Source organism: Pseudorca crassidens, chromosome 2, assembly GCF_039906515.1.
Source record: "Pseudorca crassidens isolate mPseCra1 chromosome 2, mPseCra1.hap1, whole genome shotgun sequence".
NCBI classification, from domain to species: domain Eukaryota; kingdom Metazoa; phylum Chordata; class Mammalia; order Artiodactyla; family Delphinidae; genus Pseudorca; species Pseudorca crassidens.
This window is the reverse complement of record NC_090297.1, coordinates 10,080,665-10,152,753: the sequence shown is the minus strand read 5'-3', so window position 1 is coordinate 10,152,753 and position 72,089 is coordinate 10,080,665. Positions and strand designations below refer to the sequence as shown.

The 72,089-nt window shown below is 44.9% G+C and overlaps 1 protein-coding gene across 2 annotated transcripts; it reads right to left on the bottom strand.

Annotated features, from left to right (window-relative positions):
• Positions 1 to 28,291: 28,291 nt before the first annotated feature.
• On the bottom strand, positions 28,292 to 55,014 carry PDPN (podoplanin). Of its 2 annotated transcripts, none has more exons than XM_067721002.1 (6): positions 54,529 to 55,014; positions 36,372 to 36,502; positions 34,515 to 34,644; positions 30,840 to 30,875; positions 30,182 to 30,293; positions 28,292 to 29,612 (listed from the first exon to the last, which is right to left on the bottom strand). In XM_067721002.1, exons 1-6 carry the CDS (start codon positions 54,815 to 54,817, stop codon positions 29,606 to 29,608), a joined length of 705 nt encoding a protein of 234 aa, XP_067577103.1. In that variant the 5' UTR covers positions 54,818 to 55,014; the 3' UTR covers positions 28,292 to 29,605. The 2 variants fall into 2 exon arrangements, with proteins under 2 accessions (XP_067577103.1, XP_067577112.1); XM_067721011.1 differs by having other exon boundaries at positions 30,188 to 30,293.
• Positions 55,015 to 72,089: the final 17,075 nt, after the last annotated feature.

Genomic DNA, 72,089 nt, shown 5'->3' with positions numbered 1-72,089 from the left:
ACTTTAATTCCATAACTGGTTTGGTTGAGTAGAGTATAGCATGACTTAGGCCAAGGTTGACATTTTGATTCTTCCTTAGGCTGACAAATTTCCTTCAAGTCCATGGCTGTGGTTCAGCCACCTTACATAGGTCACTGAAAGCGTTTGGCAAATGTGTGGTCTTTCACCATTACTGGAAAAACAACACAGACGTTCATGCCCTACCATCTGTTGATAACTTCTGTTATCTTCAACAGGTGAAGAATAGCAGATTTTATGATAAAAAAGCACAGAAGAAAAGGTTCATCTGTTGGTAAAAATATGCTGACAGTTCCATTTCTGTTTGAGTTTGATGCATATATCACTTTTCAAAATACTTAAGAAATTTTCACAAATTGAGTTTCATGTTATACTATCATCATTATAAATTCTTTAAAAATCATTGAACTAAGTTCAGAAATATCAATTATTGCATAATTACTCTGAATTACTGTATCTAAAGTGTCAGCTCTGGTATTTGTAAAAGTAACTTAGAGCAATTTCCCCTGTTGGGGATAAAGGACAGAAAGTGTTCTCAGGGGCAATGTTTTGTGACACATGGGAGCCACTGTGTTTGTCAACAGCAAATATTAGATCCTCCTGTCCCCAGCTGTATCTGGTATATAATACTGCAACTGAAAGTGAGGGGAAGCAGATGGTCTTGCCTGCCTGGCAGACAAGAATAGTTTACTCTTCCTGGCTTCCTGTATAACTTTATGCATTGCACCGGGGTTAAGATAGAAATGTGAGTAGCGCGGTTAGAAAGCTCTGAAATGACGGGGCTGAAAGAAGGTAACAACTCTCTCCCATAATGTTGACTAGTAACTTTTAGAATATTCTGGAATTTTAGCCTATCAGTTTTCAGACAAGGTGCTGAAAATTTGAAAAGGATGTTACCTTACTTTAACAATGAATATCCAATGAACCAGAGCATCTATCATTTCAACTGAGGCAAAAACATAATCAACCATAGATGTTGGGAAAAATTCTGTCACTCACATAGTATGTCAAGATAATTTCCAGATGGATCAAAGATCTAAATTTTATAAATTATGTAAGTGCCAGAAAAGAAGTAAGTAAATTCCCTTGTAGTGTGGGAGTGGAGAAAAACACTATTAATTACAACTTGAAATCCAGAAGCAATAGAAAAAAAAAGATTGTGAATTCAACTACCCAAAACAACCAAGACCTTCTAAAAGATGAAAATAGTATAAGTAAATCCAAAAGACAAATAATAAACAGGGAAAAGTAGTTGCAGCTTATATCACAGATAAAGAATTTATAGAGAGCACTTCCAAAAGTTGAGAAGAAGGAGAGTGATTTTCTTTTCTTTCTTTCTTTATTTTTATTTTGGCCATACTGTGTGCCTTTCGGGATCTCATTTCCCTGATCAGGGACTGAACCCGGGCCATGGTAGTGAAAGCACAAAATCCTAACCACTAGACCACCAGGGAAATTCCAGTGATTTTTATTTTAATGGATGAAAGTTACCAACAGTTCATAGCAAATGAAAAGCAAATGGTCTTTAAAGATATGCAAAGATGCTCAGCCTTACTCATAATAGGGGAAATGAGAAAACTAGACTGAGGTACTATTTCTCACCTATCAAATGGACAAAAATTGAAAACTTTGACACCAAACACCATAGGCAAGGGTGTGGGGGAGATTGTAATTCTCATGCATTCTTGATAGGAATATAAAATAATATGAACCCTATGGGGAAGAATTTGACAATATCTAGAAAAATTCCATATGCATTTATCCCTTGATGCAGAAATCCTATTTCTAGAAATCTATCTCAGTGATACATTTGTAAACACATAAACGAACAAAATGACATATTCATAAATTATTCATTGTAACAGTCTTTATAAACTATTGGAAACAACCTAAATATACATCAACAAGGAAACGGTTAACTAAATTATGAAAAACTCAGACAATGGAGCACAATGTGGCATGAAAAGGATGAGGCATTATCTCAACATACATACTTACATGGAGTGCTATGCATAGGATAGATTGATAAAAGAAAAGAAAATATCACCTGCAAAACAGTGTATATAGTGTATCACCTTTTGAGTGAAGGTGGAGAGGAAATACACACACACACACACACACACGCTCTCATATTTTTAAAAGGAAACACAAGAAGGATAAATCAGTGGGGGAAACATTGGGAAGAAGAGGGAATGAGAGGAAGGAGCAGGAAAGGAAATGAGACTTCTCTGAATATATCTTGCTAGACAACTTTGACTTTGGAATCATGAAATATTTTACAAATTCAAAAAAGAGAATTAAATCAAAAGGAGAGGATGGGGGGGTTGCATTTCCTGAAAATTGAAAACAAATCAAAACTAGTACTAAATTATACATCAACTTGATATCATACCACCAAAGATAAAAGAGCTATTTCAAGTCCCTTTTGGATGCAACATTTGGACTGTACATCGTTAGTGGAAAATATTCTAAGGTCAAAAATAACTGCAAAGAAAATGTAAACTTCATTCAGTAGTCTTCTTGTTAGTAACAATATTGACACTGCAATTTTGAAATTATTATATGTGTATTATATTTTAATGAGTCATTACAGCAATAAAAATTGTTCTTAGGAATCAAGATTTTTAGTATAATAGAAAAGACACACAAATATAAAATTAAAGAAGTTAAGAGAAACACCAATGATGTTAAATTTGAAGTGGAAAATCACTATGAATATTTTAGGCTTTTTCTTTTTGAAAAATATACACTTTCTAAATCAATTAACAGAAGCAATAACAACTCAGTAACAACGAACACACCATTTCCTGCTAAAACAAACAGAGCTTCGTAGAGAAATGGCTGAGTCCAAACTGGAGGTGGGAAATGTATGAGTTGATCCTGGGGCTTCTTGTGCCAGAAAGCAAGAAAGCCATCAAAGACAAGCCTTAGGGGCATGTCAAAAACCCAACTTGTGAGGTTGCCATAACCTCAAGTGGAACAATCTGTGCATCAGAAAGAATAACAGCTGGGACTGATCAACACATGACAAATGTATAAGAATCAATGAGTTCATAATGGTAATGAATGAGAAAGAGGAATAGAACTAGCAGCTCAGAAAAATTCATTGGACACCATTGAAACCACTGCTGGTAGCTGGGGCACCAACTCTGTTATGAACCAAATGTTTGTATCCCCCCAAATTCATATGTTAAAACCCTAATCCCTAATGTGAAGGTTTTTAGAGGTGGGGCCTTTGAGAGGAAGTCAGGTTTAGATAAGGTCATGAGGGTGGAGCCCCCATGATGGGATTAGTCTCCTTATAAGAACAGGAAGAGACCAGAGCTGTCTCTCTCTCACTCCATCACATGAGGACACAGCAAGGGGGTGGCTATCTACAAGCCAGGAAGAGGGCCCTCACCAGACACTGAATCTATGGCACATTGATCTTGGACTTTGCAGCTTCCAGAACTGTGAAAAACAAGTGTCTGTTATTTAAGCCACCCTAGTCTGTGGTATTTATTATAGCAGCCTGAACTAAGACAAACTCCTTACTGTGAGAATTGATAATTAAAGGGAAAGAAGTAAGCATTTATCCTTCTGGCTCTATATGAACTGTATTTCTGGGTTCCTAAATAGTCTTAGTTGATGAGGAAAAGTTCTTCTTCACAGGAGAATTCCAGCTAACACATTTAGAAGGAATAATAGAATTTAAATGGTAGGGGAAAAAAATCGCCATGTTCAACTCCTAACTGTATAATTGGTCCAGAGAGTAAACTGATGGAAAATCTAATGGAGAATGATTGACTGGGAAGTTTACAATGGAGGGATCAGACTGCCATCACCTGAGTCCACTGACCAATCTCAGCATCCCTAAATGTAGGACAGCCAGATTAGATGAGATGCCATAGAAAGTACACCTATAAATAGAATACAATAGAAAGTACCACCGCGAGGTATTCTTGTCAAAGAATCTAATCAAGCCTTTAGACCTAACTTTTAGTTTACAGAAGAAACAAGGGACAAACCAGTAAGTTAAAGGACTTCAGAAGAAAGAAATGACACAAATGCAGAATGTGGGACATCCTGTAGAAAAACGGATCCAGTTTCTAAAACAAGTCAAGTGCATGAGGAGAGCAGAGGGAAGGAATGTTCCAGATTAAAAAAGGACTTCAGGGCTTCCCTGGTGGCACAGTGGTAGAGAATCCGCCTGCCAATGCAGGGGACACGTGTTCGAGCCCTGGTCCAGGAAGATCCCACATGCCGCGGAGCAACTAAGCCCGTGTGCCACAACTACTGAGCTTGTGCTCTAGAGCTCGTGAGCCACAACTACTGAGCCTGCGTGCTGCAACTACTGAAGCCCGCGCACCTAGAGCCCGTGCTCCACAATGAGAGAAGCCACTGCAATGAGAAGCCCGCGCACTGCAACAAAGAGTAGCCCCTGCTCACCGCAACTAGAGAAAGCCCATCCACAGCAATGAAGACCCAACACAGTCAAAAATAAATTAATTAATTTAAAAAAAAAAAGGACTTCAGAGCCATAATAATCAAAGGCAATGAGTGGAGAAATTAGAGTATAAATGGACTAATAATTCTTTTTAAGGAATGTTTAAGTTAGATGACATGATGGCATTGTGGAAAATGGCCTTATATTTTAGAAACATCTACAGGAGTCTTTCAAGGTGAAATGAAATGGTGTTAAGGATATGTTTTAAATTATCAAAGGGGAGAAAAAAGAGAGGAAGGAAGAAAGGAAGGGAAGGAGAGAGGGATAAAGAATGGTTCGAAAAAGAATGTGTGACAAAATCAAAATGTTGAAATTGCTAAATCGGGAGGAATGGGTCTATGGAGGTTAACTACACTGTGCTTTTGTGATGAAAACCTTTATAATAAAATGTAAAAAATAAAACAGCAATCATTGAGGCTCTCTGCCAAAAAGATTTTGGAAGATCAGTATCTCATCTCTGGATGGACCTTCTGGGCAGGAAGGTTCCAGCTCACTGGTACCAACAGTGACCTTTGCAGGCAGGCCCAGGGGAGGTCCATGCAGAGACAGAGGTGAGAGGTGCTCCAACAGGCCATGTGAGCTGCTGCGGCTTCATTACTCAGTAAAGAAATGTTTTATTTGGAAACCTCCCTTGCCTTTAACCTAACAGACTGATTCAAACAGTTCATTTAGCAGAAGTGTCTTACAGCTCCCAGACTTGCTTTGGCCACTTAAAATACACTGTGTAAAACCAAGTGACTGGTTTGTTCATTCCCAGAAGGGAGTATTTCTTCAGTGTAGGCACATAAAAGGACCTGTTTTTATGACCTGGGCTCAAAAAAAGTTAACATAAGGAAGTAGGGAAACTCTGGGCTGTGCCGGTCGTGAGCTGTGTAAGCTTATCAAGTTCCTTCATGGTAGGTAAGACCTTGTCCAGGTGATTCCCAATCCCCTTGCTTCTTTGAACACACTGCCTTATGAGTAGTGAATGTCCTCACATGGGACGTGCTTGAACAGAACATGAGCTACAGGACAGGACACGGAGCTAGAAGAGAATTCTAGAGTCCCCTCTGACTCTGAGATCCTGTGATTCCCTGACTCACTTGTCAGTTTACCACATATGTTGTCCATCAGAATGTCAAATGTATGTTCTAAACCAAAAGACGGCATGGAAGTCTGTGGACAGATGAATTTTAAAATGTTCCAAACTCCTGTTCTGTAGCTGGACGGTCACTTTACCTTCTTAACCAACCAGGTTCGTTTGCCTGATGCACAGCAAGCCAAGTGCTGAGACGCTGAGGTTTGCAGCAGAGAAGGGTTTTATTCACGAGGCAGCCAAGCGAGGAGATGGGAGAACAAATCTCAAATCTGCCTCCCTCAGGGCTCGGGGCTCGCAAAACTAATGGGATAAAGATTCAATGGAGAAAGGTGATTGGAAATAAGAAAAGGGTGAGGTAATCGTCGTTCTGCACAGGTGCAGCTGAGCTACAGGCTTCTTCATGGGATGGATGTTCAGAAAATGGAGTGTTAGCATGTTCTGAGGGTGGAGTTTTGGGCGAGTCCCGTTGGAAGGTCAGTGGTCCTAACCAGTCTTAACCGGCTCAAGCTCGAACTGGACACACCTGACTCCAAGTTCCTGAAAAACAACTTGGGCAAACATCTTATTGTTTTGGCTACGTGATGCTTGGAGGACATGCAAGAATTTGTTAAAAGAATTAAAACGAGCTGGATAAGTGAAGGCAGGTTACAGTTCATTATTTATTAAGTAAGTTCCAGTTTAAGAGATCTAACTGGTGACTACTCTCAGTTTCAACTCCTATATGGAAGACTTCTAGCAAACACAGTAGCTTGTTTCTGGATCAATGGGTGGATATTCAGTTTTCTAGAGTGGTGATTCTGAGCATACTAGGGTGTGGTCCAAGAATTCCTGAGGGATCCTGGAAGCCCTTTTTGATGGGGGGGGGGGTGGATCCACTTTCCCACTTATCTGTGTGAGTTTCTTCATTTATTTCAACCCCAAACGAACGGAGTGGATTTGGAAGCAGATATGAGAATCCAGCTATCGTCTGTTACATCAGACATCAGGAGACTGGCAAAGATAAAAAACAATGTCACTCTTCTCACAAAATTGTTTTCGTCTTGGAATATATAGATATTTTTCATTAAAAATGTGCTATTTGTGTTACTATGTCATGGTTTTATTACTGTATTTTAAAATGAATAGAAAACATGAAAAAAAAACTTTCTCAGTTTTAGTGTCTGACACAGTGAACATCGGCAGATATATCACATAAACAAAAGCTATTTGGTTCTAAATAATATTTGAATATAAAGAGGTCTGAGATCAGAAAGTTTAAAAGCCACTGTTCTAGGGAAATGACCCCATTTTACTTCTTAATAAGCAGGAAACTAATCCTCGAGAACAGCTCTTTAAGGAAGATATGGATGAAGAATTGGAGTCTCGGAAATGAATCTCCTTGTCCCAGGGCCCCGAGCCCCAGAAGACCTCCTCTGTCTTCTCTGCAGTCAGGATTAGTTCCCACGCCCGTTCTAAATCACTCACTGGCCAGGAGCACAAGCTCCGTGATTGGCCTAGAATAGCTGTTTATGGATAATGGGTGTTGAGGTGTCAACCTCAGATGACCCATTCTCTTTATGGATGACAGGACTGTACAGTGACAATGGCCAGAGAAAAGTGCAGTATCTGATTATGGATCAGACGGTCCTCACTGGCTACAGCAGCGTCCATCCCCTGACATCTGCTCTCGGCGTTTGTAGATGCTCACCAATGAGTGGGGAGCTGGGAGCCAGGGAGACTTGGCACCCTATGGTGCAGCCTCGGCACCCCTCTGCCCCCTTTGACAGCCAAGCTTGGTGTCTGCTGGCAATGTCAGAGTTCTTTTAATACAACCCTAATTGATTTCCCAATGACATTGCCTCAGCATGCAAATCTATAGCTGGAGACTATTCCCACAGCAGCATGGGATGTTGTAATTTTCAAGAGCCACAGTTCACTTGAAGAAATGATCGTTTCCATTTCCTGAACGCACATTCAGAGGCAAGAAAACTGTGCTTGCTTTGAAGAAAAAATTAGCATCCATCGTAGGTTATATTAAATGTCATCTGACAAATTTAGGAAAGTTAATACATGCAAATATTTGTTTGTCTCAGGCTCAATGCAAGGCTGGAGACACTTAGCCTTTATCCTAAAGGAAGCTCTTTGGGATAACGATAGATGGACTGAATTTCATACAAAGCTCAAAAGCAGAGCAATGCTGCCAGGCCACAGATGGCCTCTCCCGACTCCTCAGTGTTATTTCTGGAGGAGCCGTGGGGTTGGTAACTCAGAGCACGCACTGATCTGTGAGCAAAGGCAAATGAGCATCCTTTGGGTACCAGCTTCTACCATTGTCAACCAACAGTCGTCTCATTTTGGGACTTGGCTGATGTCACAAGTGGATACGTTGGGAAGAAAGCACAAAAGACAGATTGGAGGATCAATATAATATCAATTGATCCTAATGGGATCCAAGGGCAGAACCAGGATTCTCAGGCTTCCTATTGATCTTAGGATAAAAACCCAAATCCTTGACATGCTGTGAGCCTGAGCGTGGCCTGGGCCCACCCACTGCCCAGCCTGCTCTGCTTTTCTCTCCTCTTGCTCTCTGCACCCAGCCACGTTGGCCTTTGGATCCTCAAACCTCTCCTTTCTGCCTCTGTGCCCCCCTCCATGCTGTTCCCTCCATTGGAATGCTCCTATCCCCAGTCATTGCCCCCCTAACCCTACTAGTCCTTCAGCTCCAACTCAAACATTACTTCCTCAGAAGGCTTCTGTGACCCCTCTCAAGCTGGTTTTCATGTCCCTGATGTATATTTTTATCTCCTTCTCCTTCAATGTACTTACCCACCTGCACTGCCTAGTTGCTAGTGGGTTTACCTGATCACTGCCGGTCCCTCTGATCCCAAAGACAGAAATATCCGTCCGGACGGGAGCCAAGTCTGTGCTGTGTCCTGATCCGTGTCCGATACTTATCAGAGTCTTGGCACGTAGCAGGTTCTCAGTAAGTATTGTTTGAATGACTGGGGGTCTGCTCACAGAACTCCTGCCTTATCTCAGAAATCATTGATTATTCTCTTTTCAGATTGCTTAGAGTGGGAACTGGATCCTCCCTGATCTTTCCCAAGTATTCCACGTGACAGCCAGCAACCGCATTCTCCTCCACCTGCCCTGATGCACCTTTCACCCTGCTTTCTAGCACGTCCCTGACACAGCTTGGGTCTGGCACCCTTTCAAAACACTACTCATCTTTGTGTACCAGAACGCTGCACTTCCAGGATCCCCTTACCCTCTGCGCTGCATTGATATACTAGCCTCCAGGATTCCAAAAATACTCCCTGTATCAGTTATCTGTTGCGGCATGACACACGACTTCAAAGGTTAGCATCTTAAAAGAACATACATTATTTCATAATTTCTATGGACTGGCAATTGGGGAGCTGCTTAGTGGGGAGTTTCTGCCTCTGGGTCTCTCAAGAGGTTTCAGGCAAGATGTTGGCGTGGGCTGTGGTCAGCTGCAGCGCTGACTAGAGCTGGACCATCCGTTTCTAAGATGGCTCACTCACATGGCTGACTGGTCAGCGCTGGTTGCTAGGAGGACTTGGTTATCCATCACGTGGACTTCTCCAGAGGGTCCTTTGAGCAACCTCACATTGCAGCTGACTTCTCCCAGGCAGATGAGCCAAGAGTGGAAACAGGAAGGAAGCCACACGGCCTTTTGTGAACTGGCCTCCTAGTCGCACTCCTGCATTTCCGCAATATTCTATTGGTTGCAAAGGTCAGCCCTAGTTAATGTTGGAGAGGTCTACACGGAGTGTAGATATCACAAAGTGAGGATGCTTGGGGGCCACTCCTATAGACTTACTCACTTTAACTGGATCCAGCCTCTGTTTTTGCACATCAAACTCACTGTCCTGTCCTACACCTTCTCATAGCTTCTCATAGCACAGAATAAAACCTGTAATCTTACCCAAACTTCTCACCTCCAGGCCCTGTGTGATCCAGCCCCTCCCCACCTCTGCATCCTCATTTCCTAACTCCTTCCTCTTTCACTCACTCCACCAGGTACACTGGCCTTCTTCCCTTTCCCCAAAACACCAGACTTCTTCTAGGACCGTGCATGGCTCTCTCCCACACTTCGTTTCATTTCTCTGCTCAGATGTCCACCACTTCCACCTCCCCAGAGGTCTTCCACGACCACAGTGTTTTGGACTAGCACCCTTTCCATCCCTCCACTATCCACCCCTTCCTCTGTTTTGTGTTTCTGAATCGCAGTTGTCACCACCTGAGATTATATTGCAGGTTTGTATTTGCCATTTGTCTCCCCGGCAACAATGTAAGAACCCTGAGGGAGGGACCTTCTCTGAAGTATTCACTCCTCTAGCCCCAATGCCTGGTACAGCTGCTATTTGTTGAGTGAATGAATGATTGAATGAATACATCTGTAAAAAAAAAAACAAAAGAGGGCTGGACTTGATTCATTGGTCGACTAGTGCTGGTCTGAGAACTGTTACTGGTTCAGGAGCAGAAAGTTCAGAAGTTGTGAGTAAACACTGAGAAACTTTTACGGCAGTCTGATGGTGCTGCGACATCCAAGCTCATGATCGGGGACTGATCCTGTTGACGTGGGTAGAAAGCCTCTTCTATGGAACAGTCTGGGTGCTGTTGAACCTGCATTGTGAACCACGTGTGGCACAAGATGCAAACTAGATGCCTACAGTTGGACCACTTTAAAATGGACGATATTTTATTTATTTTTTATTGAAGTCTAGTTGATTTATAATTGTGTTATTTCTGTTGTACAGCAAAGTAATTCAGTTATACACATGTATACATTCTTTTTTATATTCTTTTCCATTATGATTTATCACAGGATACGAATATAGTTCCCAGTGCTATACATAAGACCTTGTTATTTATCCATCCTGTATATATAACAGTTTGCATCTGCTAAACCCAAACTCCTAGTTCATCTCTCTCCCTTGCACCGTTCCCCTTGGCAACCACAAGTCTGTTCTCTATGTCAGTGAGTCTGTATCTGTATGGTAGATATGTTCATTTGTGTCATATTTTAGATCCCACATATAAGTGATATCATATGGTATTTGTCTTTCTGTGTCTTACTTCACTTAGTATGATAATCTCTAGGTCCATCCATGTTGTTGCATATGGCATTATTTCATTCTTTTTATAGCTGAGTAATATTCTGTTGTATATATGTACCACATCTTCTTTATCTATTCCTCTGTCGATGGACATTTAGGTTGCTTCCATGTCGTGGCTGTTGTAAGTAGTGCTGCAATGAACATAGGGGTGCATGTATATTTTCAAATTATAGTTTTGTCTGGATATATGCCCGGGAGTGGGATTGCTGGATCATAAGGCAACTCGATTTTTAGTTTTTTGAGGAACCTCCATACTATTTTCCACAGTAGCTGCACTAGCTTACATTCCCACCAACAGTGTAGGGGGGTTCCATTTTCTTAAAATGAAGGGTATTTTAAAGTTAGTTTGGGGACTTCCCTGGTGGCACAGTGGTTAAGAATCCACCTGCCAATGCAGGGGACACAGGTTCGATCCCTGGTCCAGGAAGATCCCACATACCACGGAGCAACTGAGCCTGTGCGCCACAACTACTGAGCCTGTGCTCTAGAGCCCACGAGCCACAACTACTGAGCTCACGTGCCACAACTACTGAAGCCCGTGTGCCTAGAGCCTGTGCTCCACAACAAGAGAAGCCACCACAGTGAGAAGCCTGTGTGCCGCAAGGAAGAGTAGCCCCCGCTCACCGCAACTAGGGAAAGCCCGTGAGCAGCAATGAAGACCCAATGCAACCAAAAAATAAATAAGTGAATAAAAAAAAAAAAAGTTAGTCATCTATGATCCAAGTGCTTAAAAAATTCAGATTCCATTTCTTCCACTGAAAAATTATTGAAATGTAATTGTAGCTTTTCAGGATAAATGGCGACTGACGATGGATTGAATATAAATTCTGAAAATAGAGCATCACTTGCTTCATTTTAAATAAAATGAGTACCCTGAGCTTGTATCTTCACATAAAATTGTGTCCTCTGCAGGGATCTGCAATGCATACCCTGACTTTCAAGGTTCAGGTCAAGACTTTATTTTTCTCCTCAAATAAGGAGGTGCTATAACTCTGGTGTAAACGTATTAGCCAGAGATCGCAAAAAACAAAATCCAAGCTTCAGTGCTGAGCCAGAATATATTAGGCGCCATCAGAAGAGATTCTGAGATGCCCCCTGGTCTATGTTATTTGGATGCAAAATTGTGTTTTCTCCAGTTGCTCTTTAAAAGTGAGATAGGGCCATATGTGTGTAATGTTTTAAACATAATTTTGAGTCCTTTTTTTGGAGCCATCTAAGATTCTATTCTTTCCTGTAATCATTGGCTTTTACCGAATTTCTTCCATATATAAGTCAAAACTGGACAGTGTTTATCCTTTTAGAACTCATCATCAGTATGAAACCAGCTGTTTGTGTGGGGACTCGTGCCTGAAGTCCACAAAGCAGTGAACAGATTCTTTATTCATTCTCGGGGCTGCTACCTTGCCTTATGGATGTTCAGTGCTCTGCTTCTTGCTTCTCTCTTCCCAAGTGCTCAGAGCCTTAAGGAATCCTCCAAGTACCGTGGAGGATTGGGTGGTAGTTTGGCTCATACCCTGGGGCTTTAGTTTCCATGGCAAGTCGGCACCCTGAACTTCCTCAGCAAATAAGACTCATTCAAGCTTTACAGAAGGATTGTTGATTGGCCTGGAGGGTTCTGTTGAAGGGAATTAGGATTGAGGAAGAGATGAGAGGCCCTATGTGCTTTTGGAAGGTGGGAGCTACAGTGGGAGGTAGACAAACTCATGTCTCTGCAGGAATTCTGTAAAACTGATTCAGGCACTGGGGTTCAAATCATCTCAACTGCACATCAAATCTCTCAGCCATACCAGCACATCCCAAATCATATACTCTTGCTTGTCTAGAGGAAACACTCACTTTACTCCCTGTGATTTCGGTCAATGAGTCTGGGACACAAGTAGATCTGAACCAACTCATTCTGCAGAAATCCCTCCTGAAGATGTGGCATCTTCACAAATACACACTGGCTGATGCACTTCAGCAAGAATTGAGTCCTAAAGCAGAGGATTTTCCCCATTTCCCCTCCTTGTGGGAATAACTGCTAGAGATTCAGCCCATGGGGCCAATGATGATGGGACCAAAGAGACAGAGCAGGAGAATTCATGCAAGCCACAGTCCTAACTTTCCTTTACAGAGTGGCTTGGGGCTTCTGTGGGCTCACAGAAATGTGCTGTGGGGACTCAGAGCCCGGGGGAAGCCATGTCCTCACTGGGGCACAGCTGGGAATGAGACACACAGTTGCTGATCTTTAAGAATTATAGGGGCTAAATGGTAGCTCCTCCCACCACCAATACGTCTGTCCAAATCCCCTGTGCATATCACCTAATATGCCAAATGATGTGATCAAGTTAAGAATCTTGAGAGGAGGAGTTTACCCTGGATTATCCAGGGAGGCCTTAAATGCCATCATATGTATCCTAATAAGAGAGGGAGATAGAGGGAGTTTGGGGACGGACACACAGAGGACAGACACACATAGACGAGGAGGCCATGTGAACATAGAGGCAGAGATCGGAGGGATGCGGTCACAAGCCAAGGAATGCCAACAACCCCAGAAGCTGGAAAAGGTAAGAAACAGACTGTTCCCTAGAACTTCCAGGGGGAAGTAGCCCTGCCGAGAGTTGATCTTGGACTTGGAGCCTCCAGATTGAGATGATCTGTTCCATCAGCTCTAGGAAATGAGTACAGGAGTTTACAGCCTGGCAGAGGAAATGGACATCAAGTAACTAATCACACAGATCTTTATTGACGATGGTCAAGGTGAAGGAGTGTGTGTTGATGCCTATGAAAAGGAGACCTGACCTGGTCCGGGGGATGGTGGGTGCCGGCAAGTCTTCCCAGGGAAGCGACACTGAGACATAGTAGAGCCACAGGCTAAGAGCACAAATCTCAGCCTTGCTGCTGAATGCCGGGTGACTTTACACTGCTCTATGCCTCAGTTTCCCTTCTACGAACCAGAGATAATAATAGCTGCATTGTCGTGAGGATGCGTAAAACTCACAGAACACTGCCTGGCACGTGGCAAGGGCTGTATCTGTGTCTGCCACCATTATTTGCCTCTTCAGTTGAATAGGAGTTGCTGGCTTGACAAAGTGGGTGGGTTGAGGTGTGGGGTAGAGTTTCAGGACAAGGAGAGGTAAGATGCGCGAGGCCCAGGTCTTTGTCACACTTGCATGTGCATCTGGGCTTGCCTAGGATTGGAAGAGGTGTGAACATGTACTTGAGAGAGGAGGGGGTGACTGAAAAGAGAAATTTAAACTCCTGTGGCCTTCTAAGTACTCCAGAAGACTTGTTACACAATTGGTTTTCCCAACGCAGATGATTTTTGATAAAAAATGAATTGTGCTCATGTAAACTCACCCTCTGATTATTAGGATCCCTCCCACTTGCTTCCCTTGCTCTTGTGGCTCCAGGTCAGCTGATGAGAATTTTTTTTTAATTTTTTTAATATTTTTTTTGCGGTACGCATGCCTCTCACTGCTGTGGCCTCTCCCGTTGCGGAGCACAGGCTCCGGACGCGCAGGCTCAGCGGCCATGGCTCACGGGCCCAGGACCTCCGCGGCACGTGGGATCTTCCTGGACCGGGGCACGAACCCGTATCCCCTGCATCGGCAGGCGGACTCTCAACCACTGCTCCCCCAGGGAAGCCCCAGAGAATTTTAATACAGGAAAGGACATCCAGTGCATTTAGTCCCAGCCCCAGCTCCTCCTCTGCTTCCTGGCCTGAAACGGAGACCCATGAAGTGGCTGGCGGCGCTTCCCTCTGGTTACTGTGAAGTGATCCTGGAAGTCTCAAAGGACATTGGGGCCTCCTTTCCAGAAGATCTTTGGTTTCCAGAGCCTCTCTCAAGGTGTCTGATGGATGCATTCAACAGGACGAGATGTTCTGGTTTCGAGAACCCCGGGGATTGGGGTTCTAAATATGTTACCTCTTTACCGAATGCAGCATAAAGAAAACTCACCAGCTCCCCTCGCCCCGTGCTCCTTCCTACTCTGTGCCCAGGACACTCAGTTACCAGGACTGAGATCCCCCAGGCCAGAAGTAATGGGTATGGACCCTCCGGACGCTGGATACTTACACCCGAAAATATATGAAAATACAAAGGGCCCAGCCTGTTAAAATGACCTTAGATTTGATTTGCACAGTGGTTTTAAGTGTTGCTCTCCTCAGCTCAGAGAAATTAACAAGCAAGGAGGTTGAATGGAGATCTTTGTATGTTCACCCAACTGTTTGTTACCGAGAGGGGTCTGTGGGTTTGGTCTGATGCCTAGATCTACAGATGCAGACAAGGAGGCACATAGCTGGTGCGATGTCGGCTTATTTACTGAGGGGGCTCGGGCCATGGCTGGAGGGCGGCAAAGGCTCTGACTCAGACCCTTGTTGCTGCCAGCTCCTCTTGTGGGTGGCCCCCCCGGGCTGCATGTTCCCCATCTCGTTGCTCACTGTGGCTGACCTTTATAGCAACCAGGTTGGTGACCCGGGGTGGGCTGGGATTAGCTGGGAGCAGATTTCAGGGCTTGGGTCACTGAGGACAGCCTGACCTGGGGGAGCAGAGTTTTCCCCCTATAAACAGTCACGCTGTATGTGTGGGGTCCTGGGGGAGAGAGACAGAAGGATTGGGTTAGGGGCTTGCTTGCACGTCGTGCTAAGATGATCGCATTTGGAGAGCCCTCTGGGGATTGGGTTGGGGGCTGTTCAAAGATGGGTCTTATTCCCCACTTGCTTTATGTTAACGCAGCTATGGCAGGTATCCCAGCCCAGGGAGTCGAAGTGCGTTTTCCTAGTGTATCACCTTCTGGTGGCTGCCATACAAGGTACCACAAACAGGGGTGACTTAAAACAATAGAAATTTACTCTTTCACAGCTCTGGAGGCCAGAAGCCCCAAATCGAGGTGTTGCAGGACCACACTGCCTCCAGAGGCTCTCGGGGAGAATCCGTTCTTTTCCCTTCCAGCTTATGGTGCCTGTTGGCGTTCCGAGGCCTGTGGCTGCTTCACTCCAGTCTCTGCCTCCATGGTTACATTGCTTCCTCTTCTGTGTCTTACAAGGACACTTACTGGATTTAGAGTCCAGCTGGGTAATCAGGAGGATCTCATCTCAAGATCCCCAAATTAACTACATCTGCAAAGACCCTTCTACCAAATAAGGTCACATTCACAGGTTCTAGGGACTTGGACACAGAGATATCTTTTGGGGAGCCACCATTGAACCCATCCACCTAGACAGGTTCTCATCCTAACGCCCTTAGTCCCTTAAAGAAGGTTAGAGAGCACGATATGGGAAAACAATTCTACTCGCTCTCTATCCTACAGGATGAAGTTTTCCAGAAGAGGGTTAAACTTCCCATTGAGCTGCAGGAGAAGGCTCCGTTCCGCCATGTTTATGTTGTGGGCTGGCTGGCAGGCCCTGGGTGCATTGACAGGCGGTTCCCACCACCCCTCAACCCATAACCCCCCTCACTTCTGTGATTTGGTTTTGCTCTTCTTCTCGGGAAGACCCTCCCCCGGACCCTCTGCCTAGGCAATTCCGCCCGTTCTTCAGGCTCAGCTCAAATATCCCTTCATTCACATGTGAGCACCCGTGGTACTTCTTCGTCTACAGCAGTGATCTCCAGAGTTGGGGTGGGGGGCATACGATGATCATTTGGGATACAAGAGGAAGATTGGAGAACTCTTCTTTTTATTCAGTCTATGTCTTCAAAAAACAAAGAAATGAAGCCTTTCTAATATCCAAGCTGGCTGAGGTCCATGCGTATGCAATTTAGAAACATGTATTGGGTCGCACAAAGGTATCGGACTCTTTTTTTTTTTTTTGCGGTACGTGGGCCTCTCACAGTTGTGGCCTCTCCCGTTGCAGAGCACAGGTTCCGGACGCGCGGGCTCAGCGGCCATGGCTCACGGGCCCAGCCGCTCCGCGGCATGTGGGATCTTCCCGCACCGGGACACGAACCCGTGTCCCCTGCATCGGCAGGCGGACTCTCAACCACTGCGCCACCAGGGAAGCCCTCGGACTCTTTTTATCCTACAAAAATGGCAGTTTCATGTGGTTCAACCTAATACTACGCTGGGAGTGGGTGCTCACGGTTTTTACTGCTAGGGATCAAAAAGTTTTGGTCAGATGATCAAACCAGCACTGTTTTACCCTGTTATTGCTTCCCCAACTCACATCCTAAGCCCTGGAGGTGGGAAATGAAGGCTTTAATGGCTCTAGTCTCCCTCGGGCACCTAAACTTGACCCCAAGTCAGTACAGCCAGTACAATGCAGAAGCTTGGTAAGTTTGCATTTTGCTCCCGGCATGCCTCTTGGAATCTTGGGAAGCATGAGAATCACACTCTGGGGCACTGGGCTGTGAGGTGTGGAATTTGAACCCAAACCTAGGAAAGTGACCTCTCCTCCCCAGAACCTCCCTCTCCCTCTCCCCACTCTCCCACTACTATCCCCCATCTCCTTCTGTCAGGTCCTCCCCTGGAGGATGGGATCATGCCAAAGGCACCCAAAGCTCTCTCTACCTGTCTTACACCCGAGCTCTGGGTGGCCCTGTGTGTGGGGTGTGGGCGATGAGCAGGGCCATCGGTCTGTGTGCTACTGCCATGGCTTTATGACTGCTGAATTCACAATAGCAATGACTTGACCTTCCTCAACAGGAGAGGTAGCCACATGAGTTGGGCCGCAACAAAGAGTAAGACTTCATGATGCCATATCCCAGGTCTGTGACATAGACAAGAAGGTGCACGGAGGGAGCAGGTGGTGCTTCCGTAGCGTGATTTCAGGCACCCTGCAGGGTCTCCCTTCAAAAAATCTCTTACTACCTGTCCCAGTCCCTGATTTCCGCCATCGGTGATATTCCTTTGATTCCTGGATTTTTTAAAACAATTTATTTCTCTAGATGAGACATAAAAATTCATCTGAGTGAGCTACAGATATAATAATACCTTATACTGGGGCCCAGTGGCATATAGTGAAAGAGTCATGGATTTGGAACTGCAGTTCCTTCACCCACTATGGGGTGGCCTTGGGTAATTCAGCCATTCCAACTTTTGGCTTGCTCATCTAAAAAAGGGCAACAGTAATACCCACATTTCAGAGTTGTTGTAAGGATTAGATGTACGCATGTAAGAGGATCTAGCATGTTCTTGGATGTGATGGTTGCCAAATAAACAGCAACTCCTATGGCTGTTGTATACTGCTGTTGTATACTGCTGTTGTATACTGCTGTTGTATATGGCTGTTGTATACTGCTGTTGTATACTGCTGTTGTATATGGCTGTTGTATATTGCTGTTGTATATGGCTGTTGTATATTTTAAAATTATAAAACACTTTCACACGCACCTTCTATGTGCCTCAGATGCAGTGTTATGAGCTGGGCTGGACTGTGTTATCATTTTAAATGTTTAACTTGCAGTAAACCGCAAGTCAGGTTTTCCCATCCTTGACCTTGAACATGGTTCTTTCTACTCTGTTTTTTTTTTCCTTTTAGGTGGATCCAATGGGGGCGAGACTAGGAGCCTGGGGGAGAGGAGTGGACAAAGGGGAGGGAGGTGAGCAGACACCAGAGAAGTTCTTAACTTTGTCACGACCGTCTCTGATATCGTGTTGCCGTGTGTCCGCTGTCTGACAGCAACCTGTAAATGCCATCGCTATTTGTAAGTTGGAGATCTATGAAAGCAGTGTGCTCCTCAGGCCCCAGAGAGTTTCTCCTTTAGCCACAGACCCAAAGGACTATTTTTATTGGCACACTTGATGAGCTATTAGAATAATTTCATCTCACTGTTGACATCTATGGCAGTGCCTGACTCACAGGAGGCACTGAATGAACGTTTGTTGAATGCTCACTCAGTAGACATTGGGATTTTATTTTCACTGAAACGTTTCTGACCACTCAAGGGAAGTGTTGAGTGAGGAAGCCATTTCAGGGTTAGTCACCATGAAGGGCAGCGAGGTTAGTGCAGCTGGGTCTACCTTTGTATTTCACTCATCCTGTAAGGGTTGGCTTTGCCTATTGTTCTAGGTCGCATTTCTTTCACCATGGATTCCTCCAACGTGAGTACAAAATTGGAATGACAGTATGGGAAGGTCTAGTAACATCTGTCCCAAAGGAAGCACGGTGACTGCCAAACCATTGTTTGGAAGGATCAAGGGAGTGGCTCAAGGTCAGAGTGGAAGAGGTGTGTGTCGCTTTCCATCTGGGATGGGCCAGACGGGCAGTGGGGGGCTGCTCTCACAGATGGGTTACTCAGCGGGTGTATTAGCTTCCTAGAGAAGCTGTAAAAAATTACCACAAACTGGGTGGCTTGAAATGACCGAAATTTATTTTCTCACATTTCCAGAGGTCACAAGTCTGAAATCAAGGCATCTGCAGGTGAATCTCACTCTGGAGGCCCTTGGGGAGCCTTCTGGCTTCCTCCAGCTTCTGGTGGTCCCGAGCATTCCTTGGCTTGTGGCCGCATCACTCTGATCTCGGCCGCCATCTTCCTATGGCCTCTCCCCTGTGCTTCACCTCTTCTGTCTATGTCTCCTCTTCTTATAAGAACACTTGTGGGCTTCCCTGGTGGTTTATTGGTTAAGAATCCGCCTGCCAATGCAGGGGCCATGGGTTCGAGCCCTGGTCTGGGAAGATCCCACATGCTTCGGAGCAACTAAGCCTGTGTGCCACACCTACAGAGCCTGTGCTCTAGAGCTCACGAGCCACAATTACTGAGACCACTAGCCACAACTACTGAAGCCCGCACGCCTAGAGCCCATGCTTCACAACAAGAGAAGCCATCGCAATGAGAAGCCCGCACACGGCAACGAAGAGTAGCCCCCGCTCGCTGCAACTAGAGAAAGCTCGTGTGCAGCAACGAAGACACAATGCAGCCAAAAATAAAATAAATAAATTTATTAAAAAAAAAAAGAACACTTGTTGTTGGATTGAGGACCCACCTGCTTAATCCGGGATGAGCTCATCTTGAGATAGAGCCTTAACTTAATTACATCTGCAAAGACCCTTTTTCCAGGTAAGGTCACCTTCACAGGGACTGAGGGTCAGGACTTGGGCATATCTTTACTGGGGGCCACAGTTCAACCCATTACAGGTGAGGTTGGCTCCACTTACTTTCTGAAAATGATACTGATAAAATGATGTGTGGAGAAATTCCCAATCAACGTCAAGAATTCCTTATTTTTTGTTTAAAAGAGGAAAATGTTGAATTTAATTTTGTGTGCCTAGCAATTATTTTTCACTTCAGAGACGGTGCCTATTATGAAATCTTTCCATTTTTGACATCTTCACCAGAACTATTTTGGACTCTGGGTCACTAGAAGGATTTTTCTCAGAAGCCAATTTCATATTTTTAAATTCTTTTTCTTCTGCATGTTAGAACATCTCTTCCAACTTCTGATATATCACTTTGTACTTTAAAAAAATGCTGACTTTGAAATTCACTGTTGTATTTTTATTAGAAATAACTAGCTCCAAAAATGTTTTCATGAAATGTAGCTGACATCTCTATCATTTTGAAAATAAATAATAAATAAATTTTCTTCCAGTATTTTCATATTGGAAAAAGATCAGAAGGTCATTTGAAGGAAAATAGATGGGTAGAGACAAAGCACCATTGTAAAGTTACTGGCCGTTTAAATCCAATTAATTTAGACCTTCTTTCTATGAGTATCACACTTGTAAGATAGACAAGAAGTAATTCCTAGTCAAGGCTGGATATTTAAATATCCAAAAAAATAATTCATTTTTACTTTTATTTTTTCTAGGGGACAAAATTCTGCTCTCTAGAAAAATGGAAGTTCTTTTATTATGACCCCATTTGTCAGAACATTGTTTGCAACTCCGAAATTTAGAAACATCCTAAATATCTATCCACAGGAAAAACATAAGTACATGGTGGTATAGTCATAATCTTACCCTCTCCACCAGCTACACAGATGCGTTAGGGTATCAGCAAGGATAAATCTCACAAAAATAATGTGGATGGAGAAAGAAAGTTGCAGAGAAGGAGTCTATGCAAATAAAAGTTAAAAACATTTACAACGATGCTATATCTTGATTATGGTTATGTACATATAAAATAAGAATAGTAGAAAAATATACATGTTTCCCAGTGAAATGCACCCAACATGGGAGAATGATCCCTCTGGGAAGAGAAGAAGGAAGAAACTGATGTCAGGAGGGTACCCAAGGGATGATGTGTGCGAGTCTTTATTTCTCAAAAAAAAGTTATGTAGTAAATATGAGACAATGTTAGGGCTTGCTGGAGCTGAGTGGTAGGTATACAGGGTTTTGTTATTACTCTCTGTATTTTTCTGTATGTTTAAAATATTTCATAATTTAAAGAAATAAGGGCTTTCCTGGTAGCGCAGTGGTTGAGAGTCCGCCTGCCACTGCAGGGGACATGGGTTCGTGCCCTGGTTCGGGAAGATCCCACATGCCGCGGAGCAGCTGGGCCCCGTGAGCCATGGCCACTGAGCCTGTGCGTCCGGAGCCTGTGCTCTGCAACAGGAGAGGCCACAACAGTGAGAGGCCCGCGTACCGCAAAAAATAATAATAATAATAAAATAAGTTCCCAATTTTCCACTGGCTGAAGAAACTGTGTTTTCAAAATGAGCTACTGTTGAGCTGATAGGGAGACACTGCTTTTAAAAGATGACATGTGGACTAAACAAAGGAGGGCCGGAGACACCAGCTCCCTGCTGATGCTTCAGGCATATTGTAACCCTGTAATTTTAGGCAACTGTTTGAACCTCAGTTTTTCCATCTATAAAATGGGAATAATCTCTGTCTTGCCTACTTCACAGGGATGTTGGGAGAGTAAATGAGGCTCTGATAATAGAAGTAAGAAGTGGTCTTTGGAACAACTGCCGCTAACGATTGATCAGCATCTGTGTTTTCAGACAGGCCCTAAACATTCATTATATCCTTTAAGGCTGATAACAGCTCTAGGATGTAGGTATTATTTTCCACATAAAAAATAGTAAAGCTCAGAAACATATTGTTTTCCCATACTCTTCCTTCCAGAACGAACCCTTGCCAACAAGGAACAGGCAAGGGCTTGGGGGTGGGGGCACCTACAGTGGTCGGTGACCCATGTGGCCTGGCACAGGAAGTTCTGACCAACCAGGACAACGGTGAATAGCCAGGCTAAGCAGATTCCCTTGGACATCAGCGGTCTTGGAAGTAGAGAGTGAATGAGTCCATTAGTGGCAGAAACCAAAGCTGGGAGAACACACAGAGAAGATGCTGAAGCAGGGGGTGGGTGTGTTTAGGGGGACAGCACTGGCCCATGTGTCATTTGAGTTGTGAGTTAGTGGAAGTTGTAAACAAGCAGAAGCCAGGAAGCAGGGAATAGATGCTCAGAGCAGAGAATGAGTTTGTTGGTTGGTAGTGGCAGGGAAAATGAGGGGTTGAATCCCCCTAACAGTGGACATCAAAAAACACCCATGTGGTTGTACCAGTCAAGGCCCCAGCAGGAAACATATGTCACCCTCAAAAGAAGGACGGAGAAGAGTTGGATAAAGGGGTAATTTACCAAGGGCAACATAGTTAAGGAAACACACAAGGGACAGTAAGACACCCGGGGCTAGCAACCATGGGAGGCCCTTTACACTCACAGTCCTGAATAGGCAAGAGCAGGGATTGGTTACCGGAACCTGGCCGGAACTGTAGCTCCATCCAACAGGAGCTGTGGCTTTTGATAGAGAAACGCAACCACCAGAAACCCATTAGTCTGGCAGGGAAGGAGCCAGAAGGATAAATACCCCAACCTGTCTCTTCTATTGCCCCCAAATCACCTCTCAGTGCCTCTAATTGGCCAAAGCCAACCAAAACCCAGAGGACAAGGGAATTTGGTCCCTTCAGGTCAGTCTCCCTGGTCACAGAGCCAGGTGAGAATAGACTCAGAGGGACAAATGAAAACTGTCCAGCGCAGTGATGGAGGTGTCAAGATAATCCAGAAGCCAGCACTGTTGAGAACACTCTCACTTCCCCGTGGTCGAGCTTTGTCACTGCTTGGGGGTTGCCATGGGATTTGTCGCCCTTGTTTTCACAAGTAGCCACAGAATACATAGCATTGAGTGGGGACACCTGGGTACGTCTCTGTTCCTTGCAATCGAAAGAGCCTGAAGACATAAAAATGTTAAGTCATTTCCTCCATAGTGGAAGTGGCAGAGCCTGGAACCAAAGCCACAGTCATCTGGATCTAGAGCCATGCTCTTTCCACTCTACCACCCTAGCTGTACAAATGATATAGGTCCCATGATAAAGTGTAGAAGCCCTGAATATCAAGTTATTTTGTGGGAAGCCGTTGGAACGGTTTCAGAATGTGGTGGTTCAATGTGCAAAATGATGTATTGGGAAGAGACCACTCATGGAATATAGATCAGATTGCATCAGGGAGATGTTTAACTTTGTAGGAATGATAAGGTTCTGCTCGAGGATCTGAACCAGAAGGGTGGTGGTATATACGTAAAGGGTGAAAGAATTGCTCACTTGCTATGTCCTAGGCACTGCTCCAGGGGCTGAAGATGTAGCAGGGAACCCAACAGACTCCTGCCCTCCTGGAGCTTCTGCTCGTTGAAGCCGTGAGAGTAGATGAGCTCTCCGAGGGAGGAGTGAAAAGTGAGCCTTAGGTATGCCTGCGAGGAAAAGGGTGAAACAAAAACAAGAAAAAGAGCCGGTGGAGCAGCAAGCAGAGGGGCCAGGAGGGACAACTGGTTTGATAGCATGGCAGGCAAACCAAGAGAAAGAAGGGGGTCCACAGGGCTGACCACGGCTGCTCATTGCCAAGGACAAGACCAAGAAGAGGCCACTGACATTGACAAATGGGGGATCATTTGGAAGCTGGGTCAGAGCCAGTCAATGGGGTGGGTGGAAGCTAGATTGTGGGAGGTCATCATAATTGTTGGGACTTACAACAGAAGTGCCCTGTAGGGAGGAGAGTTGGATGTCTTCATCGCAGTGGTAAGTTGATGTGGGTATCATTCTCTAAGGATCTGGTCCTCAGATTCATAATTCTGAAATCCTAAGTGCATAAGAATCGAGGTGGTTCTGGGGCTTAACTCATACCAATCAAACTTATAAAAACTGATTTATAACCCCACATGCCAGGTTGGTCATTTTCAACGAATGAGATTCTTTTCCAGTGTTGGGAATGTTTGTGTCCCTTATCAAGGGCACCCCTATCCCAGCATTAAGCTACTTGGAGAGCTGAACTATTAATCAGAGGCTGTTAGATGGTATAAATGAGAACAAAAGGAAATAGCTCACCCAGAGGTGTACGTCATCCAAGCGATGGTGGAAGACTCCTCTGGTGATCTCTCTGCCTATTCCTGTCCTCTTAATCTTGGAGTCCACCAATGCTCTCATCTTGGACTTGTCTTTTTCTATTTATGCTCTTGGTGATCTCATCAGTATCATTGTCATTAAGTACTGACAGCTCCCAAATTATGTCTCCAGCCACATCTCTCGCTTAAGCTCCGCTCGTACACCGAGGTGCCTGCTTGACATACCTCCACTTGGATCTCTAAACAGGCGTCTCAAATTCTACATGCTCAACACAGAACTGCTCTTCTCTCCCAAACCTTCAGCATCCACAGCCTTCCCTGGTGAGGTGATGGCAGCTCCAGTTTCCAATTGCTCGGGTCAAAATCCTTGGAGTCGTCTGACTTGTGTTTTTCTCAGATCCCATGTCCAGTCCATCAGATAATTCTGCTGACTTTCTTCAAAATATAACCAGAACCAGACCACCTCATGACACCTCCACTGCTACCATCTTGGTTTGAGCCACCATCATCTCTTGCTTGGATGATCACACTGGCTTTTTATCTGGCCAGTTCCCAGCCACAAGCAAGAGTGATTGTTTTGAAATATAATTCAGGTGATGCCACTCCTCTGCTCGGAAACTTCCAAAGGCTCCCATTTAGATGGACCCCCCATCTCTCTGGCCTCATCTCCTACCATTCTCCCCACCCTCACTCTTCTCCAGCCTCCTGAGCTTCCCTGCATTCCCTACCACATGCCAAACATGCTCCTTGGGCCTTTGATGTTCCCTTTGCCTGGAATGTTCCCCCCAGACGCCCATTTGACATTCCTTCCTCCCCTCTTTGAGAGCTTTGCTCAAATCTCAGAGATACCTTCCCTCCCAGCCCAATGCAATGCTGCAGTCCCTCCGCCCTGCATCTCCTCTTCCCTTCCCCTTCTGGTTTTCTCCATTGCTTCTGCCACCCTCTCATTTTCCACGTGCTCTTTGATTTACCTATTTATTTTGGGTATAGTCTGTCTACCACACTAGAGTGAAAGCTCCACGCAGGCAGGGATTTTTGTCGATTTTGCTCACTATGTATCCCCAGTACCCAGAACAGGGACTGACAATAAATGTTTGTTGAATGAATGAATGAACAAACAGATTCTTCCTGGCTCACGAGGGTATATCTCTGCAGCAGCCCCAAACACCTTGTCAGCCTGTGAGTGTCTTTTGTCCCCGGGTCTTGCTGGACAAGATCCGCAGGCTCAGCCTCCTGCCCAGGTGCTGTGTGGAAGGCGGGGCGGGGAGTAGAAGGAAGGCTCGAGCTTTCCCTTCGCTCAGAACATTCTTTGCCTTCCTGAGGTTACCCACAGGGTGCTGTTAAGTGGTTTAGGCTGTTCAAGCACTTACTTCAGGTAACCTCTCTGGTAGCACCCAGAGGCTCCCCGTCACTTCAGAAACATCCCTCTTGTGACTGGTACGGGATCGTTTTCTCAAACATGAGCATGCGTGGGGAGTTCGAGGCAGTGGAAAGAAGCGGGTAGGAAAGAAAACATGGGAGGAGCAAGGTCTCGGGAAAATGCACGGGACTCTGTGTTGCGGCCCCGAGCCCTTGGATGCAGAAAGAGAACCCTGGGTGCTTTGCGTCCGTGTCTGATAAAATGACCCCTGAGAGAGAGTGAAAAGTGCCGAGGATTAATGTTCGGTGAATCCGGGCTGGGACTTTGCCTGCCCCAGGCGGATCCGTGTGTGCTGGGCCCCTGGGCCAAAATCTCACACTCTTCACACCAGCAGGACAGTCTTTATTATTCTACTCCAAGATTTCACATTTACTCTGCATTACTGTCCATGAGCTGTGGTTAGATACTGTGTATTTATTGAATGAAAAGCCCCAGGATCTACTGCACATGCTAACTTGGCTTTAAGCTTCAGGAGGAGCAAAGAGAAATGCAGTCTTTCAGGGAACGCCAAGTTCTCTGACGCTCACGGGCGGATAACTGTTGCTCCGAGTGTATGTGCTAATATCCAGCTGTATCTCAGGGAAGTTCTTCTCCTACTTCCACTGGACTTTAAATTAGCAAAGTTTAAATTAGCAGACAATGTCAGGATATGCATTATGCCCCATGAAAGCATTTAGCACGAGCAGCCCTGAACACTAAGTCAATATGAATTAAAATAAAGATGGAGAGAGTAAGGGATTAAGTTGCTTGTTCTTTCCGTGCTCATTAAAGGCAGCACATGAAGCAGAACTAAGTCCTGGTTTTTGATTAGTTCTCCCAGGTTGAAAGAAAAAACAATAGGCATTAAAAAGAGGCTTTAACATGGCATAAACAGTTAACTTCGGCACTGCTTGGTCCCCAAAGCCTGGCATAAACAGTTAACTTCGGCACTGCCTTGTCCCCAGGCATTTCTTTTTTTCTTTTTCTTTTTTTTTTTTTTTTTGCGGTACGCGGGCCTCTCCCGTTGCGGAGCACAGGCTCCGGACGCGGAGGCTCAGCGGCCATGGCTCACGGGCCCAGCCGCTCCGCGGCATGTGGGATCCTCCCGGACCGGGGCACAAACCCGTGTCCCCTGCATCGGCAGGTGGACTCTCAACCACTGCACCACCAGGGAAGCCCCCGCCCCCCAGGCATTTCTGATGGAAGAGAGGATGGAGGTTTTTCCTTAAAGTTCCAGTGCCCTTGGCAGCCCCATTAGTTCCTAGTCATCTCCTGCGGGCAGTGTGTAAGGGAATATAAATTTACACTTGATGTAGCCGAGGGCCCAGTTCCCTTGAGGGTCTGGGGGACGAGGTGGATATGGTTAGTTTTCTGCTAGAAAAAGGGATGCTTTCAAGTCCTCTCATGGAAGTTTCCATGAAGAAACTGTAGTCCAAATAATTCGACTCCTCTGAGGTACTACAGCTGTAAAGCATCCGAATTCTGCTCTTTTTCATTGTGTCACCACTTAGAAACAGGCGCCCAGGATTCCTGACATCTGGCAAATTCAACAACCCTGACTTAACAGAAACTGAGTATTTATTATGAGGGAGGCATGATGTGAGCGGCTCTCTTGCTTTTAGCATCCAACCTTTATGAGTGGGGGTAGGGCTGGCAGGGAGAGTCACAGGGTATGGCGCTGGAATCCATATAGGGCAGTGTAGGTGGCGGTGGGAGCAGACGGCCTGACAGAGGGACAGAGGCAGAGGGCCTGGCCACTGCCGTCTCCAGATCCTGTGGAGTATTTGCAGCTGAGCGCCAAGGAGCAGTGAGATGTCCCAGGAACAGAAATTCTGGCGCAACGTGCATCCCAGGCCATAGGTAGTTGGAAAACCCTCACAGGGGTTACTACTTCTTTTTCTTGTGTGGTCAAGCCCTAACCACATGAGGTCAGGTTCCCAGGTAGGACTGGCAGGGGCAAGGTATACCTGCTCCCTTACATGGCTCCTGTCCCCAGGGCAGAGAAATCAGAAGCCAGGCAAAACCGTGTTAACCCTTTGTGGGGTTTTTTTTGGGTTTTTTTGCGGTACGCAGGCCTCTCACTGTTGTGGCCTCTCCTGTTGCGGAGCACAGGCTCCGGACGCGCAGGCTCAGTGGCCATGGCTCACGGGCCCAGCCGCTCTGCGGCATGTGGGATCTTCCCAGACCGGGACACGAACCCGTGTCCCCTGCATCGGCAGGCGGACTCTCAACCACTGAGCCACCAGGGAAGCCCTGTGTTAACCCTTTGTGACCAGAGAGAACAAAAGTAGTGCCAAGGTGCCACTTCTCCTCCGATTCCTCCACTTGACCTTAACCTCCCCACTTTGGCAGAGCTCTGGGTGAAATGTATAGTTACATTTCTTTCCCATGGGTGTACTTCCTATACCCATTTATAATTCACTCCCAATCTAGCCAAGAGGCGAATGTTTATATAACATGTCATTTTATATGGAGATGTTCTCAGGGGTGATCCAGACTTGATCAAGATTCCCAGTCAAAGGTCTGACTCATCGTTATATGCAACCATCTGTTTTATTTCAAAACATGTCTACACTGCATGGAGCACCAACACAGATGTGACCAAGAAACCCACAGTCCTGTCCCAGCAGGTGATGGGTCCAGTGTATGACTTGGGGTTGACTATTATTTTTCACAGTGAGAGAAAAAAAGAGAGGATAGGAAACATGAAACGAACATTATTCCCAACTCCTGTTCAGGAATCTGAGTGATGATACAGGGGATATTTAAGAGATTTCGTAAAGTTCTTCCAAAGACCCTTCTCCCCATCAGTTGATGTTCAAATATGGAACCTGGGCTGGTGGACCAGCTGGACTTGAGCGACACTAGAGCACACTGTTTAAAATTACATCCACACATTCCTGCAAAAGACAGAGGAACAGGCCATGCCAAAGTAGACTGATAGTTTTACTTTTTCCTGTTTTATGAACCCGTACGAGTTTAGAGGCTATCAGAACTGTACAACCACAACTGTGATACAGCGTCTGCTCAGTACAAACATTTTTTGTGTAGGAGAAAGAATTCAGTTCACCTACAGGGAGAAATGTCCTGAGTTGGATGGTGCCAAGACAGAACTGTCCATCGTGACCCCACAGAAGTATGTGGGATCTCATGAAGACCAGAAATATCTTTCATTGTAAAATAGAGTCTCTAAATCCAGCTGCTTTTTAAAAATCAGTATTCCCATATCTTTCTTCCGAGGCAGAAAGTAAATGTTAGGAAACTGGCAGGTTCTCTTTCTCAAAGGCACACACAGGGGTTGGGGATCACTGTGGTTCTTGGTTCCTGGAACACCTGAGCCTCTGGCACCACTGGGCCTTCAGCAGCCTCCTCAGCACCCAGGGCTGAGATCCGCATATTCCAGAGCAAAGTAGCCAATCTGGAGGACTTGTGTCATGGGGAAGAGAGAAGGTCACCCCTTTAGCTCTGGATCCCCATCATCTGAGGGGAGCGGAAGGGGACAGGTAGAAGCAAACCTTTGTTTCATAAAGTCATCATTGCAGCAGGCAGCCGAGCACACTGCGACCCTGTCGGTGCCCTTGTTGTGAGACACAACATGCCTTCCCCGAAGTACAGACTTCTGTTTATGATCTAAAATAGATACCTTTGCAATGATTTACCCAGACCAGTGAAAGGCGGTTGCTCTTTACATATTAAGCAAGTTTAGATTTTCTACTTGATTATTCACACCAAATCAGGCTTTAAAAACAGACCCGATTAGACTGGAGTGCATACGTTTCAACAGATCAGAAACTGCAAAATGCTTATGCCACTTTCTGACATAGCTTTACACCCAAGGACGTCGTTGGTATAAATATTTCCAAATTCCTTTGCGTTTTAACAACAAGAGAGAACAATCAGAACAAAGACATGATTTCAGTTTCTAACATCGATTGAATTATATTGTCTACCTTAGTTACACATCAGACGACATAGCTTTGCTCCGTTTTCTATGCATTTTAAATCATCTTATACAAAATTTATATTAAAACAATTTTTTTTTCAGAAGACAAACGCTTAGAGAAGCAAGTCTTATGAATACCCTTTCCTTCCATTACTTTTGGCAAGTGGAGGAATCACCGTGGATTTTGAGTGGAGTGGGGAAGCATTTCCACAGGTCATCTTCTCCACACGGTCAGGCATGAGGGGGAAGTCGGAAACTCTCTTTTTAAAAACATACTGGCAGGAGGGCACAATTCTTAAGCTCTTTAGGGCCTGTGAAAACAAAGAGAAAGGTGACGGTCACTTCTTTTACTGGCACTGTGACTGGTAATCCCGTAAGTCATTGTTCCTATTGTCCTTTGTCTACGTCTTCCAGTTCTGGATTAGGGGGCTCTTCTCTCCCTGCTCATCCCTCCTCCAGGCCTGGTCCTCACACCCAGGGTCAGATTCCCGTGCATTTCCAGACACATCACTCTGCAACTGTATTGCTAATTGTATCCCTCGACCCCCCAGTTGTATAGCATTTATCCTTCCCCACCCAATCATATTATCTTCCCAACAGATGGGTTTTCGTTCAAGTTCACTTAGTTGGAAAATTAAGACAAGAGGTCAAATATGGTGAGATCTCAATGGAAGTCAACTAAAGAGCCATCTCTGGTACTTTCCGGGAAATTTATGAGGCCCCAGGTAGACACACGTTCTTCTGGGGAAGCTTCAGACGTAGTGCTTACAGAGGTTGGTGGCTTCTGAACACGACCTTTATTTGGAGGTTTCTATTAGTTCAAAGGTTGGAAATGGCTGCCCTCATTTACCTATCACACGGGCCTAAGATATTTACTTACGAGTACCTTCCTGACATTTTCCGAACAAACACAGTGATGATTCCACCAATGAATCCAATGGCTAGTAAGACCCCAACTATGATTCCAGTCAGGGTCATTGTTGACAAGCCACCTGATTGAGAAGAAAAAGAAAGCATAAGCCCCAGACAAACAATACCCAGCAATAAGCAATGCCACTGGCCCACTGTAGATAACAAATGATGTTCTATGTTGTTTCTCCTGTATTCAGTGGGAGTTGACTTAGGAAGGGAGAAATGTTGGGTTATTCTAATCTCATATTATGAATGGAAAGTTTCCTGGGTCTCAAGATCTCTCAAGCATACCACTCCTACTAGGTGGCTTCACTGTTAATTACTGGGTAGCGTTCGTGTACACACAGCTACTAAATTAGCCCCTATTTTCATTCTTAGGAATGATAAATTGTGATATGACACCGTTTTCCATAGCTGTCATTAAGTGAATAGACTTATTTGCAGTTTGCTTATTTTCAAATACAGGCTTTTCTCTCTTAAAAGAGGTTTGAAACCTATTCTCAGAAGGCTCGTATTCTGCTCCCATTGACTAGAATCCGGGAAAGAATGTAATTCATCACAAAGATTAAGTTCAAAGAGACCTTTTTTAAAACATAAGAATATTTTGGTACCAAAATCGAACCCACCTTTCTTAACTGTTGGTTTTTCTCCATCTGTTTTCCCTATAAAGAGAGAGATGTAATGATATAGAATTATTAGGATTTAGTAACTATAATTTAACAATTGGCAGAAGATGAACAAAACACAAGCAAAGAGGATAATTTCTTAAGTAAATTGGATCAGGGGAGTTTTAAGCAAGCTCTGACGTGATCTTGTTTCAAAACTATTATTATTGAATTTACGAATGCTTCTTCACACCTATGGGTCTGTAGTTCTTTTGTGGAGGTTACTTTTTTTCTCACCCACTGTAGAGAACAGTGTCAAGGAAACGGACCCATAGAGATCTTAAATAAATAGTCAAAGATTTCAGAAGTTAGGGTAACAAAAGAATCTAAGCCCCTTGATTCTTGGTCCAATGTCAAGACCATATGGAAAACTCACCCATTGTGATGAGGTCTATTTTGAAGAAACATCATTCTGAGAGCAAAATGTTTTGGAAGTTGTGGTCAAGACTGTGATTTGCCTCATGATATCAATTTCCTAGCAAAATCCAGATCTTACAGGGCACATGATTTTAATGAGAATATACCCTTTGTATTTATGGCACTATTATTGTAGGATTTCTATCTGCAGCTAAACTTAATCCAATAGTTACAATGTGAATATTCTCATTTACCAAGGATGTGAAGTTGTTTAATTATGAATACCTTCCTGCAACTAATAAAACTGTGAGTTTCTTTCAGGTAATTTTACACAATTTCTATTAAAAAATAAAGGCCTTTTGTTTTGTTTCTCCCATCAACTTCTTTGTATACTGAGTCCTTCACTCCTCTGGGTGGTAGGTGTTTATGAAGAAGTCAAGAGGCCTTGATATAATGAGACAATGGAGAGAAGTGATGCAATCAGGCCCTTCCCTAGAAACTTAGTTCACAATTTGCAAAATACCACAGATATCCAATAGCTTTCCTAATCAAAGGTGACACCAGCCAACCATCAGCTATACGATGCTTTCTTTTTCTAACGGTTGAGTTGGAAAGAAGTCATCCACTCTGTACCAAATCCATCTTCAAAAAGAAGACATCTTTTCAAGATGGCCCCAGGGTATGGGTCCTTGAACCCAGCTCTCCCTGCATGAGCTGAACTCACAGCTCTACAGCACTTACGTGGAGCTCAAGCTGATCGCGCCAACCCAGTTGGGAGACTGGGAGATGGCTGGTTTTGAAGCCTGCCCAGGACAAAGGTGTCATCCAATCAACTCCCTAAATGTTATACCTGGCTGCCAACTACCAGTAGAGACAGGTCATGTCTTTTGCTTATCACGTCTTAACATGCTGCATACTGGGCTCATAACATAACATAACATTATCACCATCAATGACATCATTTGTCAGAAAATACATTACCGAAAATAAAGTTTGTGGAAGATTCATTACTAAATTAGAGTTTACTAGTCTTGTACTCCTTAGCTCCCTCCCAGTTATACTGACTGTGATCGTGCAAGTGTGTCATACATACGAACATCATCAGCCTTGGGCGTTTCATGGGAAAGACATCTGCTGCCCTAATAAGATGACCTCTTAAAAAACCAATTGTTTATAATTACATTGTAACTCACATGTGAACATTTCTTGGAACACTGATACATGCAGTGGGAATGTGCTATAATCACAGTTTTTGTGAAAGGGTGGGGTAGGGGACAGGACAAGAGAGCAACCGTATTTTCCAGTTAATCGAGAATTTTTATTTTTAAGGAATAGGAGAAATCTCCTGATATGCTATAAAAACTAGTCAACTTGTAATGCTCCATTTTCTGCTGCTCATTAGCTGTGAACTCTTGTTACAAATGATCAATGCTTCTCCAAAATTTTGAAATGCTTTCCAATGACCAATTATCAATATATTGACGATTCTTTCCTCCCTTAGCCCTATTTGGTTCTCTCTGGTGTTTAATGTTAACCATTTCTTTAGCATCTTGGAGTAACCGTAGGCTTTATTTTCAAAGCATGTTATAAAACTTTTTTTTATCTTTGTGGTAAAATACACAACATAAACTTTACTGTCTTCACCATTTTTCAGCGTACTGTTTGATGGTATTAAATACATTCACACTGTTGTGCAAACATCACCACCATCCATCTCCAGAACTCCTTTTCTTTTTCTTTTCTTTTTCTTTTTTTTTTTTGCGGTACGCTGGCCTCTCACTGTTGTGGCCTCTCCCGTTGCGGAGCAACAGGCTCCAGACGCGCAGGCTCAGCGGCCGTGGCTCACGGGCGCAGCCGCTCCGCGGCACGTGGGATCTTCCCAGACCGGGACACGAACCCGTGTCCCCTGCATCGGCAGGCGGACTCTCAACCACTGCGCCACCAGGGAAGCCCCAGAACTCCTTTTCATCTTGCAAAACTGACACTGTACCGATTCCCCACTCCCTCCTCCCCCACAGCCCTGGCAACAACCATTCTACTTTCTGTCTCTATGATTTTGACTACTCTATGTGTCTCATCTAAGTGGAATCACACAGTGTTTGTCTTTTGGTGACTGGCTTATTCCATTTAGCCCTCGAGGTTCATCCATGTTGTAGCATGTGTGAGAATTTTCTTCCTTTTAAAGGCTGAATAATACTCCATTGTATGTATATGACACATTTCTGTTTATCCAGTCATCTGTCCATGGATAATGGGGCTGCCTCCACGTTTTATCTACTGTGTCTACTGCTGCTGTGAACATGGGTGTACAAATATAACGCATTCAAAAAATCTTCAGAAGTGCTACAGAGTTTTTAAAACCAGATTGGCGATTGGGTCTGGAAATGCATATTAAACAGTAAGGAATAACTTTCTAGGTGTTCAGCTGTGCAACTGGTTTCGGGAACCACGGCTTTAGGGAAGGTCCTTGTGTTTGCTTTCATTTAAAGATGAAAACACCTAACTATATAAAATGATTATAGAAAATTGCTTGAGTTAGCAAGCTTTCATTGCAGTTATTAGAGGATTAGTTCCTTTTCTCTTCCACTCCTATCTACTACAAAATAAGGTATAGTTTAAAAATATCCCAAACAACTGAATTTCTCTTAAGAAAGTTCTGGAAATAGGAGGCTCTTTCCCTCCTGCTAAGTTGTAATGGCAATGATCTTTCCTCATGCTCATTAGTGATGGTCTAAACCTCATAATAATGACAAAGACTCAAAGTTGCCCTAAAGAGTTTCACCTCATGGGGTCCCATTCACTTTGCTGCAGGTACCAACTGAGAATCACAAGCACAACCCCAAATCCCGGTAAGACTGGTTTAGAGTAGATTCTTGCTTCATTGTGTACAGACATGACTCAGTGTAAGGTGGTAACCGTTAGCATAGAATCTACTAAGATTTACATAGGTTGGCTTACGTTTTACGCTTTTGGGTGTCAACACAAAGCTCTTAGTGTGGCATGATATCAGGTGAGGGTCAGCAACATGACACCCATAGCTATCTAACTTGCCCCTGTGGAGGCATTATCACTAGTTGTCACATAAGGTTAGAAAGCTGTGGTCAGCAAACCAATAAATAAAAATTCTGAAATTCATATTTCACAGAAAGCTTGGTTCAAACTTAGGGCTTGCATTCCAATATGTGCCCCGTTGATTATTATATTCGTTCCTGGATTTTCCGGAATACACTGATTATGCAAAAGAAGATCAACCCCTACTGGGGTGTCTGGTTTTCTTACCCGGGGCCGGACGAGTTGCCACATTCGGGGTTGTGGTGCTCTGGCTTTGTCCTTGGGAGTGGGCTGTGCTTTCCGCAGTCGGCCGGTCCTCTTTGTGATCTTCTGTTATGCTCTTGGCTCTTGTCGGCATCTATTGGAGATGTAAATGAGGCAAAACAGAAATAAAACCTAATGCTTTATACTCTGCCTTATAACAGAAATGGATTTAAGGTGGCATAAATGTATAAGCTATATGATGACCTGAATTTAAAGTGGAAACAAGAAAACAAACATAAAGAAACAACAAGAATGGGGATAGGAGTAAAATCCTGAAGTAAATGCCAAATGTTTAGCACGCTGACTTCCTAAGGTCTAAACTCTTCAGAAAACACTGGGGCACGAGGCATTAATTCTTTCTCTTCCTTGAACTTGAATGGCACTTCTCCCCTGTAACATTTATTTGGCACATACGATGTTGTATTATTTTTAATGCCCTTCCTTCCCCAATTAGAGTGATAGTTAGCCTTTACTAAGAGCTTACTATTTGCCAGGCCCTCTAAATACCTTCTCATATACACCACAAAAACCCCTAAGTAAATTCTATTATTAGCCCTATAGTATGAATCAGGCTTAGAGAGATCGGATAATACGCCCAAGCTCACAGAGCTAACAAGCAACAGAACAAGACTTGGAAATGGTTCTGCTGACTCCAAAGTTCATGCCACGGTAGCATTCGACAAATATGCTGGAGAGCACAGGCAACAAAAACAAACATAGATCAACGGGACTACATCAAACTTAAAATTTTGTGCATCAAAGGACACAACCAACCAGAGGGAAAAGGCAACCTATGGAATGGGAGAAAATATTTGCAAATCATATACTTTAATATCTGATTAAAGTATATAGAACTCCTACAACTCAATGACAAAAAAATCAAATAACTTGACTTAAAAAAATGGGCAAAAGGACTTGACTTCCAGTCTTTTTTTTTTTTTTTGGCTGTGCCGCACAGCATGCAGGATCTAAGTTCCCTGACCAGGGATCAAACCCATGCCTCCTGCAGTGGAAACACAGACTCCTAACCACTGGACCACCAGGGAGTTCCCTGGGCAAAAGGACTTGAGTAGACACATCCCCAAATATGATACGCAAGGGCCAAAAACATACAAAAGATGCTTAATATCACTAATCATCAGGGAAAAGCAAATCAAAACCACAATGAGATTATTGCCTCACACCTGTTAGGATGGCTACTATCAAAAGAGCAGAAAATAACACGTTGGCAAGGATGTGGAGAAACTGGAACCACTGTGCACTGTTGGTAGAACGGTTGCAATCACTACGGAAAATAGAATGGAGGTCCTTAGAAAAATTAAAAATAGAACTACCATATGATCCAGCAATCCCACTTCTGGGTGTACACCCAAAAGAATTAAAAGCAGGGTCTGGAAGAGAGATTTGCACAGCCGTGTTCATAGCAGCACTATTCACAATAGCCAAGAGTTAGAAGCAATCCAAACAGATGAAGAAAATGTGGTACATACAATGGAATATTATTCAACCTCAAAAGGAAAAAAATTCTTACACATGCTACCATATGGATGAACACTGGGGACATTATGTTCAAGCATGCTGAAATAAGTCAGTCACAAAATATCATTGCGTGTGATCACATACATATAATAAGTAACCTTGCATGTGATCACATACATATAATAAATATCCCTGCATGTGATCACATACATATAATAAATATCCCTGCATGTGATCACATACATGTAATAAATATCCCTGCATGTGATCACATACATATAATAAATAACCTTGCATGTGATCACATACATATAATAAATATCCCTGCATGTGCTCACTCACCAGAGCTGTCAAGCCAGCAGACTTATGGGGCTCTCCACTGGCACTTGGGGTCACGTAATCTTCCATACCCAGGGCCGCCTTGCTATTTTCCACACCTGTAGTCATGTCATCTTCTGGCCGGACCGTGCTGGCTGAAAAGGAAAGACTGAGTCAGACCTCAACGTGGAAATCATGTGGGTAGACCTAACTGGCCAGCTTCAGTCAGATTATTTTCTTTTCATTTCTTTTGGGTATTTTTTCTTTTTAGGGGGCTTGTCATTCTGGCTTAACACAAACCATTCTACATACATACAACTGCCTGGTTATCTCCATTGTAAAAGAAAGGAAGATGGGCATATAAAAAGGTGAAGCAGGCAGCCCCTCCCTGGTATCCCACTGAGGTATGCTGGATGGGGAGTGTACACTTTGCCTTTTCAATAATGAACCTGATTCTTCCTGGTGCCATTTCATACAATGAATTAATGCATTTGGGTCAATAGAATATCGTTTAGACCTAGAAGAATAACATGGAAAGATTTCTAAAAATGCTAATTAGCAGGCTCTAACCCACCTACTGAATCAGAATGTCCAAAAGCAGGGCCTCCTTCTTTTTAAAATCAATCTCACTGTCCATTTAGTTTTGAGATTGCTGTCTGCTTAATGATTAGAATCACTGCCTCTGACCACAGACCTCACAGACGACACAGAGTTCAACCTCTTCCTTTACGGTTGGGGTTATCGCCTGCAGGGGAGATCAGTAATGTACTTAAGGATGCCGAGATAACCAATAGAACCTTCTAGTGCACCCAGAGCTGTACTAAAGAGAGACCTCACAGCCCCTGATTCTGGCTTTTCTGCATTAGCACTAGATGAATGACCCTGTGTGCCGATGAGAAAGGTTTCCAGAGAAGGAGGGGATGGGTGGGGTGAGATTGCAGGTTGAATTCCAGGACTCGGGAGAGAACTAGAAGTGGCCTCTTCACCCTCTACCGCAATGATCGGAGCTAATCCTGACCTAGTAGGAGCACCATCTCAACTCATCAAATAACCCTTTTCACAAGTTAAAGCAAATCTGACTCATTGGTCATGGGTTCCCTCTCCAGACTCGAGTGGCTCTGGAAGAAATTCCATGACTAACTGCAGTTGCAAAATAAGTGAGCACACAGCCCAGGAGCAAGAGCGACGGGGTGCTTGGGGACTTATGTGCTTAACTGAAGGGCAGATGTTCATATCTAGACAGTGCCTAAGTGAGCAATCTGGCCCTTGCCTTAAGATTCCTTATTCTTCCCATGCTTAGATGGCTCACCCAAAGTCACAGCTAATAAATATCTGATCACAGCTTTTTTGCTATGCAGAGAGGAAGGAAACCTCTAGAGTAAATTCTCTTGTTCCGTGAGCCTTCTTTTTGCACTGAGGGTCCTAATCCAGTGTTGCCAATCGACGTTCTGGATGAGGCTCCTGAGCATATGCATTTATTTTTCATCTGGGGTGGGGGGAAAAGCTTTCACTAGTTAGCAATAACTGAATACCTCAGTGCCTGCAAAGGGGTCGCCTCCCTTTTTGGCTGGTTGCTGGGGGCTCCTGCTAAGGATTTATGACCATGATCTCAGCAAATGTTGAATGTATTTTTTTTTTGTTTTGGCTCCGTTGGGTCTTCTTTGCTGCGCTCGGGTTTTCTCTAGCAGTGGGGGTTGGTGGCTTCTCTTGTTGTGGGGCACGAGCTCTAGGTGCGCGGGCTGCAGTAGCTGTGGCACGCGGGCTCAGTAGTTGTGGCGCATGGGCTTCAGTAGTGTGGCTCGCAGGCTCAGTAGTTGTGGCTCACGGGCTCAGTAGTTGTGGCTCATGGGCTCAGTAGTTGTGGCGTACGGGTTTAGTTGCTCCGCGGCATGTGGGATCTTCCTGGACCAGGGCTCGAACCCGTGTCCCACGTATTGGCAGGCGGATTCTTAACCACTGCGCCACCAGGGAAGTCCCAAATGTTGACTGTAGTTATCAAGCTCAAGGGGGAATATCCCTTTGCTAGGCAAGCAGTCTTTATTAAAAAACTAAGCATCCTATTTTCTTTTCTTCCACTCCTGGTTTGAACTCAGTTAACAGACCATCCACTTAAAAAATGTTTTCTGGAGTGTTCAGCAAAATCACTTACTATATGGCATCCTCTAACTTTAAAAAGCAAAATAAAACCACCCTTGCTTTAAACAAATTAAGTACTGAATGAAGTTAGTTTGAATTCTTTCATAGAATGTTCAGTTCATTGAAAGCGTAACTTGATAAAAATTCCTTCTTGTTCTTTTCTACTCTTGGCCCACAGACCCAAGGACTAAAATTGCTCTGAATAGACAAAGGACATTTTATGAATGACACTCATGATTAAGAGGCATTTCTTTTGTCTCACTGCCCTGGAGTTCTTTTTGCTCCATGGGAAAGTTGATCTTTAACAAGAGATGCTCAATTCTCCCTCTCATTATTTCAGCTGAAGGCTTTCCTGGGTGAAGGGTTCCTACGAGCCCAGCTGCTGAGTTTCCAGCCAGCATTTGACATCCTTTTCTCTTGAATGGTGAAATTCAAATCATGTATTGATGCCTTTGCTCCCCAATCCTTTTTTTCTTCCTAAGACACGTGTGTGCACAGGCAACATGCACAACTGTTTATATAAGTGCAGCGATGAACCTACAATAACAGAGTCTGTTCTGGAGCGGTGTTCCCTTATGCTCACATGAACACCTTTTTCCTGCCACACCCAGCCTCCTCCAGCCTGCTGGTCAGAACCAATGGAAGTTTCCAAATACAGCTGTAAGGCATCCATTTGCTTTGGAATTTGTGTGTATGTGTTATTCTTTAAAAAGGTACTACCTCTAAGAAGATGATGTGATAATTTGATTTGATCTTAAGGTTTCTAAGTTTGAGAACAAATGAGCACTGAAGATATGCTTATTGGGATAAAAGTGTTAATTATGAATAATTTTTATCTTAGCATTAAAGTCTAATAGCTCCGAAGAAATTATTCTAGTTTCCATACATTTATGGGATGGCATTTCTTTTAAAATATTTTAGAATTTGGATGGAATATTAAATCACACTCTTACTGTGATTGCCTTGCAACAGTCCCAAATTCTTGATTAAAAGCCTTTGTGTAAGTGTTTTCAGTTTTGTGGTTTTATTTACACTTCTCTGATTTGTGCTGGTGAGTTGTTCCATCTGTTTGCTGGCCGATAGGAGTGTCTTCTCTTGTGATCATTTTTCTCTTATGGTATTCACCTTTTTTTTATAATTTTTAAGTGCTCTTTATGCCTTAAGAATGTATTCTTTGGAATAGATGCTACAATCTTTTTTTTTTTTTTTTTTTTTTTTTTTTTTTACTAATTGGCATGTCTCTCTGTGAGTGGCAAGGTCCCTCACTAGTCTAACTTATTAAGCTTGTTTTGTCCCTCTGATGTCACACTTACCAACCCTTCCTCAAGATTATGTAAATTTCATCTATATTTTCCTTAAGGTTCTTTCTATTTGTCTTGTGTTCATCTCAAAGTGTGATGTAAAATGGGAATATAAATGTGATTTTCCCCCAAGGATTAAACTGTCATTGCAATAATTCCTCTTTTCCTCTCTGCTTCAAAACTAGCTCTCATTGAGACAAATGGTTTCTTCCAAATACTGTGTCAGGGTATTGGGAGAAACCTTTAGCACAAGGACCAGCCTAAACGACCTGGGCACTGCCATCTGCCCCCATGCCCCCTGCATTCCGCCCTCTGTCTGCAGACTCTTTCCAGAACTGATTCCTAAAGCTGTGTTCCCCTCGCCACCATCTCCCTCTTCCTCTTCACATCAGCTGACCGCCACTGAGCTATTCTGTGCCAGGGATGTAGTTAGAATAAAACAGGGTGCAGAGAGCAAGCACAAGGAGAGGGTGCCACACTCGAACAGAAGTGCACTGAGGTCTTTCTGAGTCATAGGTTCTGCTGAGGGCAGGAGGTACAGCATTACAACACACCCTCTCTCCCATTTGTTCAGCAATGCAGGGTTTACGTGACGTCTTCGGGCTGACTTTATATCACAGGGTGGGTTGCATTGGGCATTTTTGTCCTCATTGATCAGATGAGGAAGGTGAGGTTGACAGAGGCCCTCCTTGACCAAACCTTAGTGAGGCTCCTCTGAGCCCGCTTCTCAATGAGACCATGGCCTTGGGCTTCCGTGTCCATCACTGCAGAGTCCAGTTTCAGCAAGAACCCAGCTAAGTTCAGGTTAGAGACAATCTCTCGACCCCTCGATATGTGATCAAGTTCCCCATCTCCCACCTTTGATGTCTAAGTCCCTGGACTGCCTTTAGCAAGAATCCTGTTAGGCCAGTTTAGCAAGAAGCCCCCTACCCTTGAGGTCTCTTCTTCATAATTTTCTATCCACTGCCCCTCACTCTGCTCCTTGGCCACAAATCCCCAGCTGTCCTTACTGTATTTGAAGTTGAGCCCCATCTCTCTCCCCTACGGCAATAGTCTTGGTTAAAGTTTTGCAGCTGCTTGAACGAGTGCCAGAAAAACTTTCTTTAACAAGGTCAGAAGTTAAACGATTTGCCAAGTCGGCCTGGTCAGTGATGGATGCAAAGCCAAGTGTTTTCCCTGCTCATTGGCCCCCAAGACGCTTTGGTGACTCTATGGCAGCTGTTGCCTGGAAAATGCCCACCCGTCCTGGGTTCTGTCATCCTTCCTCTTCACCCCCACCCTCATCCTCCCTTAAATTATAATCCTGTAAAGAAGACGTGGCACATATATACAATGGAATATTACTCAGCCATAAAAAGGAACGAAATTGGGTCATTTGCAGTGAGGTGGACGGACCTAGAGTCTGTCATACAGAGTGAAGTAAGTCAGGAAGAGAAAAACAAATACCGTATGCTAACACATATATATGGAATCTAAAAAAAAAAAAAAAGGTTCTGAAGAACCTAGGGGCAGGACAGGAATAAAGACGCAGACGTAAAGAATGGACTTGAGGACACAGGGAGGGGGAAGGGTAAGCTGGGACGAAGTGAGAGAGTGGCATGGACATGTATACACTACCAAACGTAAAATAGATAGCTAGTGGGAAGCAGCCGCATAGCACAGGGAGATCAGCTCGGTGCTTTGTGACTACCTAGAGGGGTGGGATAGGGAGGGTGGGAGGGAGATGCAAGAGGGAGGGGATATGGGGATAATGTATGCATATAGCTGATTCACTTTGTTATAAAGCAGAAACTAACACACCATTGTAAAGCAATTATACTCCAATAAAGATGTTAAAAGAAGATTAACATAAGATTACATTAACAATGAAAAATGTAAATTATGCACCCAAATAAATTGAATGACAGTATCCAATGTCTTCATAAAAAAAAAAATTATAATCCTGGTTGTCGGAAGCAGTTGCTTCCTTGGGCATCTCACCTCCTCTTATGAAATCCCATCCGTTAGAATCCCCCAATCAAGTTATTTAGTGACTACAACCTCTATTTCCTCAAATGAGTCCCCTTCTCGGACTAGGCACCCAGAAGTGGCAGGTTAGAAGTCAGGTGTGAACTGCCTTACAAAGGCTGTATTGCTCAGAGCAGAGGTTCTCTTGCTTCTACAAACAAAGGCAGCAGCAACGATGGAGACTGGAGCTTTCCCGAGGTTCACCTCTATCTCCTTGAATATTTACTGCACACCTACTATATGCTGGGCCCCATTCTGGGCACTGGAGAGAGAGGCGTGAACCAGGTGAGGTCTCCACTCTCGTGGATTTGGGTACCGTTGTGGTGGAGTACGGGTGCTCACAACAAGCAGACAAAGAGAAAATCTCAAGATAGAGCTCCTGCACCCCGCCCCCCCCCTTCAGATCCCTGCTCACAGGGTACTTTCTCCGTAGGCCTTCCTGACCACCCATGGAGATCAGAAGCCCCCTCCCCACACAGTAATATTAGTGAATATTTGTATATTCACTGATCGACTGTCCCACTAGAACATAAGCTCAGTAAAGGCTGTTTCACCTCAACGTCCCCATTGCCTACGATACTGGCACAGGGGAGGCACTCAGTACGTATTTGTTGAATGACTGAGTGATCTCCAGGTAGGTGAAGAGCTGGTCTAACTAACCCTGAAGCCCAGAATGAGCTTGGAGCACCACACACTCCAGAAACAGGGTGATCAGTGTGGCTGGATGGTAAGAAAATGAGACCCGGGAGGTGTGGAGGGCCAGTCTGGTGGAACTCTGTAAGGAAGGGGTCTTGATTTCAACTGGAGTAGAAAGGAAGCCAGGAGATGATCTGAGTGGGGGCAGGACATAACCCCAGTCCCAGGAACCACTCTTAGTGCCATGGAATAGATGTGGGTGTCGGGTATGGTGCTGGCGTCAGACGGAAGCTGAAAGATCACTTAGACTGTTGTCCAGGCAGAAGTGGGTGGTGTTTGCACCAGGACAGAGCAGTGGGAAGGGAAAGAACTGGACAGGTAATGGCTGGAAAGCATCTTAAGTCATTACCCCAACAATCAGAAATAAATATGAAACCTCAGCGGCAAGACTTCATTTTACCATTTGCTGCAGCTCTGTGGATAACAACATTTATTTTATTTTTTTTAAGTCTTTTATTGAATTTGCTACAATTTTGCTTTTTTTCTGTGGTACGCGGGTCTCTCACTGTTGTGGCCTTTCCTGTTGTGGAGCACAGGCTCCGGACGCGCAGGCTCAGCGGCCATGGCTCACGGGCCCAGCCGCTCCGCGGCATGTGGGATCTTCCTGGACCGGGGCACGAACCCGCGTCCCCTGCATCGGCAGGCGGACTCCCAACCACTGCGCCATGGGAAGCCCTTGCTTCTATTTTATGGGTTTTGGGGTTTGTTTTGGTTTTTTGGCCGTGAGGCATGCAGGATCTTTGCTCCCCGACCAGGGATCGAACCCTCACCCCCTGCATTAGAAGGCACAGTCCTAACCATTGGACCACCAGGGAAGTCCTGATAACCACATTTAGAGTATGAATCGGTGAACTGAAAAGAGAAGGATGTTCCCATATGATGCTGAGTCCTTTACTGGATTTCACCTTGTTTTATCAGGACAGCCACAGAAGTCTCCTACATAAGTTTAGGTAAAGAGCCTCTGCCCCATTTCCATCTCCACATAAGGAAGAAGTTCCCTGTGGTCCTCTTTCTGCTGACCTGAAGCTTCAGAATCCAACAGCTGGAGATTAAAGTGGGAAAGTTGATTTTAAAAGAAGTCAAGCTGAGTTACCCCCAGGGTTTCAAAGAAAACGGGTGGTGTTAGCCAGTAGATTAAGGCACCTTTCATGCTGTCTGGATTTTCCAGCATTTTGAGCTGCTCCAGCATCTAAATGCACAAATAACCCTTTGAAGATGGATGACTGCACGGCCTTGGAATGATTTTTGTGGCCGTCCATAAGTAGAATGCTCTTTTTCTTTTCTTGCAACATCCTAGGAAGTTCTGAATTTTCCCTGTAGGAGAAACTGTAAGATAACTGACAAACAAATAATCCCAATTAAATTTGGGAGAATGTAATGCTTTTAGAGGGAGGTCAAAACATCTACTTAGAAAACAAAACCAAAAATGCCTGCTTCTGTTTCTTTGCCCAGACACTGGCTTTTAGACATTATTTTTTTCCATGTCTCAAAACTGTGCTCAGAAGCCTGAAAATAAACACACCCCAAACTGCAGAGGGGTGTCAACCTCCAACGTTTTCCAACATTCTGCAGACCACCCACTGTGATCACCGAGATAGTCAGATCTTTGTACAGCCTTTCATCTCCATTCAAGACATCCCCAATTTAGCTGTTTGATGGTACTCCTTTCGTGGGTTTCTGCAGCCGGAAGAAAGGTGTTCGGACTTTGCTTTTATTTACCACACCTTTCGAGTGACCCCTCTGGTCCCATAGGCTGGCCCACATCCTCACTTGTACAGAAGCCTTTCTGTGGAATATCGAAAGCCATTGGCCGACCCAGACCCTCAACTCCTGGCAGACCCCGGGTTGTGGTCAGTACAATCACTGATGTGGCCTGTGGGCTTCCCCACCTACCTCCACCCCTTCCAAGGATCCTGGTAAATTGCTTACTGGATCACAGTTTGGCCGTGGAGAATCTAGGCAACTCCTAGAAGTCTGGCCACACCACTCAGTACCCCACAGGAACACATGTGCTCTTAATTTTCCTCCAGGCAGTACAGTACAGCCTCCAGCCCACAGAGTCCCATATTCCCCACGCCTGGCACCATGGTTAAGTATTTAGCAGATGTTTGCTGAGTGACTGACTGAATGAGTACACTTACAGCCAAGTAGGAGATTTCTTTTGAGTTCTCCCTTTCCTTATAATATTCCTACCACCGTCCGCCCTGCTTCACCCAAGAATTGTTAAATGTCTTCCCCTGATGAAAGAGACAGCAGAGCTGAAAACAGGACACTTCCCCTATGAGGATGGACTTTGCTGCTCTGCCGTTTGATTTTTAATGAGCAGCAGCCTGTCCACTCATTGCATCCGGTCCTGTCAGTCCCTGCAGGATGAGGCCGAGACTGCCCGCTGTCGGCATCGGGGATGTGTGCCTCTCCCAGAAAAAATCAAGAGAAACGTGTCAAGCCTGCAGAGATCAGACAAGTGTCACTAGTTCCTCTAGAGAAATCAGAAGAAATGCTACCCATTAAGACTTGGAGCAGCGAACATCCCCTGGCTTCAGAGAAGGGGAGGTTATGCTCAATGCCCCGAGGGGCATTTTTCTTTGACCCCTCTGGGTCACCTCCCAAAGCTGGAGGCAGCGTTCTGAAACTCTCTGCTGCTGAACATGGCAATAAAGAAAGGAGAGGGGCCAGAGATGGCTGGGGACTCCTGTTTCATTTCAGAAGCAAGGACTCACACCACTCACTGGCAGGTGGAAGGCGCAGGACACGCAGTCCGTAAGACAGGTCTCCCAACCACATCCATTCTCTTCCCTTCGATGGGGGAAAAGGAATTGGGACCTAGTGTGTACCCTTCACAAATCTTTGCCATCCATCTCCACGACCATCCACGCGGTAGGTATTTTAATAACGGCGACTAGTTTATAGGAGAATGTGCACAACGTTTGTGCCAAGCACTCTCTTTTGATCTTCACAAAAGCCTTGCAGACTGACATCATCCTCATTTTGTAAATGAGGATGGTGGAGCTGAGAGTAATCTACCCATGTAGCCAGCAAGGGGTGATGCAGGGCTTACACATCAAGATCTGTCAGACTCCAAAGAAATCCCCAGCTCTAACCACTCCGTTACACAGCCTTTATGTGTATTGGTTACTTTTCCACAGCTCCCACTCATTCTCCTCCCCCACTCATCTCCATCACTGCCCACCCAAACCCTACGTACTTTTCACGGCCCAGGGAAAACACCTCTTCCTTCAGAGCCCACTTGCACCCTCCCGAGGTGCCAGGAGAAAGTAATCTCCTCTAAATTAGTGTAGGGCTTGATAACACCGCATTCACGACTTTCTCCCTACTAAGCATTTATCAATTTATCAAACTTCTTGAGGGCAGCATTCCTTTCTGCTGTAAGTCTATGGCCCAGCCGCTAGCAGTCTCTGATAACTGAATGAATGAATGAATGAATATTTACACTTTTCAGGACTCAGGAGAATGAATCAACTTACCCACTCACCCCAAACTCAAAGAGGGCTCAGGACCCTTCAAATGCCAAAACTCGAGGCTGTTGGTTACAACCTCAACCAAGATTACTCAACCTGGGGAGAGGTTTCTCTCTTGACCAAGAGCGGAATGTTCTCAGTAAAAAGAGGAAATGAGTTCACAGTTTTGTGGACTGGAAACAACACCTCTGTAATAACTTTTCTGGAACCTGGCAGGGGCCGCAGACCTGCATCAAGAGGCCACCTCCTAGGGTGGACCGCTTAGTACCTGAATAACCAAACAACTAAAGCGGGCTTTAGAAGCGCTGGCCTGGAGCACAGCATCTCAATGGGATGATCGGGTGTTTGGGAAACACTCACCATCTGCTCGGAAACTGAGCTTGTGATTCACGCAGGGCTGTCAGCTGAGCAGGCCCTGATTTTGCAACAGCGAAAAGAGAAGCCCCTTCGGCTCTGACCTCACCCTCCACCCATGCACAGACATCCTCCACAGACAGTCCAGCTGTGAGCCCAGGAGGATGGGGCCCTACAGGAATGTACAGTATGTAGCTGTGTTTCCACTATCTGTCCTTGGCCTTGAGCCTGAGCCTGTTTCTTCTGAGCCTCCTTGCCATCCTTCTCCCTTGTTCCCATGAATGGGGAATTCAGGCAGCAAACTTTGTGTCCAGGGCTTATTTCTGATGCCATTTTAGTTGCGATCTCCCCAGGTACCCATCACATACATCAGATTGGATGTCTTACTTGTACCTCAAACTCACTGCATCTATAAGACAATGCATAACCTCCTGTTCCTTCTCATCACATTGGTTCCTAATCTCTCATCCCTCCAATCTGATTTCTATCACCTGCCTTCTTGTCATTCCTGCCAAACGGATTGGGCCACTGTGTTTCTTCCCTCTTCCTCCTGCCAGATGTTTACCACGTACCAACCATATGTCTTTTTTTTTTTTTGCGGTACGCGGGCCTCTCACTGTTGTGGCCTTTCCTGTTGTGGAGCACAGGCTCCGGACGCGCAGGCTCAGCGGCCATGGCTCACAGGCCCAGCCGCTCCGCAGCATGTGGGATCTTCCCGGACCGGGGCACGAACCCGTGTCCCCTGCATTGGCAGGCGGACTCGCAACCACTGAGCCCCCAGGGAAGCCCCCCATATGTTAAGCGCTGAATAAGACGGGTCCTGCTCTCTTCTCTAAAGAGCAAGAGATGTACACAAATAATTAAAATACAGTGATAAGAATAGCCAAAGTGATCTTGGAAAAGAACAAAGAGAAGGACTCACACTTCCCAATTTCAGAACTTACTACAAAACTACAGTAATCAAAACCATGTGGTACCAGCATAAGGAGAGATGTATAGATCAATGCAATAGAACTGAGAGTCCAGAAATAAACCCACACTTTTATGGGCAATTGATTTTGACAAGGGTACCAAGATAATTCAGTGGAGAGAACTGTCTTTTCAACAAAATGGCGCTGAGACCACTAGATATCTTCATGCAAAAGAATGGCGTTGGACCTCTATTTCACACCATGATTAATTCATTAAAAATTAATTTCAAATGATCAATGACGTCAGCGTAAGAGTTAAAACTATACAGCTGTTGGAAGAAAACATAAGAGTAAATATTTGTGACCTTGGATTAGGCAACGGCTTCCTAGACAAGACACCAACAGTACAGGCAACAAAAGAAAAAAACAGAGAAATCAGACATCGTCAAAATTAAAAAAAAAATTGTGCTTCAGTGGATGCTGTCAAGAGATTGAAAAGCCAGCTCACAGAATGGGAGGAATATTTGCAATTCATACGTCTGATAAAGGTCTAGTATCCAGGATACACACAGAATTCAACAATAAAAAATGACAACCCAATTTTAAAATGAACAAAAGAGACAAATAGATATTTCTCCGAAGAAGATACATAAATGGCCTTTAAACACATGAAAAGAAGTGCAACATCATCGGTCATTAGGGGAATGCAAATCAAAATTATAATGAGATACCACTCCACACACACCAGGATGGCTACAATTTTAAAAAAAACCACTCAACCAAATGGAAAATAACAAGTGTTGGCAAGGATGTGGAGAAATTGGAACCTTTCTGCATTGTTGGAGGAATGTAAAATGGTGCAGCTGCTTTGGAAAACACTTTGGCAGTTCCTCAAAAAGTTAAACATAGAGTTACCATAAGACCTGGCAATTCTACTCCTAGGGACATACTTGAGAGAAATGAAAACATATGTCCACACAAAGACTTGTACGTGAATGTTCATAGCAGCATTACTCGGAGTAGCCCCAAAATGGAGACAACCCAAATGTCCATCAATGGGTGAGTGGCTAAACAAAATGCAGTATAGCCATGTCATAGAACATTATTCTGCCATAAAAAGGAATAAAATTCGAACTCCTGCTACAACGTGGATGAGCCTCGAAAACACCATGCTAAGTGAAAGCCAGACACAAAAGACCACATATTGTATGATGACATTTATATGAAATACCTAAAATGGGCAAACCCATAAAGACAGAAGGCAGATTAGTGGTTGCTAGGGGGTGAGGGAGGGGGACATGGGAGCAGCTGCTAATGGTGTGGGGCTTTGGAGGAGGGGGTGATGAAAATATTCTAATAGTGACAGTGGCGATGGTTGTACAACTCTCTGAATATACTAAAACCACTGGATTGTTTAACGTAGAGGGGTAATTTTATGCCATGAGAATTACATATCAATAAAACATTTTAAAGCAGTGATGAGTGGTGTAAGAGGTGAATAAGAAGACATCAGAAAATGTGGAAAGAATAAGAAGAAATCTGGAGATACTGAGCTACAAGTCTTGCTGGCTCTTATTCCCCCAAATCTGGTCTCATTCCCCCTTCTTCTGTAACCACGCTTAGTCTCTTTATCTCCTGACTCTCCCCCTCCCCCAAGACTAGTCCCATAAACTAGATTCAATCCCATATGGTGTCCTTGTCATTAAGTTTTCTTCTGGCAATCACTATTCATGGCCCGATCTGCTCCCATTTGCCTATTGCCTACAGAAAAAGGTCTACCTCCCACTCAACACGGACTCAGCCTTCTCCCTGATTTCCAGCCCTCCCCAACTCATGACTCCATGACACCCACGACTCCAGACAGCCTTCATGGCTTTTCCCAGCCCTGGGTGCCTGCCCACACCTCTTCCCACACAAACTCCAGGTTGTTCTAATTTCCACACATTTTTCCAAGCAGTCTTTCTTGCCAGGATTGCCCTTCCCTGCCACCCTGCCCAACCAGCTCCACCATTTTTCACAGCCAAGATCAAGTCCCATCTTCCCCACAAGGGTTTTTCCAGCTCCTGAAGCCCACAAGAATCTCATCTCCAGACTAGCAGCAGGTAATGTTGTGTGCCACGCAGCACATGACTTTTGTGTTGCCTTGTCTGTATACACCACACACACATCTGCCTTGCCTCTCTGTGTGAGCTGCAGCCCCACTGTATGATTCCGTTCTAACTCTTAAAGTTCCTAATAATATGTGTGCTCTATAAATGTTTAAGGGAACAGGGGTTATGTCCTTTAGTTAGGTACCCCAACGTCAGTCTAGTTCTTCAATCTGAATTATGTATCCAACAAATAACAAGTGGACTTACTGCTGTAAAAGTTACTTGAAATCAACCTGCTGACATCTCTGAGTGTCCTTGGCGGCCACAAGCCTAAGCATAGCTGGCTGTTGTGCTGAATGTTTAGGGGTGTGGGCTCTGGGGTTGAGCTGCCTGAAGTGAAGTCTCACCATTGCTATTTTCTAGCTCTGTGTCTGTGTGTAAGTGACTGAAGCTCTCTGAGCCTCTTTACCCATCTGTAAAATACAAATAGTTCCTACCTTGTAGGTCTGTTGTGTGGATTAAATGCAATAGGGCTTGGAAGGTGCTTGACACTAAGCACTCAGTAACTGTTAGCTGTTATTATACAGTTACTGCTACGAATACCACCCATGCAGAATCTAGTTCCTTTCGTTTTACAGATTCAGAAATTTAATCTTATTATAGGGTGATCTAGCTCAGATGAAACTGTTTCACCCTAGCCAAGCTCATAAGAGGGCAGGAAGTCAAATAGCTTATTTAGAATGGGAAATAGTTTCCCAATGCTTTCTACCCACATTTGCTATTCAAGGCGTGCCCTTCTCAAGAGTGAAATACCTGTCTGGTGCAGATAGAACAAAGTCTGGGGTGAAGCAATTGGGTGGAATACATTTCCAGACTGTGAAAGGACGGGGATCCCTAATTCACAGGAGCCCTACGGCCACCAGATAAGACATCTTGCATACCAGCTGTTAGCAAGGATAACGTTTGCCTGGCCTGACTCACAAAGAAGTTAGTAAGTAAATATTTGTTAAATAAATGCATTCCTTGGGTAAGGCAGGTTTCACGTCATCTAGTCCTTATTCCTTTCCCCTCCCTGTCTAGATTCTAGGCAAACAGACTCCCTTCTCCTCTGGGCAGGATACCATTCACTGGATCACGGCTTTGCTTGTATTAACTGAGTTTTACTCACCCAGATGGAGACAGCGTGATGAATTACAGGAAATACTTCGTTCTCATCAGTAATATGTTGACGCATCTTCTAGTGGCCCTTCCCTACTTCCCACCTATATTCCATATAACTGTCATTCCCCTGCCTGCTACAAATGTAACAATGACAACGATTACCTCCCCCGCTGCGGGGGAGGGACCTCAGTGACCTCTCTCTACTGCCTGGAGCCCTGGAAGCCCTGACCCTCTGGACAGAGGTCGAGAGCACACCTTCCTCCGGAAAGGTGATTATCCTATTGGTAGGTTTGTTGTTTTTGGGGTGTTTTTTCTCCCTGCATAAAATTTAGTGTTGCCCTGACAATTTCAGTTTGCAGCTCCTCAGACAACTAGGTGAATGAGATGGGCAGGTCTGCAAATTTCCCTCTGAACTTAGCTCGATCCCCCTCGAAGAATTAAACCCATCTCCTCTGAGCAATTCCCGAGGCAGACACTCGGCCAGACGAAAAGGCGGGAGAGCCCAACCATCCCTACCTGTTGAAGTTCAAGGGAATGCTTGCCATGGACCAGCCGCCATGAGCAGGCTGGTTGGTGGGCACTGGGGTGAGACAGAGGGAAGGAAACAGCCACCTCATCTTCCTGCCTTGGAGAAAGTTGGCAGAATTCCAGTTGTTCCCTAACCCGACTCCATCTCAGAGCCCTCAGATAAAATGCCTGATCACTTTCCTTTCCCAAAAAGTTTTAAGACATCAGTAGGGAAAGATTCAGAACTCCAAGCAAAAGGTGCTTTTATCTCCTGCCCACCCCACGGGAATCCTAAGGCTTATCTCAGTAACCCACCCGTTCCCCCCAATCATTTGATTCTCTTCTAGCAAAACACTCTCACTGGATATTTCTTTGGAATATCCAAGGAATGGCAGGTTCCTTGGAGAGCCTTACAGGATCTGATTTAGCTTTTCTCAAGTGAGTTTCAAAAGGGTACTGCCAAGTATGTGAGCCTTTTCTCTCTCTACATCCTCCCCTGTAATATTTCCACAAGTGGCAACCTGGCATGCCTGCTCTTAGAAGCCAGAAATATGACAAATATTCAGATAAGCCCGTGGAATTTAAAGCACACGTTCGTCATTTTGCTGGTGAGGACTGAAGTGCATGCTTTTCGCTAGGTGCGCCTCCCCCGAAAGTGCTTAGAGTTCAAATCCAGCACTTCAGGAGATGATGAATTACTATTTGGGGAATGACCTAATGAATCCTATTTTAAGGTACTGTGACATCTTCATGTTTAAAGGAGTATTATGGTAAGTATTAAATGTAAAGAACTTTTTATACCTTAAAAATTTTTGTTTTCACGTTTAAGGAGTTTAAAGCAAGGTTAACCTTTAATTTCAAGTTCAACCTTCTCCTTTTTTTTCAGTGTGTAATGTAGCAAAAAGAAGCTTGAGGTTTGGAGTTAGGCCCATTTTTTGAATCCCAGTTCTGGCATATTCTGAAGATAATAATGTATAATTCAAGGCCTTGTGATGATTAAATGAGGGAACTGTGACATTCCTAGCACATGGTGGGGGATGGGAAAGGGAGAGAGGTGGTGTCCTTCCTACTTGGCCACACCATCCAGTCACTCCAAGGTTTGGGGTCTCTGTAATTCTCGGTATAGAGTTACTCACTCGCCTCTCATTATGGAGGCCAGAGGAACGAGAAGGGGCTGTGTACCTCTGCTCAGCCTGGGTTCCTCCCTATTTGCCGTGTCCCAACTTAGCCTTCTTATGCTTGGATACTTTTTAAAAATGTGCTTTTCTATATTAAATGTTATCTGGGATCTCATACGCCAGAGGAATGGATAGCCTCCCTCACGAAGGCTCTAACAGACCTGAGATGCTTTAAGTGCAACAAAAACTCTTAGCAACTCGTGAAGGTTTCCGAGCATCCGAAACTGGCAAGAGTTTTAGGGAAATTTGTTCACCGCATGATTAATCCTGAGCAGACTGGTCCCGGAAAAGCACATGTGGGTTTTCAGCAAGCAGCAGCCCTCAGAATTTCACAAAACAAACGACCTCATGAAGAGGCCCGTGTACGTGTTTTGGTTGAAAGTTCAGAGTGAGGGTAGGGCCTGACAAAGGAGGAAAATGCCAGATGTGTGGACAGCAGAGCTCCTTTGAATCCACTAACATCCCAAGAGACAACACGTGGGACCAGATTATACAACTGAACCAGATTATAACACTAGATGAGGGAAGCCCAGTGGGGAGTAGACTTCTATGACAAGGATAATAAAATTCATCACCATAATTACCCCCAGCCCAGCTCCCCAACAAGAGCCCACAATGGCTCAGCTCAAAGAAGTTATTCATCCATATTCAAGTTGCCTCACTCATTATGCTCAGACAAAACCTCCTTCTGGGCCTCAAATCCTCGCCAGCAACCCAGCAACTCTGCATTGACACACAGCCCCCGGGGAGGGGTCCGGGGACGCTTCTGTCTTTAGCAATCGAGTTGCTAGTACTAGGGGTGGCTGGTTTTTTTCAGACAAGGTTTACCACTTCTTTTTAGGAGTACCTTTGATACTCGGGACTGTCTTTAAGATAATTACGGCTAACCCTTCCCTGGGAGAAAACAGAGGATGCCGCCCAGCGGCCGTCTTTCCTGGGCAGAGCTGGGATGCAGCTCAGTTTGGGGGCCTCCCACACCTGGCCCCGCTGAGCACAAAATGTTGTCATTTGCACACTGTCTTGCCAAAAAGGAAATGTAACTGAAACGCAGAGCCATGTATATCGCCCTGGAGAGAGAAGTTCCAAAGATAGGACTGCCACGAATAGCTCCCAGCCCTGCAAAGAGAGCAGCTCAGTTTCCCCGAAGCAGACGGGCCCGGCAGAGAGTAACAGACCGTATATCACTTCCCTAGGGCTGGGTATAATTGTCTTTGTGTGGCGTCCTCCCTCAAACCCCTCCCTTCAAGCAGGATTCTTCTGGCACCAGGCTTACCTCCATCCTCAATTTGGAAAATGAAAAAGAGTTTCATTTCCTCAACCTCCAACTCCAAAGATCACAAGTTAGCTTACAACGCCTTGGGCCACTATTCAGTGAGCAACTACCGTGGTACCAGATATTGTTTGGCCCTCGGGATCAAGGCGAAGACATAGCTGTGTCCACGGGAGCTTATACTCTACTGTGGAAATGGATGAAAAATAAAAACCCAAGAAAAAGTAAACACTGACCAATGTGCATGGATGCCAGAAACACAGCACACTGAGCCAGGAAGAGGCAAGATGAGAAGAAGATGTAAGAGAAAGAGGAAAAGGGGAGGAGATGATGGCAGGCAGAGCTCCCATCCACAGATCCAGCGGAGTGAAGGTCTAGGGAGTCACCAACACTCAGTCATTGGCGCTCTTGGCCAAGTTTGACACATGGCCCCGAAGGAACTTAAACCTAAATGTTCAAGATAGGCCTCCACGCACTCACGACCCTCCCCTTCAGTCCTGTCGACACACACTATCCTCTCTACAGAGGATAACGGAGGCCTCTTCCAATGGGTTTCCGCTGGTAGGGTCCTGGGTGTGTCCAGCGTACCCTCCTACAGGGTATAAGACCTGACAGCCCCCCAGAGGGAGACAGTCGCAGCACAGGGGAATTCCACCCCCAGCCCCTGTCCCTCCCGATTCCTTGGGGTCAGTTTCTTCTGAGGCCACGGGCGGTCCTCCGATACACAGCCCTGTAGGAAAGCCCAGCGCCGCCAGTGGAAGGCTCCTGGCGGCTACCCTTCCACTCTATCTCTCAGGAGCCGTCAGGGGGTGGGCCGCCACCGAGGGAGACCCCCTCTGCTCCACACCTGCTGCCTGTGGATTCGGGATCTCCTCCTGGCACCCCGCTCAGCTCTTCCTCTGCGACCTGGCACCAGCAAAGCCGCTGTCTCTCGTTCTCCCGGGTCCTCCGGACTCGTGCGCACACATACACGGCCAACTCCCCTCTGCTCTCCCGGGCAACCTCAAATACCAGGCCCCGGGCATTCCCGCAAGTCCCAGCTCGCTCGTCCCCACCAGCAGCTGCAGGGAGCCCCGCCTGCTGGGTCTTACCATCTGCCAGGACCCAGAGCGATGCGCGTCCCAAAACGAAGAACAGAACTGGCACCTTCCACATTTTCTTAGTTGACTTGTTCTTTGCGGGGCCGAGCAGCTCGTTTCTGTGCTGGGGGAAGATTATGAAACAGCCAGAGGTCCTCGCTTGATGGAGCGAGAGACTGGGGGCTGGAAAATGCGGGGAGCAGAAGTCCCAGCGCGGGAGGGGTCCCCGAGTTCCTTCGCCCGCAGCGTCAGCCGAAGGATCAAACTTTGCAGTTGGGAACTTTCGGATCAGAGTCGGCATTTATCTCTCCCGACGAGGGCGAGGGCGGGGACAGCCCGCGCGGTAAGGTGGTCCCAGTTCGGGGCTCCCTAGGACCGCCCCCTGCCTCTGTTTGGCCAGCACGAAAACGATGACCTCAGGCCAGGTTTAAAGTTACAGGGCCGCGGCCGCGGGGCGCTGCCGGCACGCGCGGAGGGCCCGAGCCCGGCAACATAGGCTTTTATTCTGTTCCCCGATAGGAGGGAAAGGGGGCGCAGGCAATAAGCGATTTTTTTTTTTGGTAATTTTTAAACATCATTAGTCTCTTTTTTAAGAGTAAGGCACAAGATTAGGTTTTTCTTCTTAGAAGTAAACTGTTCCTTGTGTAGCCAGTCATTTTAGAACCAAGCAAGGGATTGTTCTTGTAAATATTGAATTTGATGGCTTTAAAAAAAAAAGTGGCCGTCCTCCTCTGGGTGAGCCAGAGGCGGTTCGCGCTGGTAAATTGCGCCCTTGTTCAGGGGCCGCGAGCGGGCGGGCTCCCGGGGGGCTGCCGAAGAGAGCTGGCTGGGAGCTTCGCAGCCCCGGTGGCTTCGGCAGGTTTGGAAAAAATGTTGAGCGCGAGATCCGCCTCTTCCTACTTTGGATACAGCGCTGCGGTGCTGGGGCCCAGGACAGACCTGCGCAGTCGGTGGGGCGCAGCAGCCCAAGGATGTCAAAGGGACCCACCTGGTCACCAACCTGTGTCCACTTCCAGCTGGGGCTCGTCCCCTTTAATCCTGGACCTTGGCCCCCAAGTCCCCACTTTACTGGTTTAAGCAATCTTGCCCTGATCTCAGGTCCGGGATGTTAGCAACAGGAAGAGAATTTACGTTTTGATTTTATTTCCTTTTGAACTCTTGGAATTAATTTTTTTTTTTTTTTCTTTTAAGGGGAGGAGTTGGAGAGGTGGCCCACTCCCAGATGCCACAAATTCCATTCAGCAAAAAGAACCAGCAGACAATGCCCCAAAGCTCCATCCTGAGGTGAAAACTGGTTGTTTTCAGATCCTAAACCCCAGATTCCAAATTTACTTTGTAATAAGAATCACACGGGGAGATTGCTTAAAACCTCCGAGTCCTGTGTTCCACCCTCTCCTCATTAATTAGACCCTTGGGGAATCCATATTTTAAGGCGGGAGCCACAGGGATATCTAGTGAACAGAGCCCCCTGGCAGCCCTTCTCAAACAGCGTGACCCTGTGAGTCACCGTTAAAATGCTGTGAAGCTTCTGGGGGAGATTCTGCATGTCTCACCATCTCCCAGGTGAAGTCTTGTCCTGGGGCTACAGGATAGGAGCTGACACCTGAAATAAGGAGAAGAAGGGACTCTGGAGAGTCAAGGGGTCGGAAACATAAAGAGAAAACTGGAGATAGAGAGGGTAAGCTGAACTAACTCCCCCATCACGTTAATGCGTTTTATTGGTATGACTGCATTACCAGTAACGTTTGTTGAGAGACTGGATGGTGCCTGTATTGTCTATCCTGCAAAATGGAGAATAGATGCAAATCCACTCCAAAGTAAAAAAAAGGTAGACAGACTTCACTTGGGAACAGAGATGAAATGCAGCCTCGGTGGGAGAACAGGTTAAGTGCAGCTCATTTAGAGGGTGCTTGGGACTGGGTTATGATTGAAGGTGCCAACTAAAAATTGGCACCTGCCATCTGCCCCTACAAGGAGTAAGTTACAAACTGCTGTGGCCGCTGACCTTCAACGCTCCCTGAAAGGAGTTGGGAGATCAGGAATGAGGCACTCTGTGCTCTGGGGAAAACTGGTGGGACAGGCATTCAGATAGTCAGATGTTTCCAGGAGATTTTATGAGCCAAAGTCTTGCATCTCCTCATATCTAGAAAAGCACTAAAATGATTAACGGTGACATCTTCTCCTTGTGACTAGCAGCCAACCTCTGCCAAAATGTGTGCTTGCCTGCACCCACCCCACTTCACTAAAATCATACATGACGCTGACGTCTCGCCCTACCTCTTTGGGTTTTTTTAAAAATTTATTTATTTTAATTTATTTATTTTTGCCTGCGTTGGGTCTTCGTTGCTGTGTGCGGGCTCTTCTCTAGTTGTGGCGAGCAGGGGCTACTCTTTGTTGCGGTGCGTGGGCTTCTCATTGCGGTGGCTTCTCTTGTTGCGGAGCACGGGCTCTAGGTGCGCGGGCTTCAGTAGTTGTAGCTCACGGGCTCTAGAGCGCAGGCTCAGTAGTTGTGGTGCACAGGCTTAGTTGCTCCACGGCATGTGGGATCTTCCCAGACCAGGGCTCAAACCCGTGTTCCCTGCATTGGCAGGCGGATTCTTAATCACTGAACCACCGAGGAAATCCTCCCCTACCTCTTTGGAGCAGTTTGTCAGAGCTGTCTGAAATGCTGTCCCCCGGACTAGAGTCCTCATTTTGCCCCCAATAAAACGTAACTCACAATTCTCACGTTATGCACCTTTTGTTCAGTTGGCGAAGGAGAAGCACCTCTACCCACCCTGGCCCCTGCCCTCCAGGGATGTGTTTAGATTCTACAAGGTTGGTCACCTGACCTGCTGGTAGAGGAGCTGGATCTTGTTGGAGGCCATCCTGGGTCTGGGGACAGGGACCAGGCCTGGGAGTCTGTGGACAGGGCCAGGTACTGTTGGTCTAACTGGAGAGTTTGTCTGGGCCTAGTGGGGGACCTTCCTCAACAGCTGCCACGGCAGAGGAGAGAGAGGGGACGCTGCTCCTGGGTCAGAGGTTGGAGCCACTGTGCACCTGGATGACTCAGGGTCAGGCTAAAGAAACTGCGGTGAAGCACAGGGGATTTGGAAGTCTGAGACCAGCCCAGCTGAGGGAAGAAGGAAGCAAGGATGATACATGCCAGGAGGTTCCCACATTCTTGTGAAACAGCTTGAGTGTGAAAGCGGTGACTGGTCAGGTAACAGTGACATTTACCCGGGAACTTCGGGACTTTCAGCATTATCTCATGTAATCCTCAGGACATTGGGTTAAGAACACGGCTAATACCCATCTTACATCCAAGGAAACAGGTTTTCAAAGCAGTATGGTTTCCCAAGGGGCTTCCAAAGCAAGTGTGCATCCGATTTGCCTGGTTAAGATTAAGATGCTGAGAGCTGGGCCCCACTCCAGAGTTTCTGATTCATAGGTTGGGGCGGCGCCTGAGAATTTGCATTTTTAACAAGTGCTCAGGGATGCCGCTGCTGCTGGACCTGGGGCGTCACTTTGAGATCCACTGATTTAGAGACCACACAGGTGGTCTGGGTCACCTAGAACAACGGGTGGAGCCACAGTCCCTCTGTTGCAGGACATGAGCCTGTCGGATAACGCTGGGTCCGCTTAAGGATCTGGAAGGAGAGGTCTGTAAGTTACTTTTAAGAAGCAGGAGCCTCCCTCCACACCCCAAGCTGAGGGTGGGAGACCAAGCTGCAGAAGCAGTAGGAGCAGAGCCAGAGCCCTCAGCCTGGGAGCCCCCACCCCGAGGGATGGTGCAGGATGAGTGTTAGAATCTCTCCTGTGTCCTGTGTTCTCTGAGGCCCCTGCACAGTCCCAGGGCAGCAGACAGAACTTCCAGGCTGCCTGGGAAGACTCCTCAACAACTTCTCTTGCTCCTCAACCCACACTGCTCTGGAGCTGAGATATCACTGATATTAAAGGCACCTCTGTGACTCAGGGGTAAATGGTATACTTAGGTGAGTGACCTGGGCCCCAAATGTATCTAGAGCAGGAATGGGATGAGGCTGAGGGTAGGGATGGCGGGTAGGGAGTAGTGCTGGGGCTGAAGGAACCACAGCAGCTTGCTTTGCTGGAAAGAGCCTCAGTGTTTAGGAATCACAGTTCAGCTCCATGGTGGCCTTCAGCCAACATGATCCTCAGTTTCTGCTTCTTTGAAATGGGTGTGTTATTCCCACTTCGGAGGGTTCTACGCACAGCACGGAGTATAACTGCTATGGTTACTGTGATGGTCGTTTCTGCCAGGCCCTACCTGGTTCTCAGCCTCTCGAGTCCTCCAATGGCCACCTGTGCCCACCTGAACCCTCAGCGAGTCCTAGCCTCGAGGGCAGAGGTTCTTGACATGGACTCAGTGGAACTGGTTCCTTTTGGCCTAAGGAAACCCAGCTAAATAAGGACTCGGCATCAACTCATCCCTTGCTAGTCCAACCCTCGCCTTGGGCCTGATTCCTGACAGCCCCCTGGATCCCTGTCTGGCTCCCTGGGCCCAAGACTCCCTCAGGGAAACACGATTATCTCCCAGTTCCACCTAGGAACTAATGTTCTGCATCAGGACCCCATCTGGAGTCTGGCTCCTGCCATTCCACTAGTAGGCTGCTGGCTTGACTTTCTGACCCATTGGGCTACCTCTATTTGCCAAAGCACCCCATCTCTCTCCAGGAGTCACCCCAATGCTGACTGCCCCTCCTATTGTCAGTCACACTACTGCATGCCCTAGTCCAATGGGCAGCACAGAATTTTGCTCGCAGACTCCCTAAAGGAATTTTGAAAAACTAGGTACCAATTATTTTTCATCATAGAGTTAAATAAGTATATTTTTAATGGGAGGTAGTACATATTAAATGCTTCATGAAAAAAACTAAGATGAAGACTGACTGTAATTGGAAAAAATATTTCATGTTGCGATTTGATAACACAATGATCATGAAAAATTATATAAAATTTTTATCTATGAATTTTTAACCATACATCTTGACATTTTTTGATAAAAGACCTGGAAAACTTTCCAGCTACACTTCAAAGAGTCAGCGTCACTCACAAATTTTTTAAATGTTGTGCATGTGTTAAGTTTTTATTATAAAAAATATGCATTCGTTAAAGGAAACGGGAAAAACAGGAAAATAGAAAAATTATCATATGCTCAGATTTCCTTGTATGTTTGTTTGCAACTTTTTCTTTTGACATAATTCAAATTTACAGAAAAACTGCAATAGTCCAAGAACTCCCGTATACCCTTGACCCAGGTTCATGAATTTGCTTGTATTTTGCCCCATTTGCTTCACTGTTATCTCTGTTTTACAGACGTTTTACAAACATTTGCATATTGGTTTCATTATCAATGTCCTCTAGCCCTAAATGCTTGGGTGTGAATTTCCTAAAGACAAAGACGTTCTATTTCTTGGCCACAGTTGGATTAGCAAATTCACAAAATTTAATATTAAAAGGGGACTATAGGGCTTCCCTGGTGGCGCAGTCGTTGAGAGTCCGCCTGCCGATGCAGGGGACGTGGGTTCGTGCCCCGGTCCGAGAGGATCCCACATGCCGCGGAGCGGCTGCACCCGTGAGCCATGGCTGCTGAGCCTGCGCGTCCGGAGCCTGTGCTCCGCAACGGGAGAGGCCACAACAGTGAGAGGCCCGCGTACCACACACACAAAAAAAGGGTACTATGGTCTAATCCACAGCCCGTATTCAAATTTTAACAATTGTACCATTAATGCCCTTTATAGATTTGCTTTTTTTCAGAATCTAATCCATGACTTCACATCCCTCTTGGCTGCCATGTCTCCAGAAGGTCTCAGAACTCTGCTTCGGCCTCTCTTTACCTTTCCTGAGCTTGATGCTTTTTGAAGGTAACAGGCTTGCTACTTCGTAGGCTGTCCTTTAGTTTGGCTTTGTCTGATCTGTCCTCATGATTAGGTTCAGGTGTGCATTTTTGGCTGGATGACCACAGAAGGATGTTGCGTTTTCTCAGTGTGTCACCTGAGCAGGCCCCGATGTCATTTCCCAACGTCAACACATGAACGTTAACTAATCCCTTGTTAACACCTCCTGATCCTGAGTTCAGAACACCCCAGCGTAGGCCAAGTTCTGCTCTTAACAGCAGGTATGCAAAACAGGGAAAGACAGTGCATCTTGGTACCCTGGGGCTAAAGAGAATTTTTCACCCCAGAAAAATGGTCCATAATAAAATTCAGGATGAAGGAGGAGCTGCTTCTCTTTTATAAGTGGCCAAAGAGTTATCATGAAGGTTTCACTTTCTTCCAGCAGTTTTAGAGGAAAACCTACAAAGCTTGAGAATTTGAGAAACCCATCCCTTGCTGGCATACCCCTGGGGAAAGCTGTGTGCATTCACAGTTTGAAGACCCCCTACTCTGTCCCCCTGCCTGGCTGGATCTCCTCCCAGCATTAGGGCCACTTCACTCCACCCCGACTGTAGTTAAAGGGTGGAGCCAATGTCCTCTAAGCTATGGTGTCTCTCTGCCCCCTTTGAGGATATCCTGAGCTCCCTGCAGCCAGGAGCTTGCTGATACATTCATCCTCCTCTGTTATGTGCTCCATCAATATTTGTGAAAGGAGAGTTGTGATTTTATCTGGACGGCTAGAAGATCCTTACCGTCGAGGAATCCCAGCCCAGCTCAGCCTGGAGGTTGAGTCAACAGCGCACGATATACCTCCAGCCAGCCTGACTATGCAAAGACAAAATGAACAGGTGGCTTGTGAGGGTTCTGGGATGCTGGAAAAGCCTTGGGGGCGTCTCTCCAAATCTTGGTCCATACCCCTGTCCCCCTGCAAACGGCTGAGGGCTAAAGTTCCATAAACAGTATTCATTCCTTAGCTTAAATCCCTTTTAGAAACCTGATCCCTTTGAGAATGCAAGCATACGTAGGAAGGATGGCATGCGGCACTTATCAGTCTGGCAGAGTTTGCTGTGAATGGCTTTCTCTCCCTTTCCCAAGAGCAGGTTTTGCTAAGATGTCAAGGAGACCAGTTTCTTGGATATCGCCAAGAAGGAGAAGGGGCACAAAATAGAAAGCTCTGGGATGCTAAAGACACGTTTTATCTGGTTCATAATTGCGTTTGGTCCAGCAGCAGCTCAGGATTTATGCTGTCGTTCATTCACTGTTGTAACTCACTGATTCACTCATTCAGGAAACACTGCACGCCCAGCCGTGGCAGCTGTGACATTTGCCTGGAGCTGGTTGTCCCCTCTCTGTCTTCACTTGACGGACACACATGCCATCAACCTCTCCACTCTTAGCCCTCATCTTGGTAGAGGAAGGCTGAGTCTTCGTCGCCGAGGTGGGACGCTGTGGCTGTCTCGGGCCGAGGAGCGAGGTTTGATGTTCAGTTTTTCCCTGGTCTATTAAAAGCGTGGAGCTGTTGCTTGAAGCAATAAGGAAAACATTCAGCTCTGTGGTTCAACAGGCTTCTGTGCACTTTGTCGTCCTGGAGGAGCCTTGGGCCTCTCTGCTGGCCACAGAGAGGGATCCACAGACTCCAGGAGGACGGAGAGCTCTGACCTGGCTGGGGGGTGAACATCCCCTTCCCTGGGAGGTGAGACGCCCCATTTTACTTACTCAGAATCTGATATTGACTCTACACTACACCAGAGAAATGCAGAAAGCACTTACACAGGCCACTGGTAATTTTGTTTTCCAGTGCAATAACAACAAATTGCTTATGTATATACCACCCTTCCTCCCTCCCCCACCCAAAAGAAAAAGCTGGCTGAATCGATCAGTGGATGTGAATTCAGGTATGTTGGATGGTTGGGAGAAAAGGGTCGCTGATTCCTTTAATGGGTTGAGAGCACAGAATCAGAATTTTGTTCGCTTGTTGTTGTTGTTTTCTTTTTTCCTGATCAACGCTGAGTTTTAATGGATGGACAAGCATTGGGGCAGATGGCTGTTTTTTAAAATTCAGACCGATACACACAGAAAGCTCCTTTCATTGGTGTGTTCAGAGGGCCCTTCGTTACGGAGACTCGGCACTGCTAGGCAAGCGATCTGAGTGAATGTGTCTCCGTGAGGGGGGCTGGGAAGTCGAGTAGGGACAGGGCTGGAGGCTGGTGTTTCTCTTACTGCTCCCTTGAAGGGTGGTGGCCTTAGAGACATCCATCCCGGTCTCTCTCTCTCTGTTTCCCTGGGTGGAAACTGGCCTTGTGAAAATGCTGGTGGCAAGTCCATGCAAGTCAGTGAGAACTCTAGCAACTTCACTCACCCTTTCCGCTGCCAGCTCCTGCCCACGTCCCTGGTGATGGCAGCAACCCCACCACAGAACTTTTGCCAGCCTGGAATCCCGTGCCCAGAGCTCCATCCCCAGAGATGAGGCCGAGAGGCCTAAGGGACGAGACCCCACCCTGCCTCGCTCCCCTGGGCACGCTTTCTTTGGAATAGCCCGGATTTTGTTGGTAGTTTGGAATCTCTTTTGCTGAGGTCCCAAATCTGTTTTAATCACCATTCAGGAATCTAATTCAAAAATCTGGACTCTAGTGTCTGCCAAGAGGTGGGTTTGGCCATGCTAGGAAAACAGGAAAAGGCTTAAAAGCTAATAAAGCTGGAAGCAAACAGCTTTTATGTTAGCAGTCCAATATTCAGAGCCTCTGTGCCCCCATCCCTGTCCCCAGCTGCCTTCAGACGGGGCAAGGACTCTCTTATATTGGAGCAGCACGTTTAAGGGGTCCTGGAGATAGGTGAGAGGCCCAGGGGAGTTTCTGGGAGATGTTACTGGAGGGATTTCGCTGTTTCCTTAGCAGAGCCAGGGAACCCGATCACGTTTTTATAACTGGCAAAACAGCAAGGAGCTACGGCACACGTTATTTATTCTTTCATTCAGTAACGATCTGTTGAACATCTGACTGTGTACCAGGCGGTGTCCTAGGCTCCAGGAATGTGGCAGGGAGCAAGGCATCCAGATGGCTGTTTCTGAGCCTCTTAACATGCCGTGGGGGAAACAGATGCTAGATAAGGAAATAAATAAGGTCTGCAGAGGTTGTGCTGAGGGTTATGAAAAGAAATAAGTCAATGGAGCAGAGTAACAGCCTTCCAAGTGGGAAGCGCATCACTGGAGGTAGCAGTGACCAAGGGGACACACACAGGCAGGAAAGTTTAAAGGGTATCAGTTTTCAGATTCGCAACTCACATGGGTTCTCTTTCCTAACACGGATCTACCTCCCCTTCCACAACTGTTTTTCTTCTCCTTTGCTGTAGGAAGACGAATCTCTTAATCCTCCTTCATCCTACAATGGTGCATCGCCTAAAGGATGTAAAAACCTTCCAAGGTCAAGTGAGGGACAATTTCAAATGTTGGTTCTGCATAGCCTCCTCTGAGCAAAACACCATAAATCCACGGAAGAGCTTTATGTGTTTTTCTTGTCGTAGGGATATTTCTGTGACGGGTGAAATCTAGCTTTAGAATTGGGGTATTTTGACCCACGTTGGGTTATTCTGAATTCACGTGGCCAGAGTGATGACAGTTTAATTTTATGACCTGGCCTCTTCCATACTCTGGCTCTTAACCCAGACGCGTGGCTCTGAGGGAAAGCCCTGAGAGACCAAAGCAAAGGGAGAACGAAGAGAAACAAGGGCCCCTTGTTTCAAGTAGGAGGCAAACCCATGGACAAGGCTCCTGCCAGATGTATATATTCATGTTAGGATTAGAATTCAGAAGAAGAATCAGAATTCTCAAGAAGGTGTATAACAACACATTATTTTGAACTGAAATAAAGTTAGACTCTTGACAGAAGGAATGTCTGATTTGGTTTACTGATTTGATAGAGAGCTGGCTTTGACGATTAGGTTTCCTGGAAGAATTTTCCCATTGATTCAATGAGCAAAGTTCGCCGCTCTACGGGTTTTTGTGAAAATATATGTAAAACGTGATCAGATAAAAATCAATTTATGTAAAAATATTGGCAAAGGTGTCTTGAAACGAGAAATGTTTTTATTTTCCCGACTGTTTTTCGAGTATATCCAACTAAACAAAGTGTCTCTAAGTGAAAGAATAGCAGGCAAACTAGTATTTGTTTAATAAGTACTTTCCAGAAACTGAAAATGTCTCAAATGACCCAGTGGCATATATTTTTGCAAACCATTCTCATCAAAATTATGGTTTTTAAGTACTGACAACTCTCAAATTTATGTTTCCTGCCAGATCTCTACTTAAGCTCCAGACTCACGTGCCCAGCAGCTCCTGGGCCGCTCTTGCCTAGGGAGAAAGTGATGAACATTTCTGAAGTGAGAAAAAGAGTAAAGGAGACACCCAGAAGGGAGAAGAGGGGAGAGCAGATGCTGCTTGGGTCCCTTGGGACTCTGCCCAAGGTCACGGGTGATGGGAAGAAAACAGAAACCCCAGACAGGTTGAGGGCCCCTCCCAAGAATATATGGGCTGAACTTCTGCTTCCAGAAACATGCAACATGGCGAGGAAGAGGAAGTGTGGTGGAGGGAGCTGTCCAGAGAGGTTCCAGGTAGGTGATCCTAAAATGACACAGCTGGCTCCCCACAGCGAGAAGTCCCTCATGTCCTCCAAGGAAAGAGATGCTAAGAGGACCAGTGGTCTCGATGGAACCCTGGGTCAGGCCTGGGAGACCTCAGGCAGCAGTGACCTTATGACCAGAACAAATGGCAGAGGTCAGGGTCAGCAGCAACAGCAGGCGCCAGCTTGTGACTTAAGAGCAGGAAGGACCAATGACATCACCAGCCTATTCAGCAAGGACAGAGGCCAATGCCCAAAGGCAAGCAGGATGCCCAAGGGGACAAAGCCAGAGTACTCACATCATATTTAATAACCACAGCCACTGTCCCCATGAGATGCGAAAGCTTCCCCTGCACCCAGATATTATTTGGAGAGAGAAATTGAGCATTTCCCCAAAAGAGCGCGGATAGATGTTAGAGGACTGTTCCAAACCAGAAGAGACTGTGTTGGTGATAACTAGAGTGTTTCAGTTCCTCTAATCCCAATATGTAGATCAAAGTGAGGACACCTATAAAAAATGAAGGAAAACTCATTCTCCGCCTACCTCTGAAGAAGTGTTAGAAGTTTTGACCTCTGCTGCAAAGTGTTTTCCATTACATCAAATAATAATCACACAGGGAGAAAGTTATTCTCTTTTAAATTTTCTTTTGTAAAAAGCTATTTAATAATTGACACATGCCAAAAACATATATAACATAAGCATAAATTATAAAGCACCATAGTGAATTAATATCTGTGAAGTCATTACACAACTTAAAAACGAAAATATCACCAATGCTATAGGATTTTCTCTTTGCCAACTTGCAGAACTAACATGATCACAAATTCTGTATTTATTCTCCTCTTGACTTTCTTAAAACAGATTTGCCACATATGTATATGCAGCTAAACAACGATTAGTTAATTTTCTTCTTTATGAGCTAGAAAAGTTTCCTAAAGTGTATAGTTTTCTCTAACTTGCTTCTTTTTTTTCATTCAAAATTACATTGTTAATATTCATTGTTATTGCATGTAGCATAGTTCATCCGTTTTGCACTGTTGTGTAATATTCCATTGTGTGGAACTATCAGTATATTTTTTACCTCCTGTTGATGGACATTTGGGTTGGGTTTTTAGTTTTTTGCTGTTATAAACGGTGCTGCTATGAACACTCGTGGACAGGTCTTCCGGTGCCCGCAATTGAGAATTTCTCTAAACCAGTTCATCTCAAAGTGTGGTCTCTAGACCAGCATCACCATCACCTGGGAACTTGTTAGAAATGCAAATTCTCAGGCCCCAAACCAGACCTATTGAACTGAAAACTCTCAGAGTGGAGCCCAGTAATCTGCGTTTTAACAAGCCCTCCAGAGAGTTCTGATACCCACTAAAGTTTGAAAAACACAAGTATAAATTTAAGAGCGGAATTACTAGATTATAGGGAAAGTGCGTTTGCAAGTACATGTTTAACTGCTGTAGGCTAAATGTTTGTGTCTCCCCAAAATTCATATGTTGAAACCTATTCCCCCAAGGTGATGGTGTTTGGAAGTGGGGCATTTGGGAGAAGATTAGGTCATGAATGGGATTAGTGCCCTTATACCAGAGAGGACAACAAGGAAAGAGCCATCTCGCCAGACACTGAATCTGCACCTTGATCTTGGATGCCCCAGCCTCCAGGGCTGTGAAGAAAAACCTTCTGTTGTTTGTAAGCCGCACAATCTATGGTATTTTGCTACTGTAGCCAGAATGAGCAAAGACATTAACTTTGTGAGTTAATTCTAAATTGTTTCCCAAAGTGATTCCTTGTTCTAATTGACACCCTTCCCCCAACCCTGAGCAACAGCTGAGTTGCCATTACTCTCCATCTGTCATCACTTGTTAACTTCAGACTTTTCAATGACACTATAGCTAATTCTTTTTTTCTAATTTTTTATTTTTGCTAATTCTTATATAATATTTACTATGTGTCAGGCATTGTTCTGTATTTTCTATTTACTAATTTTCATGCAATCCTCACAACAACCTTATGAAATAGGTACTACAGTAAAACTCCACCTAATCCTATAAATGAGGTCCAAAAAACCCAATTGTTTAAGATATTAGGTGGCATTATTATAAGGTTGGTGGAATGAAAACAGGCTGGGTGGATGGTGGGAGCCAATTTTCAATAAGGTTTTACAGGGTTAGTGTCCTATTTTACATAGAAGAAACTGAGGCCTGGAGAAATTGTTGCCTTCCCATGCCTTGGAGGAGCCAGCCTGGTTCTGGAGTCTGGTGTAAAATAACACAGTTCATTAGGGTACTGTACGCAAGTTAGTACCTGATTACTAACGAGGCGGATTATCAGTCCATATTTTAATCCATCAAATACATTTTCTCTTCTGTGTAAGACCTGCTTGGATCCTTTTGCCTGTTTTGTTATTAGGCTATTTGTCTTTTCTTATTGATTTGTAGGAATTTAACATATATATATATCCTTTATGTGCTACCAATCCTTTGTGGTTATATGTGTGCAATATACCCCCCAATTCATGGCTTCTTTTTCTTTATGGTGTCTTTTGATGAACAGAATTTATTAATTTTTATGTAACTCAGTGTGTTAAGTTTTTCTTTAAGTCTATGTAAAAAAATCTTTCCTTACCCCACGGTCATAAAAAACATTCTTTCACAATTTTTTCTGAAGTTTAACAAATTTACCTTTCACATTTAAGTTGTTAATCCACTTGGAGTTGATTTTGTGTAAGGTGTGAGGTAAGGGTTCAACCCCACTCCTACCCCAGATGGATAACCAGTTGTCTGAGTATCTGTTGCATGATCTATCCTCATAGAACTGCTACATCTCCTCTTCATCTATCGAGTTTGCGAATAATTGGGAGTCTGTTTTGCTGCATTGATTATTATGTCTGTAATTGCTTCAACATCACACTATCTTAATTACTATAATTTTGTAATGAGTCTTGATATGGAATTAGGCAAATTCCTCCACCCTCACCTTCCAGCCAGCCTTTCTTCACTCTAATGCCCTGAAGCACTTATTGTACATAAAGAATTATTTATCTCCTAGGCATCTAGGGTGGTACTAGTTACTGCCATCCCTGAGACAACGGAGAAAATAACAACTAAAATCATCTTCTGTGTTCTGCAGTTCAGAGGAATAACTCAGTTGAGAAAAGCTCTAGACTATTTCAGGACCATCACACTTCTTTCAAATTTGGAATCAACTTGGAATCATTTTGGATTCAGTGTCACATTTTGGAATCAGCTTCTCAAATTTCTCAAAAAAAGAAAGTAAGCCCTGACAAACCTTTTGGGATTATGATTGAAATTACATGGGCTCTATAGATTAATGTGGAGATAATATCTTTTTAATATAGTACTAATTTAGTGTTTAAAGAATGTCTTTCAAAAAAGTTAAAAATTTTTCTCTATCAACTTCTTTCTCATCTTTGTTATATTTTTTCCTGTGTACCTTCTATTTTGTTACTATTGTAAATAACACCTTTTTAAAAATTAATGTTTTCATTTGTTGCTTGTGTATAAAAATACAGTTGATTTTTGTATATTGATCTCATTTTCAGTCACTTTGCTAAACTATTTTATTAAATCTAATAATTAGGTCTGAAAATCTTTTGGGTTATCTCTTTATAGATAATCATGTTATCTTGAAATACAGACACTTTGTTTCCTAATCCTTAAACTCTTGTTCCTTTTCCTTGTGTTATTGCCCTGACTAGTACCTTCAGTCCAATGTTAAATAAGAATAGGAAGGGTGGGCCTCCTTGTCTGGCTCTTGATTTCAAAGAGAATGTTTCTGCACTTAGAATGATGCTTGCTGTTGGTAATTCCCTCCTATTCCTAATCTGCTGAGAGTTTTTATTAATGAATAGGTATTAACTTTATTAATGAATAGGTATTAACTTTATTAATGAATAGGTATTAACTTTTTCAAATGATTTTCTTGGCCTCTATTAAGATGATCATGTGATTCCATCCTTTAATTTGTTAAGGTGACGAATTGTGCTTATAAATTTTTCTCATGTTAAACTACCCTTGTATTTTTAGATTACATCCAACTTGGTCTTTCTTACTTTTCTCGTAGGTTGTTGATTGAATTTGGTAATATTTGGTTTACAATTTTTGCATCAATATTCCTGAGTGAAATTGACCTATAATTTTCCTTTTTAGCATTATTCTTGCCTGGCTTTAATGCCAAAACTTTGTCTAATAGAATAAATTGGGAAATGTTCCCTCCAATAATCTTTGCAAGTTTGGTAGGAGTCACTTGTAAATGTCTCTAGGACTGCTGTATTCTCTTTGGGTCATTTTAAACTATTATTTCAAACTTCTATATCCATAATAATTATATGATTGTTCAATTTTCTATATCTCCTTTGGTCGGTTTTGGTAAGTTATATATTCTGTGAACTTGTCTATTTCATGTACATTTTCCAGTTAATTGGCATAATGTTTATAGTATACTCTCATTATTTTCTTAACCTCAGCTACATCTGCAGTTTCTTTTCCTATGCCAGATCTTGTTTATTTGGGCAGTCTTTTTTTCCCTTGATTCATTTTCCAGAGATCTTAAATTTTTATAGATCTTTTTTTTTTTTTTTTTTTTGCGGTACGCGGGCCTCTCACTGTTGTGGCCTCTCCCACTGCAGAGCACAGGCTCCGGACGCGCAGGCTGAGCGGCCATGGCTCACGGGCCCAGCCGCTCCGCGGCATGTGGGATCTTCCCGGACCGGGGCACGAACCCGTGTCCCCTGCATCGGCAGGCAGGCTCTCAACCACTGCGCCACCAGGGAAGCCCTATAGATCTTTTTGAAGAACCAATATTTGTCTTTGCTCATATTAATTGCCAGGCAGTATTCTAAGTTCTTTACCTACATTAACTAATTGAATTGACTTTATCTAAGACTTTCTCATAACTTTTTTATCTTCGACACTTTCTTCCTCCCTGTCTCTGTTTTGTATTCTGGATACTCTCTTCACATCTATTCCTCAGTTCACCCACTATCTGTCTAATCTGCAGCTAAACAGATCCATTGAGTTTCAGTGAGTATATTTTTCATTTCTAAAAGTTCTATTTGGTTCTTTTTCCTGGTCAATGTTTAAGTTTATTGTTCTTTATTCATTTTTTAATAACATAGCTTTTTCTATAAACACTTCATACTTTATATTTTTTATCTTACAATTCCAATACCAGAAATTCATATGATTTTAAATTCGTGTCTTGTTAATTCCGCTCATCTCACTCCATGCAGCTTGTTTCCTTGAGTACTTGGCAATTTTTTATGGTGAGTTTATATTTGGTTGAACATAATCTGTAGGGATCCCGAGAGCCTAAATTGGCGATGCTTTCCTCCAGGGACAATTTATGTTTGCTTTTATTCAGTAGCTGAGCTGTTACCACATTGGGCGGGCACCTTGGGCTCCATTCAAAGAATCAGGGCTTATAGCAGGAGTCTCAGTTTTATTTCTCCCATCTTGCAGAGGGCTCAAGGCTGAGGGCCCTGATTCCAGGGCTGGTACTCATGCCATCTCTCACTGTCACATTTGCTGACTATTCCCATTCTACCGTCATTTTAGTATTCTCTTCTATCCCCCCACCAACCTTGGAGATTGTCCTCGTTTTCACACAAACATAGCAATCATAAAAGAATGCTTATTGTAATCTTGCTAGGGTCTAGTTATAGTATAGTGGGAGGGGTCTTTGGAGGACCTGATCTGCCATACTCCTGCAAGAGGAATTCTGTTCATTTCTAATCTTCAGATTATATCATGGAGAAAGTGTGAATTAAGTGTTCTTGAGTCTTTAATGCCTCTGTAACACCTGTTAAGAGTCAGAGACTTCACCAACAATAGTGTCTGGCTAGAATTTAATACTACTGGTTAATTTTCATTGCCTCTAGCTTATGGCTACATTCAATGGTGAAAAGTGCCACTGGATTTCCATTTGCTGTGGTGATTTAAAGTTTCCCTTAAAGAGGAATCTATTTATATGTGAAAAAATGATTCAATGTAAAGAAAATCTCAAATAAATAATAGTACAGGCTAGGGGCTTCCCTGGTGGCGCAGTGGTTGAGAGTCTGCCTTCCAATGCAGGGGACACGGGTTCGAGCCCTGGCCTGGGAAGATCCCACATGCCACGGAGCAACTAGGCCCGTGAGCCACAACTACTGAGCCTGCGCGTCTGGAGCCTGTGCTCTGCAGCAAGAGAGGCCGCGATAGTGAGAGGCCCGCGCACCACGATGAAGAGCGGCCCCCGCTTGCCGCAACTACAGAAAGCCCTCACACAGAAACGAAGACCCAACACAGCCAAAAATAAATAAATAAATATTAAAAAAAAAATAGTACAGGCTATAGCCAAATATTGCCAAAATCATGTGAGAATGAGGGTTGGGGAACACTGGGCTATACCTTCCCAATTCCTCAGATCCCATGTCCCCCCTGAAAGCATCCCTCCTTAGCCCAGCCCCAAGCGCTCCCTCCTTCCTGTGAAGGACTAAAGCCTTGTGGCCAATGCCTCTTAGCCTCTCTCCTGCTAATCACCCTTTTATTCTGTGCCATGACCCCTAAATCACCCCAAGACTGAAGCAAGCACCTTGAGGACAAATGAAAACCCCAAATCAACTCCCCACAGGGTAAGTGTTCCCTTATACCTCGTTGTCTCCCCATGAGATTTTATCTCCCCTTTATCTCCCCCAAGGAGGCCTTGTCTCCCCATGTCTCTCACGAGACCTTGTTTCCCCATAAGCCCTGCCCTGTGTCTTACACATAATTGGTGCTTTCATGGCCATTGGTGAACTCTAGTCTCTGGTTGGGTTAAGACATTTAAATGAGTTGGTGTAGCCAGATGGACACAGCTGGTGGGGACTAGGGGCGGCCCAAGAGGCATGCAAGACACCAGTGGGTAACAGCAAGTGGGCAGTTGCTCCCAGACAGACCAACAATTCAAGTGGAAGCACTAAGTCTCTAAGTGTCTTGTCTCTTGGCCTTTCATTTGTTTGTCTCATAAGCAAACAAACTCTGGGTTTCTGTTTCTCGGGAAGTGCAGCATGAACCCATCCCCATTTCCTGGTGCTCACAGCCAACAAGCCATCTG

Coding starts and splice junctions, on each gene's coding strand:
- PDPN (XM_067721002.1), bottom strand. CDS start 54,817: ATGCCGACTCTGATCCGAAAGTTCCCAACTGCAAAGTTTGATCCTTCG. Junction 36,503..54,528: donor GCTCTGGGTCCTGGCAGATG/GTAAGACCCAGC, acceptor TTTCCTTTTCAG/CCAGCACGGTCCGGCCAGAA. Junction 34,645..36,371: donor CTGCTGGCTTGACAGCTCTG/GTGAGTGAGCAC, acceptor CATCTCCAATAG/ATGCCGACAAGAGCCAAGAG.